The sequence below is a fragment of the Entelurus aequoreus genome, linkage group LG01 (assembly GCF_033978785.1).
Source record: "Entelurus aequoreus isolate RoL-2023_Sb linkage group LG01, RoL_Eaeq_v1.1, whole genome shotgun sequence".
Taxonomy (NCBI): domain Eukaryota; kingdom Metazoa; phylum Chordata; class Actinopteri; order Syngnathiformes; family Syngnathidae; genus Entelurus; species Entelurus aequoreus.
In genome coordinates, this window is record NC_084731.1 from 7,233,941 (window position 1) to 7,294,888 (window position 60,948).

General features: G+C 35.7%; 1 protein-coding gene across 2 annotated transcripts; it reads left to right on the plus strand.

Annotated features, from left to right (window-relative positions):
• Positions 1–20,603: 20,603 nt before the first annotated feature.
• LOC133654239 (NGFI-A-binding protein 1-like) lies at positions 20,604–60,704 on the plus strand. 2 transcript variants are annotated; one of them, XM_062054475.1, is made up of 8 exons: positions 20,604–20,729; positions 43,337–44,136; positions 44,213–44,346; positions 44,415–44,460; positions 46,729–46,848; positions 50,811–50,979; positions 54,514–54,654; positions 59,191–60,704. In XM_062054475.1, the coding sequence occupies exons 2-8, from the start codon at positions 43,339–43,341 to the stop codon at positions 59,265–59,267; spliced, it is 1,485 nt and encodes a 494-aa protein (XP_061910459.1). In that variant the 5' UTR covers positions 20,604–20,729; positions 43,337–43,338; the 3' UTR covers positions 59,268–60,704. The 2 variants fall into 2 exon arrangements, with proteins under 2 accessions (XP_061910459.1, XP_061910541.1); XM_062054557.1 differs by lacking the exon at positions 20,604–20,729 and adding an exon at positions 31,362–31,479.
• The last annotated feature ends 244 nt before the right edge of the window (positions 60,705–60,948 follow it).

Here is a 60,948-nt window from a genome sequence, read left to right on the forward strand (position 1 = left end):
CACTACCCTCATTTTGATAGATGTCACCAGCAGGGGGTGCAAATGAGACATTCTCTATTCGATGCAATGTTATTGGGACCATGATTTATGTCATCTCTTGTTCACACCTCCTCATATGGAAGCTACTTTTCCTTGTTGATGTCTCAAGAAGGGTACAAATACAAGAACACACACACACACACACTCTTGTATTTGTTACCTTCTTGAGACCTCCGAATAATGCCTACCTCTTTAGGACCAGCCTTTCTAGATATATAAAGATGTGTATTTACAACATTAATAATATATACATACTATGCAAATATAAAAACGCTTGTTGTGAAAAATGAGTTGGAATTTCACAAGAAAAACTTAACATTTTGGCAGTATTGTAATAAAAGTCGTCATTTTCAACGCAAGTCAAAATTTTACAAGAAAAACTGAACATGCGTGCAATATTGTGATAAAAGTTGGAATTTTACTCAATAACAGTCGCAATTTTACAAGAAAACTTACAATTTTGGCAATTTTATGAAAAGAGTTGTAATTTTACTCGACAAAAGTCACAATTTTATAAGAAAACTTTAACATTTCGGCAATATTATAATAATAATCAGAATTTTACTTGGCAAAATGATGACAAGAGTCATCATTTTACTCAAAAAAATGCCACTATTTTACACAGAACAACCAAAAAAATTGGCAATATTGTGATAAAAGTCAGAATTTTATATGACAAATGTCACCATTTTGCATCAAAAAGTATTAATTTTGCATCAAAAAGTGATTTTACGAGAAAATATTGCAATATTACAGAAACAGAAAGAATAAGAGAAATAGCTTCCTATTTTATAAGAAAAAAGTCGACACATACTTCTTTTAGTTATTTTTTTGTTTGTTTGTAATTGGTTTTTAATCTTCATTATTTACTTCATCTTATTACAGTATGTCTCTATATACATTTTTATTTTTATTTTTTTTAATTAATTTTGGCCAAAAGGGGGCGCAATTCAATTTCTTACACACACTTATTTCATATGTCGACCAGAGGGGGAGCCCTTTTAAAACTGACACACGGTCAATTTGAAAAAATCCCTCCTTTTGGCACTACCCTCATATTGATAGATGTCACCAGCAGGGGGTGCAAATGAGACATTCTCTATTCGATGCAATGTTATTGGGACCATGATTTATGTCATCTCTTGTTCACACCTCCTCATATGGAAGCTACTTTTCCTTGTTGATGTCTCAAGAAGGGTATAAATACAAGAACACACACACAAAGAAATGTGCTTAATGAAAAAGTTGCTACTTTAAGCGCGGCGGCGATGCAAACTTGAGAGCCACGTCGGCTGCAAATGAGGAGAGACATGAATTCGGCGCCTCCGAAAGAGGAAGTTTGATGAAAAGAGATGTGGGTTGTCGGCGTGGGCGCTCTGACAGGGCGAAGGGCTGACAGGCCCGGGCGTGGGTGTGTCATTGAAATGTGTTTCTCCTCCGGGGGGGGGAGGAGGAAGAAAAGGGAGCGGCGAGCAGCCTCACAAAGGAGAAAGTGAGGTATGACGAGGCTCGCTGCCAAATGAGACACATGCACTATCAGCAGGTGGGAGGGCGGCCGCCAACGAGACATAAATAAATTAAAAAGTGTCGCCTACGCCTCAGTGATGATTGACAGCATGTCAGCGGTGTGAAAACCTTGGAAGCCGCTTCCTTTCACGCTCTAAATTCAACTTCCCTCCGCTCCGAGCGCTCGGGTGAAATGTTAGCGTCAGAACCAAATTGGCGGGTGAAGTCCGTGAGACAGTTGATTGTCGGGGGAGATGCGCCATACTGTAAAGTACCAGGATGTAAGGAAAGACTTGAGGGACTCCGCCCACCTTCTGGCGTGGGAGGACATCTTGTATGCTGCTGGTGCTTTACTTTATTTGCACTTTATTCTCTCTTAACTTGTCTGTGTGTCGTGTGTGTTTCTGCATGTGTGTGTGTGTGTGTGTGTGTGTGTGTGTGTGTGTGTGTGTGTGTGTGTGTGTGTGTGTGTGTGTGTGTGTGTGTGTGTGTGTGTGTGTGTGTGTGTGTGTGTGTGTGTGTGTGTGTGTGTGTGTGTGTGTGTGTGTGTGTGTGTGTGTGTGTGTGTGCGCATAGGTGCCCGTCTACATTTCTGCCAGTGGGTGTATTAGTGTTGTCCCGATACTAGGGGTGTAACGGTACACAAAAATGTCGGTTCGGTACATACCTTCGGTTTTTTTCTTTTTTCTTTTTTTTTCCTTTTTTTTATTTTATTTTTTGTTTGTTTTTTTTGTTTTTTTTGTTTGCTCCATGCTTTTTTTTTTAACCTGTAAAGCACTTTGGTTCAATCTAAAAAGTTGTTGAAAATGTGCTAAATAAATAAAGTTGACTTGACTTGACTTGACTAGAAGTCACGGTTCGGTTCATTTCCGGTACAGTAAGAAAACAACTAAATATCAATTCTTTGGTTATTTATTTACCAAATTTGTAGGGATGTCCGATAATGGCTTTTTGCCGATATCCGATATGCCGATATTGTCCAACACTTTAATTACCGATACCGATATCAACCGATACCGATATCAACCGATATATACAGTCGTGGAATTAACACATTATTATGCCTAATTTGGACAACCAGGTATGGTGAAGATAAGGTACTTTTAAAAAAAAAAATTACTCAAATAAAATAAGATAAATAAATTAAAAACATTTTCTTGAATAAAAAAGAAAGTACAACAATATACAAACAGTTACATAGAAACTAGTAATGAATGAAAATGAGTAAAATTAACTGTTAAAGGTTAGTACTATTAGTGGAGCAGCAGCACGCACAATCATGTGTGCTTACGGACTGTATTCCTTGCAGACTGTATTGATATATATTGATATATAATGTAGGAACCACAATATTAATAACAGAAAGAAACAACCCTTTTGTGTGAATGAGTGTAAAAAAATTTTTTAAAAACCAAAAAAAAACCCGATACCGATAATAAAAAAAACGGTACCGATAATTTCCGATATTACATTTTAACGCATTTATCGGCCGATAATATCGGCAGGCCGATATTATCACACATCTCTAATTTTCTTGAATAAAAAAGAAAGTAAAACAATATACAAACAGTTACATAGAAACTAGTAATTAATGAAAATTTGTAAAATTAACTGTTAAAGGTTAGTACTATTAGTGGACCAGCAGCACGCACAATCATGTGTGCTTACGGACTGTATCCCTTGCAGACTGTATTGATATATATTGATATATAATGTAGGAACCAGAATATTTAAATAGAAGGAAATGGGGGTAGGGAGGTTTTTTGGGTTGGTGCACTAATTGTAAGTGTATCTTGTGTTTTTTATGTTGATTTAATAATAAATTTAAAAAAACAACAACAACAACAACGATACAGATAACAAAAAACCGATACCAATAATTTCCGATATTACATTTTAACGCATTTTATTGGACATCCCTGGTTAGTACTATTAGTGGAGCAGCAGCACGCACAATCATGTGTGCTTACGGACTGTATCCCTTGCAGACTGTATTGATATATATTGATATATAATGTAGGAACCAGAATATTGATAACAGAAGGAAATGGGGGGAGGGAGGTTTTTTGGGTTGGTGCACTAATTGTAAGTGTATCTTGTGTTTTTTATGTTGATTTAATAATAAATAAATAAAAAAAACAACGATACAGATAACAAAAAACCGATACCAATAATTTCCGATATTACATTTTAACGCATTTTATTGGACATCCCTGGTTAGTACTATTAGTGGAGCAGCAGCACGCACAATCATGTGTGCTTACGGACTGTATCCCTTGCAGACTGTATTGATATATATTGATATATAATGTAGGAACCAGAATATTAATAACAGAAAGAAACAACCCTTTTGTGTGAATGAGTGTAAATGGGGGAGGGAGGTTTTTTGGGTTGGTGCACTAATTGTAAGTGTATCTTGTGTTTTTTATGTGGATTTAATAAATAAATAAAAAATTTAAAAAACGATACTGATAATAAAAAAACCGATACCGATAATTTCCGATATTACATTTTAACGACATTTCTACAAATTTGTAAATAATGTCTTTATCCTTTTAACATTTGGAACACTATAATAATTCTGCCCACGTTAATCAACATTAAACTGCCTCAAGTTGTTGCTCAGATTAAATAAAATGACAAAACTTTTCATCTACATATAAAAAGTGCAACATTAAACAGTTTCAAGTCATCATGCTTAATTTATTACAGCATTTGGGAAGCCTGGAGTTGATTTGTATTATGTAAATGTTATATTTGTATCAACATGTGATAGCAGGGACCTGCCATTCCAAACTAGGCTGCTGCATTACTAATGATTAATGTAACTATAGCTGGAAAAATGGTACAATAGCAATAGGAGAGACTATTCATCCCTGAACACCATGGAGTTCATGTAGGCTTAATGATGCACTTACATTATTATATCAACTATCAGAGAGAGAAACTCTTCATTTAACATGATGTCCTTTTTTGCTGCTTCAACACAGCTCAATCAACACAGAAAAAGGTGAAGTGAAATAACAGACAGACAGGGCTCTGTTGTCCGTAACACACACACACACACCGCAAAATGAGCTAACGTTACGCTAAAAGTGAATTAGCCTTCACCTCAAGCCAGGACTGCGAGCGAGCTGAGCTGCAGTTTATATTTCTAGAAGGTCAACGGGCTCATAGTGATGTTACTAGTAGTTGACTGGGAGGTGTTTATTATCATTTGGGGAGAGTACGCTGCCTGATGCTTACCTGCTAAACGCTAAGCACTGACTACATGCGCTCTGAATACGCACTGCTGATTGGCTGTTACCGCTCTGTTTGTAACCAATCAGATGGTTGTGTGGGTGGGACAATGCTGGGTGCTGTGTAGAACAGGGGTCACCAACGCGGTGCCCGCGGGCACCAGGTAGCCCGTAAGGACCAGATGAGTAGCCCGCTGGCCTGTTCTAAAAATAGCTCAAATAGCAGCACTTACCAGTGAGCTGCCTCTATTTTTGAAATGTTATTTATTTACTAGCAAGCTGGTCTCGCTTTGCCCGACATTTTTAATTCTAAGAGAGACAAAACTCAAATAGAATTTGAAAATCCAAGAAAATATTTCAAAGACTTGGTCTTCACTTGTTTAAATAAATGCATTTATTTTTTTACTTTGCTTCTTATAACTTTCAGAAAGACAATTTTAGAGAAAAAATACAACCTTAAAAATGATTTTAGGATTTTTAAACACATATACCTATTTACCTTTTAAATTCCTTCCTCTTCTTTCCTGACAATGTAAATCAATGTTCAAGTACATTTATTTTTTTTTATTGTAAAGAATAATAAATACATTTTAATTTAATTCTTCATTTTAGCTTCTGTTTTTTCGACGAAGAATATTTGTGAAATATTTCTTCAAACTTACTATGATTAAAATTCAAAAAAATTATTCTGGCAAATCTAGAAAATCTGAAGAATCAAATTGAAATCTTATTTCAAAGTCTTTTTAATTTATTTTAAAAATTTTGTTCTGGAAAATCTAGAAGAAATAATGATTTGTCTTTGTTAGAAATATAGCTTGGTGCAATTTGTTATATATTCTAACAAAGTGCAGATTGGATTTTAACCTATTTAAAACATGTCATCAAAATTCTAAAATTAATCTTAATCAGGAAAAATTACTAATAATGTTCCATAAATTATTTTTTTTTATTTTTTCAAAAAGATTCGAATTTACTAGTTTTTCTCTTCTTTTTTTCGGTTGAATTTTGAATTTTAAAGAGTCGAAATTGAAGATAAACTATGTTTCAAAATTCAATTGTCATTTTTTTCCTGTTTTCTCCTCTTTTAAACCGTTCAATTAAGTGTAAATATCATTAATTATTAATAATAACATAGAGTTAAAGGTAAATTGGGCAAATTGGCTATTTCTGGCAATTTATTTAAGTGTGTATCAAACTGGTAGCCCTTCGCATTAATCAGTACCCAAGAAGTAGCTCTTGCTTTCAAAAAGGTTGGTGACCCCTGGTGTAGAGTATTGACAGACAGAGGCAGAAGGAAGCGGAGCAGCTTGTTAAGACTTTAGCTTAGCTTAATATGTTCGTGTGGAAACTCGTTCGGTACACCTCCGAACCGAACCGAACCCCCCGTACCGAAACGGTTCAATACAAATACACGTACGGTTACACCCCTACCCGATACCAATATGTTGGTACCGGTACCAAAAATATTTTGGTACTTTTCTAAATAATGGGGAACACAAAAAATTTAATTATTGGCTTTATTTTAACAAAAATCTTAGTGTACATGAAACATATGTTTATTATTGCAATTTAGTCCTTTAAATAAAATAGTGAACATACTAGACAACTTGTCTTTTAGTAGTAAGTAAACAAACATAGTCTGCTGACATATGCAGTAACATATTGTGTCATTTATACACCTATTATTTTGTACACATTATTAAGGACAAGTGGTAGAGAATTAATTATTATCGTCAGGGGATTTTACAATCCCCTGACGAGCAGGGAAACCTGTGAAACAGGCTTGTAGGGATGAAATAGCCTCTGTGTTTTTTCTGACCTAACGTATATTCCGCTCTACCCCGGTATTGAGCACTGTATAACGGATACAACACAAAAACCTCGACTTTATAATATATTTATATATTTTCGCACTTGATTTTTTCCATTTATAATCTATAATTAATTGACTGTTGATTTGCTTGTATGTTTGTAAACCATCCATCCATCCATTTTCTACCGCTTGTCCCTTTTGGGGTCATGAAAATCAATAAAAGCTGTCAAAAACATAAAACAACATGTCAACTGTGTATAAATGTGTGTGTTTACACGCCTCTTCAATTCAAAGAGATGTCAAATGAAGAAGTGCAGTGCATGTTTAGCTCCAGCTGTGGCCAGCTCAAAGTTGATAATAATCATAATAATAATAATAGATTTTATTTTAAAAAAGCACTTTACATTGAGCAAACAACCTCAAAGTGCTACAGTGTATTAAAAAAAATTATAATAATAAAAACATAATAAAAAATAAATAAAAATAAAAACTAGAACAGCCAAATAGCTAGAACTAGTATGCATATATCTATAAAAAAAGGTTTTATAAAAAGAAGGGCTTTTAAGCCTTTTTGAAAAGCATCCACAGTCTGTGGTGCCCTCAGGTGGTCAGGGAGAGCGTTCCACAGACTGGGAGCGGCGGAGCAGAAAGCCCGGTCTCCCATAGTTCGTAGCTTTGTCCTCGGAGGTTGGAGGAGGTTAGCCTGTCCGGAGCGGAGGTGTCGTGTGGAGGATTTGGGGGTGAGTAGTTCTTTGAGGTAGAGGGGGGGGCATTTCCATGGAGGCACTGGTGGGTTAGGAGGGAGACTTGGAATTCAATCCTGAGTGGAACAGGAAGCCAGTGAAGGGATTTTGTGAAGTTGCACACAAACATGGCGCCCTGTTGTCACCACGGTGATTGCCTTAAGATCGATCCTTGAGGAGATGGTCTGAAATTCTCTCTTTAGCTGTGGTGTGCGTGGGATCCATCTAGTAGTACGATGTCAGGAACAGCGGGAGGCAGGGTGCAGGTAAAAAGGTGCTTAATGCTTCAACCAAAAATAAACACAAGGTGAGTGCCCATAAGAAAATGCATTGAAGCTATCGGGAAGGCTATGCAGAACGGAACTAAAACTGAACTGGCTGCAAAGTGTTATGTTTATAGAGGGGTGATGACGGCAAAGACACCAGGGGGCCGTATAGTTCTATGTATTTATTATATATATTATATATTATTTATATTAATACATATAAACTAAACAATACTAACCAAATAAGCTATAGAATGGTATGTGTTTCAAAACCCAAGAGTGTGTGTGTGTGTGTGTGTGTGTGTGTGTGTGTGTGTGTGTGTGTGTGTGTGTGTGTGTGTGTGTGTGTGTGTGTGTGTGTGTGTGTGTGTGTGTGTGTGTGTGTGTTTGAGGCTATGTGTAAGGTTAACTGAGGTGTGTGTTACCAAGTGTTGTCGAGAGCGAATGAACAAGGCAGTCTGTGGGGCAGGCAGATGATCCAGGGGCAGGAGAGAAGAGACAAGGTCCGTGTCCAGGCGAGGGTCGAGGATCGAGGAAGGCAGTCCAAAACCACAGGGGAAACAACGGGTAAGACTAGTGAAGGAAGGTACACAAAGGCATACTTGCCAACCTTGAGACCTTCGAATTCGGGAGATTGGGGGTGGGGGGGTTGAGGTGGGCGGGGTTGGGGGGGTTGGTGGTAGCGGGGGTGTATATTGTAGCCCGGAAGAGTTAGAGATGCAAGGGGTTCTGGGTATTTGTTCTGTTGTGTTTATGTTGTGTTACGGTGCGGATGTTCTCCCGAAATGTGTTTGTCATTCTTGTTTGGTGTGGGTTCACAGTGTGGCGCATATTTGCAACAGTGTTCAAGTTGTTCATACGGCCACCGTCAGTGTGACCTGTATGGCTGTTGATCAAGTATGTCATGAATCTTGCAGTCACTTTCGTGTGTATGCATACAACATGTGACTGGGCCGGCACGCTGTTTGTATGGTGAAAGAGCGGAGGCGTCGACAGGTTGTAGAGGACGCTAAAGGCAGTGCCATCACGGCACACCCTTAATATTGTTGTCCGGGTGAAAATCGGGAGAAATTAGGGAGAATGGTTGCCCCGGGAGATTTTCGGGAGGGGCACTAAAATTCGGGAGTTTCCCGGAAAAATCGGGAGGGTTGGCAAGTATGCACAAAGGGTAAACTAAGTTATAAACTGGTCCTTTATTCAGTTCCTTCTCATCAGGTCCAGGTGCGCAGATTGCTGATCACCTCCGGCTGCGACGGTGTGAGGGGAGCGGTCTGCGCGACAAGCGGGGGGGCGTGTCTTGCGAAGCTCACAGCGGAGCTTCTAGGACTCTAGTCCATAGTGGATCTAACATAATATTTTGAGAGTCCAGTCCGTAGTGGATCTAGCATAATATTGTGAAAGTCCAGTCCATAGTGGATCTAACATAATATTGAGAGTCCAGTCCATAGTGGATCTATCATAATAGTGTGAGAGTCCAGTCCATAGTGGATCTAACGTAACAGTGTGAGAGTCCAGTTCATAGTGGATCTAACATAATAGTGAGAGTCCAGTCCATAGTGGATCTAACATAATAGTGAGAGTCCAGTCCATAGTGGATCTAACATAATATTGAGAGTCCAGTCCATAGTGGATCTAACATAATATTGTGAGAGTCCAGTCCATAGTGGATCTAACATAATAGTGAGAGTCCAGTCCATAGTGGATCTAACATAATAGTGTGAGAGTCCAGTCCATAGTGGATCTAACATAATAGTGAGAGTCCAGTCCATAGTGGATCTAACATAATAGTGAGAGTCCAGTCCATAGTGGATCTAACATAATAGTGTGAGAGTCCAGTCCATAGTGGATCTAACATAATAGTGAGAGTCCAGTCCATAGTGGATCTAACATAATATTGTGAGAGTCCAGTCCATAGTGGATCTAACATAATAGTGAGAGTCCAGTCCATAGTGGATCTAAAGTAATAGTGTGAGAGTCCAGTCCATAGTGGATCTAACGTAATAGTGTGAGAGTCCAGTCCATAGTGGATCTAACATAATAGTGAGAGTCCAGTCCATAGTGGATCTAACATAATAGTGAGAGTCCAGTCCATAGTGGATCTAACATAATATTGAGAGTCCAGTCCATAGTGGATCTAACATAATATTGTGAGAGTCCAGTCCATAGTGGATCTAACATAATAGTGAGAATCCAGTCCATAGTGGATCTAACATAATATTGAGAGTCCAGCCCATAGTGGATCTAACATAATATTGTGAGAGTCCAGTCCATAGTAGATCTAACATAATAGTGAGAGTCCAGTCCATAGTGGATCTAACATAATAGTGTGAGAGTCCAGTCCATAGTGGATCTAACATAATAGTGAGAGTCCAGTCCATAGTGGATCTAACATAATATTGTGAGAGTCCAGTCCATAGTGGATCTAACATAATAGTGAGAGTCCAGTCCATAGTGGATCTAAAGTAATAGTGTGAGAGTCCAGTCCATAGTGGATCTAACGTAATAGTGTGAGAGTCCAGTCCATAGTGGATCTAACATAATAGTGAGAGTCCAGTCCATAGTGGATCTAACATAATAGTGAGAGTCCAGTCCATAGTGGATCTAACATAATAGTGTGAGAGTCCAGTCCATAGTGGATCTAACATAATAGTGAGAGTCCAGTCCATAGTGGATCTAACATAATAGTGAGAGTCCAGTCCATAGTGGATCTAACATAATAGTGTGAGAGTCCAGTCCATAGTGGATCTAACATAATAGTGAGAGTCCAGTCCATAGTGGATCTAACATAATATTGTGAGAGTCCAGTCCATAGTGGATCTAACATAATATTGTGAGAGTCCAGTCCATAGTGGATCTAACATAATAGTGAGAGTCCAGTCCATAGTGGATCTAACGTAATAGTGTGAGAGTCCAGTCCATAGTGGATCTAACATAATAGTGAGAGTCCAGTCCATAGTGGATCTAACATAATAGTGTGAGAGTCCAGTCCATAGTGGATTTAGCATAATAGTGAGAGTCCAGTCCATAGTGGATCTAGCATAATATTGTGAGAGTCCAGTCCATAGTGGATCTAACATAATATTGTGAGAGTCCAGTCCATAGTGGATCTAACATAATATTGAGAGTCCAGTCCATAGTGGATCTAACATAATAGTGAGAGTCCAGTCCATAGTGGATCAAACATAATAGTGAGAGTCCAGTCCATAGTGGATCTAACATAATAGTGAGAGTCCAGTCCATTGTGGATCCAACATAATAGTGAGAGTCCAGTCCATAGTGGATCTAGCATAATATTGTGAGAGTCCAGTCCATAGTGGATCAAACATAATAGTGAGAGTCCAGTCCATAGTGGATATAACATAATAGTGAGAGTCCAGTCCATAGTGGATCCAACATAATAGTGAGAGTCCAGTCCATAGTGGATCAAACATAATAGTGAGAGTCCAGTCCATAGTGGATATAACATAATAGTGAGAGTCCAGTCCATAGTGGATCCAACATAATAGTGAGAGTCCAGTCCATAGTGGATCTAGCATAATATTGTGAGAGTCCAGTCCATAGTGGATCTAACATAATAGTGAGAGTCCAGTCCATAGTGGATCCAACATAATAGTGAGAGTCCAGTCCATAGTGGATCTAACATAATAGTGAGAGTCCAGTCCATAGTGGATCTAACATAATAGTGTGAGAGTCCAGTCCATAGTGGATTTAACATAATAGTGAGAGTCCAGTCCATAGTGGATCTAGCATAATATTGTGAGAGTCCAGTCCATAGTGGATCTAACATAATAGTGGGAGAGTCCAGTCCATAGTGGATCTAACATAATAGTGAGAGTCCAGTCCATAGTGGATCTAACATAATAGTGAGAGTCCAGTCCATAGTGGATCTAACATAATAGTGTGAGAGTCCAGTCCATAGTGGATCTAACATAATAGTGAGAGTCCAGTCCATAGTGGATCTAACATAATAGTGTGAGAGTCCAGTCCATAGTGGATCTAACATAATAGTGAGAGTCCAGTCCATAGTGGATCTAACATAATAGTGTGAGAGTCCAGTCCATAGTGGATCTAACATAATAGTGAGAGTCCAGTCCATAGTGATCTAACATAATAGTGTGAGAGTCCAGTCCATAGTGGATCTAACATAATAGTGAGAGTCCAGTCCATAGTGGATCTAACATAATAGTGTGAGAGTCCAGTCCATAGTGGATCTAACATAATAGTGAGAGTCCAGTCCATAGTGGATCTAACGTAATAGTGTGAGAGTCCAGTCCATAGTGGATCTAACATAATAGTGAGAGTCCAGTCCATAGTGGATCTAACATAATAGTGAGAGTCCAGTCCATAGTGGATCTAACATAATAGTGAGAGTCCAGTCCATAGTGGATCAAACATAATAGTGAGAATCCAGTCCATAGTGGATCTAACATAATAGTGAGAGTCCAGTCCATTGTGGATCTAACATAATAGTGAGAGTCCAGTCCATAGTGGATCTAGCATAATATTGTGAGAGTCCAGTCCATAGTGGATATAACATAATAGTGAGAGTCCAGTCCATAGTGGATCCAACATAATAGTGAGAGTCCAGTCCATAGTGGATCTAACATAATAGTGAGAGTCCAGTCCATAGTGGATCTAGCATAATATTGTGAGAGTCCAGTCCATAGTGGATCTAACATAATAGTGAGAGTCCAGTCCATAGTGGATCCAACATAATAGTGAGAGTCCAGTCCATAGTGGATCTAACATAATAGTGAGAGTCCAGTCCATAGTGGATCTAACATAATAGTGTGAGAGTCCAGTCCATAGTGGATTTAACATAATAGTGAGAGTCCAGTCCATAGTGGATCTAGCATAATATTGTGAGAGTCCAGTCCATAGTGGATCTAACATAATAGTGGGAGTCCAGTCCATAGTGGATCTAACATAATAGTGTGAGAGTCCAGTCCATAGTGGATCTAACATAATAGTGAGAGTCCAGTCCATAGTGGATCTAACATAATAGTGAGAGTCCAGTCCATAGTGGATCTAACATAATAGTGAGAGTCCAGTCCATAGTGGATCTAACGTAATAGTGTGAGAGTCCAGTCCATAGTGGATCTAACATAATAGTGAGAGTCCAGTCCATAGTGGATCTAACATAATAGTGAGAGTCCAGTCCATAGTGGATCTAACATAATAGTGAGAGTCCAGTCCATAGTGGATCTAACATAATAGTGAGAGTCCAGTCCATAGTGGATCTATCATAATAGTGAGAGTCCAGTCCATAGTGGATCTAACATAATAGTAAGAGTCCAGTCCATAGTGGATCTAACGTAATAGTGTGAGAGTCCAGTCCATAGTGGATCTAACATAATAGTGAGAGTCCAGTCCATAGTGGATCTAACATAATAGTGAGAGTCCAGTCCATAGTGGATCTAACATAATATTGTGAGAGTCCAGTCCATAGTGGATCTAACATAATATTGAGAGTCCAGTCCATAGTGGATCTGACATAATAGTGTGAGAGTCCAGTCCATAGTGGATTTAACATAATAGTGAGAGTCCAGTCCATAGTGGATCTAGCATAATATTGTGAGAGTCCAGTCCATAGTGGATCTAACATAATATTGTGAGAGTCCAGTCCATAGTGGATCTAACATAATATTGAGAGTCCAGTCCATAGTGGATCTAACATAATATTGAGAGTCCAGTCCATAGTGGATCTAACATAATAGTGAGAGTCCAGTCCATAGTGGATCAAACATAATAGTGAGAGTCCAGTCCATAGTGGATCTAACATAATAGTGAGAGTCCAGTCCATTGTGGATCTAACATAATAGTGAGAGTCCAGTCCATAGTGGATCTAGCATAATATTGTGAGAGTCCAGTCCATAGTGGATCTAACATAATAGTGAGAGTCCAGTCCATAGTGGATCCAACATAATAGTGAGAGTCCAGTCCATAGTGGATCTAACATAATAGTGAGAGTCCAGTCCATAGTGGATCTAACATAATAGTGTGAGAGTCCAGTCCATAGTGGATTTAGCATAATAGTGAGAGTCCAGTCCATAGTGGATCTAGCATAATATTGTGAGAGTCCAGTCCATAGTGGATCTAACATAATATTGTGAGAGTCCAGTCCATAGTGGATCTAACATAATATTGAGAGTCCAGTCCATAGTGGATCTAACATAATAGTGAGAGTCCAGTCCATAGTGGATCAAACATAATAGTGAGAGTCCAGTACATAGTGGATCTAACATAATAGTGAGAGTCCAGTCCATTGTGGATCTAACATAATAGTGAGAGTCCAGTCCATAGTGGATCTAACATAATAGTGTGAGAGTCCAGTCCATAGTGGATCTAACATAATAGTGAGAGTCCAGTCCATAGTGGATCTAACATAATAGTGTGAGAGTCCAGTCCATAGTGGATCTAACATAATAGTGAGAGTCCAGTCCATAGTGGATCTAACATAATAGTGTGAGAGTCCAGTCCATAGTGGATCTAACATAATAGTGAGAGTCCAGTCCATAGTGATCTAACATAATAGTGTGAGAGTCCAGTCCATAGTGGATCTAACATAATAGTGAGAGTCCAGTCCATAGTGGATCTAACATAATATTGTGAGAGTCCAGTCCATAGTGGATCTAACATAATAGTGAGAGTCCAGTCCATAGTGGATCTAACGTAATAGTGTGAGAGTCCAGTCCATAGTGGATCTAACATAATAGTGAGAGTCCAGTCCATAGTGGATCTAACATAATAGTGAGAGTCCAGTCCATAGTGGATCTAACATAATAGTGAGAGTCCAGTCCATAGTGGATCAAACATAATAGTGAGAATCCAGTCCATAGTGGATCTAACATAATAGTGAGAGTCCAGTCCATTGTGGATCTAACATAATAGTGAGAGTCCAGTCCATAGTGGATCTAGCATAATATTGTGAGAGTCCAGTCCATAGTGGATATAACATAATAGTGAGAGTCCAGTCCATAGTGGATCCAACATAATAGTGAGAGTCCAGTCCATAGTGGATCTAACATAATAGTGAGAGTCCAGTCCATAGTGGATCTAGCATAATATTGTGAGAGTCCAGTCCATAGTGGATCTAACATAATAGTGAGAGTCCAGTCCATAGTGGATCCAACATAATAGTGAGAGTCCAGTCCATAGTGGATCTAACATAATAGTGAGAGTCCAGTCCATAGTGGATCTAACATAATAGTGTGAGAGTCCAGTCCATAGTGGATTTAACATAATAGTGAGAGTCCAGTCCATAGTGGATCTAGCATAATATTGTGAGAGTCCAGTCCATAGTGGATCTAACATAATAGTGGGAGTCCAGTCCATAGTGGATCTAACATAATAGTGTGAGAGTCCAGTCCATAGTGGATCTAACATAATAGTGAGAGTCCAGTCCATAGTGGATCTAACATAATAGTGAGAGTCCAGTCCATAGTGGATCTAACATAATAGTGAGAGTCCAGTCCATAGTGGATCTAACGTAATAGTGTGAGAGTCCAGTCCATAGTGGATCTAACATAATAGTGAGAGTCCAGTCCATAGTGGATCTAACATAATAGTGAGAGTCCAGTCCATAGTGGATCTAACATAATAGTGAGAGTCCAGTCCATAGTGGATCTAACATAATAGTGAGAGTCCAGTCCATAGTGGATCTATCATAATAGTGAGAGTCCAGTCCATAGTGGATCTAACATAATAGTAAGAGTCCAGTCCATAGTGGATCTAACGTAATAGTGTGAGAGTCCAGTCCATAGTGGATCTAACATAATAGTGAGAGTCCAGTCCATAGTGGATCTAACATAATAGTGAGAGTCCAGTCTATAGTGGATCTAACATAATATTGTGAGAGTCCAGTCCATAGTGGATCTAACATAATATTGAGAGTCCAGTCCATAGTGGATCTGACATAATAGTGTGAGAGTCCAGTCCATAGTGGATTTAACATAATAGTGAGAGTCCAGTCCATAGTGGATCTAGCATAATATTGTGAGAGTCCAGTCCATAGTGGATCTAACATAATATTGTGAGAGTCCAGTCCATAGTGGATCTAACATAATATTGAGAGTCCAGTCCATAGTGGATCTAACATAATATTGAGAGTCCAGTCCATAGTGGATCTAACATAATAGTGAGAGTCCAGTCCATAGTGGATCAAACATAATAGTGAGAGTCCAGTCCATAGTGGATCTAACATAATAGTGAGAGTCCAGTCCATTGTGGATCTAACATAATAGTGAGAGTCCAGTCCATAGTGGATCTAGCATAATATTGTGAGAGTCCAGTCCATAGTGGATCTAACATAATAGTGAGAGTCCAGTCCATAGTGGATCCAACATAATAGTGAGAGTCCAGTCCATAGTGGATCTAACATAATAGTGAGAGTCCAGTCCATAGTGGATCTAACATAATAGTGTGAGAGTCCAGTCCATAGTGGATTTAGCATAATAGTGAGAGTCCAGTCCATAGTGGATCTAGCATAATATTGTGAGAGTCCAGTCCATAGTGGATCTAACATAATATTGTGAGAGTCCAGTCCATAGTGGATCTAACATAATATTGAGAGTCCAGTCCATAGTGGATCTAACATAATAGTGAGAGTCCAGTCCATAGTGGATCAAACATAATAGTGAGAGTCCAGTCCATAGTGGATCTAACATAATAGTGAGAGTCCAGTCCATTGTGGATCTAACATAATAGTGAGAGTCCAGTCCATAGTGGATCTAGCATAATATTGTGAGAGTCCAGTCCATAGTGGATATAACATAATAGTGAGAGTCCAGTCCATAGTGGATCCAACATAATAGTGAGAGTCCAGTCCATAGTGGATCTAACATAATAGTGAGAGTCCAGTCCATAGTGGATCTAGCATAATATTGTGAGAGTCCAGTCCATAGTGGATCTAACATAATAGTGAGAGTCCAGTCCATAGTGGATCCAACATAATAGTGAGAGTCCAGTCCATAGTGGATCTAACATAATAGTGAGAGTCCAGTCCATAGTGGATCTAACATAATAGTGTGAGAGTCCAGTCCATAGTGGATTTAACATAATAGTGAGAGTCCAGTCCATAGTGGATCTAGCATAATATTGTGAGAGTCCAGTCCATAGTGGATCTAACATAATAGTGGGAGAGTCCAGTCCATAGTGGATCTAACATAATAGTGAGAGTCCAGTCCATAGTGGATCTAACATAATAGTGAGAGTCCAGTCCATAGTGGATCTAACATAATAGTGTGAGAGTCCAGTCCATAGTGGATCTAACATAATAGTGAGAGTCCAGTCCATAGTGGATCTAACATAATAGTGTGAGAGTCCAGTCCATAGTGGATCTAACATAATAGTGAGAGTCCAGTCCATAGTGGATCTAACATAATAGTGTGAGAGTCCAGTCCATAGTGGATCTAACATAATAGTGAGAGTCCAGTCCATAGTGGGGCCAGCAGGAGACCATCCTGAGCGGAGACAGGTCAGCAGCACAGAGATGTCCCCAACCGATGCACAGGTGAGCGGTCCACCCCGGGTCCCGACTCTGGACAGCCAGCTCCCGGCGACCCCCGGCCATAGGTCCGTGGCACAGTTAGCAGCACATTTCTAGCTCCCACTTATTACGTCTTTGTTTTTGTCGTAAAATGTGCCTATAAAAATGTAGCCGTGGGCCGCGAGCGACACCGTCCGTGCCCCGGACCGCACTTTGGACACCACGACTAAAACATGCGCAGAGACTTCCTATTCTTCAAAATAAAAGCACGAATTTAAAGCTTTTGTTTTGACACGCATGTCTGTACTTCCTGTGTGGATTTTCCATCCCCAGCTGCTGACAGTACCGGCGTCCACTGCAGTGGACATTTTTTGGGGGGATATCAGAGTGTTTCCTTTAAAAGGACTCGCTCGTATTACACATGACAGCATGCGTGGTGTTTGTGGAGTGGCGCAGACGTACACGAGTGGGTTGGGGGTGGGGCTTAAAAATGCTGTGTTTGTGTCTCCTGGGCGTGTTGCATTAATTCCCCTCAAATAGTCACGTAATAAGTCATAAACGTGCAGAAATCGACATCAGGATCACACTATCCGACCTTTCACTCGCAGTTCAGGACTCAAAATTTTGATTTGTGGATTTTTTTTTGGAAGGTATTTTCAAGTTATAAATCATATTAACTATCGATCATGATGAATTAACTGACGTCATCTATTCGTTGCTGGTATTTTCAGCATAAAAGAGTCACGGATCGTCAATAATCAACTTTTTTTTTTTTCCAAGCACAATGTCAGCATGCAAAAGTGTTGCGCGTCCGTGGGCGTGTAACCTGCTCGTGTTTGGTATTCCGTGCAAGAAAGCCTCCCACGCCCCGCGTGTCCGCCCACGCACGGATTTGCGTCACACGGGGAGCAGCGTGGGCGCGAGGCGGAGAGAGACGCAGAGAGAGAGAGAGAGAGAGAGAGAGAGCGGAATATCCCACACTATTACGCGCCACGCCGTCAAGGGGCGGGCGTTCAGCGTGGCGACAGGAAGTGCTGAGAAAATAAAAGCCGTTTGAAAAAAAAAAAAAAAGTCCGGTGAAACAACAACTTAACTACTGTATTATTTACAAAAACACATTTGAGGCAAAATACCTAATAAGGTATAAAAATTGATTCTTTGCTTTTTTTGCACCAACATTTCCTATAAAACAAAATAGTTTTTCAATAAGAATTGATGCATATTCATTAAAGCCGTTCCAGATGCCAATAAATATTGACACAAAACACACTTTTTTTTTATAGAATAATTATTGTTACACATGCAAAAAAAAGATTTGAATATTTTTCCTGCATGTAGAACTAATGTATATTTATTCTCTAACATAAAACACATTTTATAGAAGAATTTTTGTTTCTCAACGAAACAATTAGAATGTTTTGTGCTCGTACAACTATAATTAATCCCTAAAAAAGGTGTCGATATTTTATGTGTCTTTATTATATTATATTATATATTATAATATTTATTATTATTGTTATAATATATTATATATATATATTCTCTCTCTCTCTCTCTCTCTCTCTCTCTCTCTCTCTCTCTCTCTCTATATATATATATATATATATATATATATATATATATATATATATATATATATATATATATATATATATATATATTATATTTATAATAGATTATTATTATTATTATTTATTATTATTATATATTATTTATTTTATTATATATATTATTTTATATTATAATATGTGTGTTTAATTTGTTATGGGAACATATTTTATTCAGTTTCTGTACAATTTGGCATAATTCTGACCTTTCAGAACAGAAAGCAGGGGTAGACCACTTTATTAATATTTAAGCTTTTTTTATTTAGTTTTATTTTTTTATTATTTTTATTATATTTTTAGAATGCGCCAAGGGCCAATAATCTGGGCAATACTTTGGACATTATTCCTTTTTAGCAGGGGTCTTCAACATGGGTCCGTGGCCCCTCGGCTGTCTGCAGAGGGACTTTTTTTTTTTGAAGTATCTATTTATATTCTGCAAAAACTGAAATCTAAGTAAGATGAAATATCTCAAATAAGGGTGATATTTGCTTATTTTCTGTCTGATAAGACAGAAAATAAGCAGATTTTATGTTAGAGTGTTTTACTTGTTTTAAGTGTTTTGCTCCTAAATGATCTCAGTAAGATATTACAGCTTGTTGCTGAGATTTGATGACCTATATTGAGTAAAACATGCTTGAAACTAGAATATCAACTGTTGCAAAGCTGTGTCATCAACACTCACAAGTATAAAACTACTTTTTTAAAGTAATAGTTTCTTATTTCAAGCATGAAAAAAAAAAATCATGATTTTGACACAGTTGTGTCTCATAATTAAAACAACTGTTTTCTTTTCAATGAAGCAATAGAAAACACGTACTCATATAGTAGTACAGTTGGCACAGTACAGTAAACTGACAGTTAATATTTAAACATTTAACATTTCTAACAATTTTGAACAGAAATAGTTCATGCACATTCAGATAAATTCCTCAAAATTACAATTAAAAATCTTTTGGCCGGGGGCCGGGCTGTATATATGCGCACTAATTGACTGAAAGAGCACGCACTTGGCGCGATGATGTCATGTTACCCATGGAAAAATGCATTTTTAGACAATATGATTTGCCTGAGCGGCTAGGAGACCCCGAGAGTAACAAACGCTTGCCTTGTTGCCTTTCCATTAAGAACAATACATTAGTTTTTAGTATAAGTTTGCTGGTTTCAAGAAATGTAATGCCGAGCGCATATCATTATGTCAAGATAATGGCACTAGCATTTACTTCATTTAAGAATATTTTTCAACACATTGAGCAAAAAGGTGTCATTTTTTTTTTTTCTACCAAGAAAAGTGCACTTGTTATTAGTGAGAATATACTTATTTTAAGCTATTTCATTGATGTTAGCTAATTTGACTTGTTTTGGAAAGTCTTGACAAGCCACATTTTCTTGTTCTATTGGCAGATAATTTTGCTTAGTTCAAATAAAATACCCCTCATTTTTGTATTTTTTTTTCCTCTTGTTTTTGAACACTGACTTTTTGCAGTGTATTCCCTCCTGCATTTGTCCACTATTGCACATGTTTTAAAATGCGCATCAACACCCGAAGACCCCAGATGTGTCATCTTTATTTTCCAGATATGAATGTGCGGCATTTTATTGATAAATCCCTCATACGTCATCTTTATTCAACGCGTGTTTACATTTGTGCTATTAATTGACTTTTTTTTTAACGGTCTTTATTAGTCACGGCTGCAACCTTTTATTTTGTTAAGCAGCCGGATGTGCTGGCGTGTGAGTGCCGTGCGACTGTGTGGTGAAAGTGTGCAGGGGAGTGGAGAAGGTCTGGGAGAGGACTCGCACACGCACACGGTTTACACGCGCGCGCGCGCATACAAACTATCCACGCTCGCAGGGAAAAGAGGAGCTTAAAAATCTTTTTTTTTTTTCTTCCAAAACAATTTTTGCGCCTTTGGCTTTTGTTGAAGAGGGTAACTTTCCAGAGGAGTCTCGCTGCGACAAAGAAAGGTGCTGAGGACTATTTAGAAAAAGAAAAGGAACCCTGACCTGACCCCCCCCAAACACACACCAGGTAGGCGCAACTTCATCATTGTATATTATTATTATTATTATTATTATTATTATTATTATTATGCATTGCATGCAAGCCCCTTTGGATTGTAGCCTATTGTAATAATCAGTAGTGATCACGTGGTATACACACATGCATTCAGGTCGCCATGGTGATGATGATGATGGTGATTGATTGATTGATTGATTGATTGATTGATTGATTGATTGATTGATTGATTGATGGTGGGGAATTTCTAGTGAATGCAGAGTGGGCCCGCATGTGCCTGTGTCCATCCAGCCATCCATTTTCTACCGCTTGTCCCATGATGGCTAATGTGAGGACCTCCGAGCTTGCAAAAAAACTTGCTCAACTTGCTTTATGACACACACACACACACACACACACACACACACACACACACACACACACACACACACACACACACACACACACACACACACACACACACACTTGTGTTCGTTATCTTCTTGAGACCTCCGAATAATGCCTACCTCTTTAGGACCAGCCTTTCTAGATATATAAAGGTGTGTATTTACAACATTAATAATATATACATACTATGCAAACATAAAAAACGCTTGTTGTGAAAAATGAGTTGGAATTTCACAAGAAAATCGTAGAATTTTGGCAGTATCGTAATAAAAGTTGTCATTTTACTCAAAGCAAGTCAAAGTTTTACCAGAAAAACTGAACATGTGTGCAATATAATGATAAAAGTTGGAATTGTACTCAATAACAGTCGCAGTTTTACAAGAAAAGCTTAAAATGTTGGCAATTTTATGGAAAGAGTCGTCATTTTACTCGACAAAAGTCACGATTTTATAAGAATACTTACATTTTTTGGCACCGTTGTAATAAGTCGGAATTTTTACTTGGCAAAATGACAAAAGTCTTAATTTTATTTAAAAAATGTCACTATTTTACAAGAAAAACCTAGAATTTTGGCGGTGTCGTAATAAAAGGCGTCATTTTACTCAAAGCAAGTCAAAATTTTGCAAGAAAAACTGAACATGTGTGCAATATTGTGATAAAAGTTGTAAGTTTACTCAATAACAGTCGCAGTTTTACAAGAAAAGCTTAACATTTTGGCAATTTGATGAAAAGGGTCGTCATTTTACTCGACAAAAGTCACAATTTTATAAGAGAACTTAAAAATGTTGGCAACGTTATAATAATAGTCAGAATTTTTACTTGGCAAAATGATGACAAAAGTCCTAATTTTACCCATAAAATGTCACTATTTTACAAGAAAAACCTATAATTTTGGCAGTGTCATGATAAAAGTTGTCCTTTTACTCAAAGCAAGTCAAAATTTTACAAGAAAAACTGAACATGTGTGCAATATTATGATAAAAGTTGGACGTTTACTCAATAACAGTCGCAGTTTTACAAGAAAAGCTTAACATTTTGGCAATTTGATGAAAAGAGTCGTCATTTTACTCGACAAAAGTCACAATTTTATAAGAGAACTTAAAAATGTTGGCAACGTTATAATAATAGTCGGAATTTTTACTTGGCAAAATGATGACAAAAGTCTTAATTTTACTCAACAAAATGTCACTATTTTACAAGAAAAACCTAGAATTTTGGCGCTATCATAATAAAAGTTGTCATTTTGCTCAAAGCAAGTCAAAATTTTGCAAGAAAAACTGAACGTGTGCAATATTATGATAAAAGTTGTACGTTTACTCAATAACAGTCGCAGTTTTACAAGAAAAGCTTAACATTTTGGCAATTTGATGAAAAGAGTCGTCATTTTACTCGACAAAAGTCACAATTTTATAAGAGAACTTAAAAATGTGGGCAACGTTATAATAATAGTCGGAATTTTTACTTGGCAAAATGATGACAAAAGTCCTCATTTTACCCATAAAATGTCACTATTTTACAAGAAAAACCTAGAATTTTGGCAGTGTCATGATAAAAGTTGTCCTTTTACTCAAAACAAGTCAAAATGTTGCAAGAAAAACTGAACATGTGTGCAATATTATGATAAAAGTTGTAAGTTTACTCAATAACAGTCGCAGTTTTACAAGAAAAGCTTAAAATGTTGGCAATTTTATGGAAAGAGTCGTCATTTTACTTGACAAAAGTCACAATTTTATAAGAATACTTACATTTTTTGGCACCGTTGTAATAAGTCGGAATTTTTACTTGGCAAAATGATGACAAAAGTCCTAATTTTACTAAAAAAATGTCACTATTTTACAAGAAAAACCTATAATTTTGGCGGAATCATAATAAAAGTCGTAATTTTACTCAAAGCAAGTCAAAATTTTGCAAGAAAAACTGAACATTTGTGCAATATTGTGATAAAAGTTGTAAGTTTACTCAATAACAGTCGCAGTTTTACAAGAAAAGCTTAACATTTTGGCAATTTGATGAAAAGAGTCATCATTTTACTCGACAAAAGTCACAATTTTATAAGAGAACTTAAAAATGTTGGCAACGTTATAATAATAGTCGGAATTTTTACTTGGCAAAATGATGACAAAAGTCTTAATTTTACTCAACAAAATGTCACTATTTTACAAGAAAAACCTAGAATTTTGGCGGTATCATAATAAAAGTTGTCATTTTGCTCAAAGCGAGTCAAAATTTTGCAAGAAAAACTGAACATGTGTGCAATATTGTTTGATAAAAGTTGGAATTTTACTCAATAACAGTTGCAGTTTTACAAGAAAAGCTTAAAATGTTGGCAATTTTATGGAAAGAGTCGTCATTTTACTCGACAAAAGTCACAATTTTATAAGAATACTTACATTTTTTGGCACCGTTGTAATAAGTCGGAATTTTTACTTGGCAAAATGATGACAAAAGTCTTAATTTTATTTTAAAAATGTCACTATTTTACAAGAAAAACCTAGAATTTTGGCAGTATCGTAATAAAAGTTGTCATTTTACTCAAAGCAAGTCAAAGTTTTACCAGAAAAACTGAACATGTGTGCAATATTATGATAAAAGTTGGAATTTTACTCAATAACAGTCGCAATTTTACAAGAAAAACTTCAAATTTTGGCAATTTTATGGAAAGAGTCGTCATTTTACTCGACAAAAGTCACGATTTTATAAGAATACTTACATTTTTTGGCACCGTTGTAATAAGTCTGAATTTTTACTTGGGAAAATGATGACAAAAGTCTTAATTTTATTTTAAAAATGTCACTATTTTACAAGAAAAACCTAGAATTTTGGCGGTGTCGTAATAAAAGGCGTCATTTTACTCAAAGCAAGTCAAAATTTTGCAAGAAAAACTGAACATGTGTGCAATATTATGATAAAAGTTGGAATTTTACTCAATAACAGTCGCAATTTTACAAGAAAAGCTTAACATTTGGGCAATTTTGTGGAAAGAGTCGTCATTTTACTCGACAAAAGTCACAATTTTATAAGAATACTTACATTTTTTGGCACCGTTGTAATAAGTCGGAATTTTTACTTGGCAAAATGATGACAAAAGTCCTAATTTTACTAAAAAACTGTCACTATTTTACAAGAAAAACCTATAATTTTGGCGATGTCATAATGAAAGTCGTAATTTTACTCAAAGCAAGTCAAAATTTTGCAAGAAAAACTGAACATGTGTGCAATATTATGATAAAAGTTGTAAGTTTACTCAACAACAGTCGCAGTTTTACAAGAAAAGCTTAACATTTTGGCAATTTGATGAAAAGAGTCGTCATTTTACTAGACAAAAGTCACAATTTTATAAGAAAACTTAAAAATGTTGGCAACGTTATAATAATAGTCGGAATTTTTACTTGGCAAAATGATGACAAAATCCTAACTTTACCCATAAAATGTCACTATTTTACAAGAAAAACCTAGAATTTTGGCAGTGTCATGATAAAAGTTGTCCTTTTACTCAAAACAAGTCAAAATGTTGCAAGAAAAACTGAACATGTGTGCAATATTATGATAAAAGTTGTAAGTTTACTCAATAACAGTCGCAGTTTTACAAGAAAAGCTTAAAATGTTGGCAATTTTATGGAAAGAGTCGTCATTTTACTCGACAAAAGTCACGATTTTATAAGAATACTTACATTTTTTGGCAACGTTGTAATAAGTCGGAATTTTTACTTGGCAAAATGATGACAAAAGTCCTAATTTTACTAAAAAAATGTCACTATTTTACAAGAAAAACCTATAATTTTGGCGATGTCATAATGAAAGTCGTCATTTTACTCAAAGCAAGTCAAAATGTTGCAAGAAAAACTGAACATGTGTGCAATATTATGATAAAAGTTGTAAGTTTACTCAATAACTGTCGCAGTTTTACAAGAAAAGGTTAACATTTTGGCAATTTGATGAAAAGAGTCGTCATTTTACTCGACAAAAGTCACAATTTTATAAGAGAACGTTAAAAATGTTGGCAACGTTATAATAATAGTCGGAATTTTTACTTGGCAAAATGATAACAAAAGTCTTAATTTTACTCAACAAAATGTCACTATTTTACAAGAAAAACCTAGAATTTTGGCGGTATCATAATAAAAGTTGTCATTTTGCTCAAAGCGAGTCAAAATTTTGCAAGAAAAACTGAACATGTGTGCAATATTATGATAAAAGTTGGAAGTTTACTCAATAACAGTCGCCGTTTTACAAGAAAAGCTTAACATTTTGGCAATTTGATGGAAAGAGTCGTCATTTTACTCGACAAAAGTCACGATTTTATAAGAATACTTACATTTTTTGGCACCGTTGTAATAAGTCGGAATTTTTACTTGGCAAAATGATGACAAAAGTCCTAATTTTACTAAAAAACTGTCACTATTTTACAAGAAAAACCTATAATTTTAGGGGTAGCATTATAAAAGTCATCATTTTACTCAAAGCAAGTCAACATTTTACAAGAAAAACTGAACATGTGTGCAATATTATGATAAAAGTTGTAAGTTTACTCAATAACAGTCGCAATTTTACAAGAAAAGCTTAACATTAAAAGAGTCGTCATTTTACTTGACAAAAGTCACAATTTTATAAGAGAACTTAAAACTTTTGGCAACTTTATAATAACAGTCAGAATTTTTACTTGGCAAAATGATGACAAAAGTCCTGATTTTACTCAAAAAAATGTCACTATTTTACAAGAACAACAAAAAAAATGACAATATTGTGATAAAAGTCAGAATTGTATATATACGACAAATGTCACAATTAAAAAGTAATAATTTTCCATTAAAAAAAAGTAATAATTTTACGGGAAAATTTTGCAATATTACAGAAACGGAAAGAATATGAGAAATTGTTCCCAATTTTATAAGAAAAAAAGTTGACACATTGCGAGAAAAAGACTGCTTTGGGGTTTATTTTTATTTTTTGTTTGTAATTGTTTTTTAATCTTCATTATTTACTTCAAGTTATGACAGTACGTGCCTATATACATAATTATTTTATTTTTTTAAATCAATTTTGGCCAAAAGGGGGCGCATTTCAATTCCTTACACACACTTGTTATTTCATATGTTGGCCAGAGGGGGAGCACTTTTAAAACCGACACAGTCAATTTGAAAAATCCCTCCTTTTTGGGACCACCCTCATTTTGACAGATGAGACATTTTCTATTAGATGCAATAGTTTTTACGTATTGGGACCGAGACTTCGGTCCTAACTTGTTCACACCTCCTCATATGGAAGGTACTTTTCCTTTCCTTTCTTGTGTTTGTTACCTTCTTGAGACCTCTGAATAATGCCTACCTCTTTAGGACCAGCCTTTCTAGATATATAAAGATGTGTATTTACAACATTAATAATATATACATACTATGCCAATATAAAAACGCTTGTTGTGAAAAATGAGTTGGAATTTCACAAGAAAAACTTAACATTTTGGCAGTATTGTAATAAAAGTCGTCATTTTACTCAACGCAAGTCAAAATTTTACAAAAAAAACTGAACGTGTGTGCAATATTGTGATAAAAGTTGGAATTTTACTCAATAACAGTCGCAATTTTACAAGAAAACTTAAAATTTTGGCAATTTTATGAAAAGAGTTGTAATTTTACAAAAAAACTTTAGCATTTTGGCAATATTATAATAATAATCAGAATTTTACATGGCAAAATGATGACAAAAGTCATAATTTTACTCAAAAAAATTGCCACTATTTTACACAGAACAACCAAAAAATTGGCAATATTGTGATAAAAGTCAGAATTTTATATGACAAATGTCACCATTTTGCATCAAAAAGTATTAATTTTGCATCAAAAAGTAATTTTACGAGGAAATATTGCAATATTACAGAAACAGAAAGAATAAGAGAAATAGTTTCCAATTTTATAAGAAAAGAGTCGACACATACTTCTTTTAGTTATTTTTTTGTTTGTTTGTAATTGGTTTTTAATCTTCATTATTTACTTCAAGTTATGACAGTACGTCACTATATACATATTTATTTTATTTTTTTAAACCAATTTTGGCCAAAAGGGGGCGCATTTCAATTCCTTACACACACTTGTTATTTCATATGTTGACCATAGGGGGAGCACTTTTAAAAGCGACACACAGTCAATTTGAAAAAATCCCTCCTTTTTGGGACCACCCTCATTTTGACAGATGAGATATTCTCTATTAGATGCAATAGTTTTTATGTATTGGGACCGAGACTTCGGTCCTAACTTGATCACACCTCCTCATATGGAAGCTGCTTTTCCTTGTGGGTGTCTCAATGAAGGGTATAAATACAAGCACACACACACACACAGGTACAAAGGGTGCATAATGCACAAGATATGCTGCAAATATTGGGCATAATTGACTTGGCAATGACTCAATCTGAGCTCCGAGCAGCCGCCCTGCTCCTCTATTCATTCAGACAGCTTTTGTCTGCTTCCCACCGGGGGCCTCTGCTCTGCTCCGGCCTATTCTGGGCGAGGCGAGCCCACCACCTACACATCCTGCAGGGGTGGACTGAGGCATGTGGTCCTCCCAACAAGCAGGCCTTCTGGTGATGGATCCTCTGTTAGGATGAAGGCTGCGGGAGCGAGGACCACGTTCGCGTTTCCACTCCTGATCAGTGCGAGGCTACACTGCAAAAAGTCAGTGTTCAGAAACAAGAAAAAATAATACAAAAATTAGGGGGTATTTTATTTGAACTAAGCAAAATTATCTGCCAATAGAACAAGAAAATGTGGCTTGTCAAGACTTTCCAAAACAAAACCGTTCAAAAGTTTGGGGTCACATTGAAATGTCCTTATTTTTGAAGGAAAAGCACTTTAAACTAGTCTTAACTTTAAAGAAATACACTCTATACATTGCTAATGTGGTAAATGACTATTCTAGCGGCAAATGTCTGCTTTTTGGTGCAATATCTACATAGGTGTATAGAGGCCCATTTCCAGCAACTATCACTCCAGTGTTCTAATGGTACAATGTGTTTGCTCATTGGCTCAGAAGGCTAATTGATGATTAGAAAACCCTCGTGCAATCACATCTGAAAACAGTTTAGCTCGTTACAGAAGCTACAAAACTGACCTCCCTTTGAGCAGATTGAGTTTCTGGAGCATCACATTTGTGGGGGTCAATTAAACGCTCAAAATGGCCAGAAAAAGAGAACTTTCATCTGAAACTCGACAGTCTATTCTTGTTCTTAGAAATGAAGGCTATTCCACAAAATTGTTTGGGTGACCCCAAACTTTTGAACGGTAGTGTAGCTAACCTCAATGAAGCCAAAAATAGCTTAAAATAAGTATATTCTCACTAATAACAAGTGCAGTTTTCTTGGTAGAAAAAAAAGAGACCTTTTTGCTCGATATGTTGAAAAATATTCTTAATTGAAGTAAATGCTAGTGCCATTATCTTGACATAATGATATGCGCTCTGCATTACATTTCTTGAAACCAGCAAACTTATACTAAAAACTAATTTATTGTTCTTAATGGAAAGGCAACAAGGCAAGCGCTTGTTACTCTCGGGGTCTCCTAGCCGCTCAGGCAAATCATATTGTCTAATAATGCATTTTTCCATGGATAACATGACATCATCGCGCCAAGTGCGTGCTCTTTCAGTCAATTAGTGCGCATATATACAGCCCGGCCCCCGGCCAAAACATTTTTTATTGTAATTTTGAGGAATTTATCTGAATGTGCATGAACTATTTCTGTTAGAAATGTTAAATATTTAAATATTAACTGTCCGTTTACTGTACTGTGCCAACTGTACTACTTTATGAGTACCTGTTTTCTATTGTTTCATTGAAAATAAAACAGCAAAGTCCATTTGGCTGTCATCTGTTTTAATTATGAGACACAATTGTGTCAAAGTCATGATTTTTTTTTTTTGTTCATGCTTGAAATAAGAAATGATTACTTTAAAAAATGTAGTTTTATACTTGTGAGTGTTGATGACACAGCTTTGCAACACTTGATATTCTAGTTTCAAGCATGTTTGACTCAACATGTGTGAATGTGTGTGTGAATGGGTGAATGTGGAAATAGTGTCAAAGCGCTTTGAGTACCTTGAAGGTAGAAAAGCGCTATACAAGTATAACCCATTTATCATTTATTTATCATTATATAAGTCATCAAATCTCAGCAACAAGCTGTAATATCTTACTGAGATCATTTAGGACCAAGACACTTAAAACAAGTAAAACACTCTAACATAAAATCTGCTTAGTGAGAAGAATTATCTTATCAGACAGAAAATAGGCAAATATCACCCTTATTTGAGATATTTCATCTTACTTAGATTTCACTTTTTGCAGTGTGTAAAGGTGGAGGAATGTTGCAGACACGTGATAGATAACCTCTTTGGTGTGCAAAATGTTGTTGCCAGATGGAAAAATAAAGAATCACAGGAAGTTGATGGTCTATATTTATTTAAAGAGCACATTAGCGTGTCAGTGACCAAAAAAACGCCAAGTTTCTACATGAGAAAAGTTGTAAATACAGGGAAACCCGTTTAAGTCGATTATTTTTTCCAGTCCTGTTCTGCTTATTACAATAAAGTGAAGTCCACGTCAACATGGCTGCTCTTCTTAACATCACATTTATACGGAAAAAACGGTGTGTTAATGTGGACGTGTGTTGTTAACTTCTTGTGTGTGTTTTTGCAAACACAGATTTGTAGTTCTGTCAAAATCATTGCTGTAAAATTATTAAATATTTTAATCCGATTAAAGTGGCTGTGGGTTAATTTCGATTAATCGCAATTAAATCTATAACACCCAAAACGAGATATGTCCGATAATGGCTTTCTTGCCGATATTTTGATATTGTCCAACTCTTAATTACCGATTCCGATATCAACCGATACCGATATATACAGTCGTGGAATTAACACATTATTATGCGTAATTTTGTTGTGATGCCCCGCTGGATGCATTAAACAATGTAACAAGGTTTTCCAAAATAAATCAATTCAAGTTATGGAAAAAAAAATGCCAACATGGCACTGCCATATTTATTATTGAAGTCACAAAGTGCATTTTTTTTTTTTTTAACATGCCTCAAAACAGCAGCTTGGAATTTGGGACATGCTCTCTCAGGGAGAGCATGAGGAGGTTGAGGTGGGCGGGGTTGGGGGAGGCGGGATAGCGGGAGGTGTATATTGTGGCGTCCCAGGATTCTGGGTATTTGTTCTGTTGTGTTTATGTTGTGTTACGGTGCGGATGTTCTCCCGAAATGTGTTTGTCATTCTTGTTTGGTGTGGGTTCACAGTGTGGCGCATATTTGTAACAGTGTTCAAGTTGTTTATACGGACACCCTCAGTGTGACCTGTATGGCTGTTGACCAAGTATGCCTTGCATTCACTCATGTGTGTGAAAAGCCGTAGATATTATGTGATCAGGTCATAAATCTTACTTTTTGAAACCGATACCGATAATTTCCGATATTACATTTTAAAGCACTTATTGGCCGATAATATCGGCAGTCCGATATTATCGGACATCTCTAGTCTCAAGCAGTGAAGTTGTCAGGTTGTGTAAATGGTAAATAAAAACAGAATACAATTATTTGCAAAAATCCTTTTCAACTTATATTCAATTGAATAGACTGCAAAGACAACATATTTCATGTTCACACTGAGAAACTTTTTTTTTTTTGCAAATAATCATGAACTTAGAATTCAATGGCAGCAACATATTGCAAAAAATGAATTTTTACCAGTGTGTTACATGGCCTTTCCTTTTAACAACACTCAGTAAAGGTTTGGGAACTGAGGAGACACATTTTTGAAGTGGAATTCTTTCCCATTCTTGCTTGATGTACAGCTTAAGTCAGGGGTGTCCAAACTTTTTCCACTGAGGGCCGCGCACTGAAAAATCAAAGCATGCGGGGGCCATTTTGATATTTTTTCATTTTCAAAACTAATACAATATACACTTCTTTTTTTTTTTTTTACCTTAGGGCGGGGGTCGGCAACCCGCGGCTCTAGAGCCGCATGCGGCTCTTTAGCGCCGCCCTAGTGGCTCTCTGGAGCTTTTTCAAAAATGTATGAAGAATGGAAAAAGATGAGGGGAAAAAAATCAATTTTTTTGTTTTAGTATGGTTTCTGTATGAGGACAAACATGACACAAACCTCCCTAATTGTTATAAATCACACTGTTTATATTAAACATGCTTCACTGATTCGAGTATTTGGCGAGCGCCGTTTTGTCCTACTTATTTTGGCGGTCCTTGAACTCACCGTATAGTTTGTTTGTATGTATAACTTTCTCCGACTTTCTAGGACGTGTTTTATGCCACTTTTTCTGTCTCATTTTGTCCACCACACTTTTAACGTTGTGCGTGAGTGCACAAAGGTGAGTTTTGTTGATGTTATTGACTTGTGTGGAGTGCTAATCAGACATATTTGGTCACTGCATGACTGCAAGCTAATCGATGCTAACATGCTATTTAGGCTAGCGATATGTACATATTGCATCATTATGCCTCATCTGTAGCTATATTTGAGCTCATTTAGTTTCCTTTAAGTCCTCTTAATTAAATGTATATCTCATGACACATGTAATATGGCTTTTAATTTTTTGCGGCTTCAGACAGATTTGTTTTTGTATTTTTGGTCCAATATGGCTCTTTCAACATTTTGGGTTGCCGACCCCTGCCTTAGGGGCTCCCGCAAGTTAGGTCCTAGGGACGCAGAAGGGTGTCAGTCTTAAAACGGGTTTAAAACAAGTTATATATATATTTTTTTTATTAAACGCTTGAATCTCTAATTCAACTTCAAGTGAAAATATATATACACACACAAACACACACACACATTTCATAAGCTTTTTGTCAAAACCCTATTTTTTGGGGCAAAAATACAAAATATAATATTTTTCCCAAAAATATTTTCAAAGTGGAATATTTGATGTGAAGTAATTGGATCCCTAACTAGGTCAATAATTAATAGCAACATTGATTTGAATTTATTATTATTATTTAATTTTTTTTAGCAAAGACATGTGTTTTTTAATGCCACTAAAATTCTTAAGGATCCAAAAGTGCCCCCACTCATGTTTACATTCAACACTTAAATCTCTCTATCAGCTTCAGATAACATATAGTGTAATTAGCTTAGTTTGCTTATAATAACAATTTATATAATAATCAACTTTTATTTTATTTTGATTTTTTTCATGTTTTGTATGTCCTTTTTGTCCTTAAATCGGTCAATAATTCATAGCAACATTGATTTTGATTCATTATTATTTTGTGAGAAATTGTAAAAACAAATTGTGTTATTGATGTCAACATTGCAAAGTTCTCCTCATTGCGTTTCACCTATTTGCTCTTTTATTCCACTTTTTAATGTTTTTAAAACATTTTTTTTAGTATTTTTAGAATGATGTGCTGCGGGCCGGGAAAACATTAGCTGCGGGCCGCAAATGGCCCCCCGGGCCACACTTTGGACACCCCTGGCTTAAGTTGTTCAACAGTCTCCTTTTTGCTTTTTTAGGCTTCATAATGCACCACACATTTTCAATGGGAGACAGGTCTGGACTACAGGCAGGCCAGTCTAGTACCCGCACTCTTTTACTACGAAGCCACGCTGTTGTAACACGTGGCTCGGCATTGTCTTGCTGAAATAAGCAGGGGCGTCCATGGTAACGTTGCTTGGATGGCAACATATGTTGCTCCAAAACCTGTATGTACCTTTCAGCATTAATGGTGCCTTCACAGATGTGTAAGTTACCCATGTCTTGGGCACTAATACACCCCCATACCATCACACATGCTGGCTTTTACACTTTATACCCAATCATGGCACCCACCTGTTCCCAATTAGCCTGTTCACATGTGGGATGTTCCAAACAAGTGTTTGACGAGCATTCCTCAACTTTCTCAGCTTGTGCCAGCTTTTTTGAAGCACGTTGCAGGCATCAAATTCCAAATGAGCTAATATTTGCTAAAAAAAAATAAAGTTTTCCAGTTGGAACGTTAAATATCTTGTCTTTGCAGTCTATTCAATTGAATATAAGTTGAAAAGGTTTCGCAAATCGTTGTATTCTGTTTTTATTTACCATTTACACAACGTGACAACTTCACTGCTTTTTGTGTTTTTAATCTATATAAATATGTTTTATTTTGCTTGTACAAAGAGAATCACCAAAGAAGGGAGATTGATGCATTTTGAGTGGAACCTAAATTAAGTATGTTGTCATCACTGGTTGAGATAGCAAGAAAAAGAAGGGAAAAATTCACTTTCCAAAAAAATGTTATTAAATGCATTTATTTGCTTTGATAAGATTAATAAAACAGTAAGAGTCTTTTAACCGTATACTTATATCCGACGCAGAAGTATTTGATTTATATATGATCCTTCATATTGGCAGCCACGTTCGTCCATTCATTCATTCATTCATTCATTCATTCATTCATTCAGCAGAGCATTAAGGCCTGGTTCACACCAACGCCGCCGCTTTAAAGCGGCGAGCAAAGCGCCGTCATTTTTGTCAATTTTTCCACGAATATCCCGATCTCCGAAGTAATGTTATGCTTTGATACGCTCTGATACGAATTCTTTCCCGCTTTGTTACCGTTCCTCACGATTTGATGCTGCTTTGATCCCGCTTTGATACGCTTTAAATCACGCTTTGATACGTTTTATTACGCTTTATTGAACTTTATTACGCTTTGATGCGATTATTATTTTGTGAATTTGATGAATAAATTGCGTGCGCACACATAATATAATAAAAAGAGAAATATGACAAAAAAAATAAGAAAAAAATGTGAAAAACTCAGTATACTAAGTTTTCCCCACATTTTTTAGATTTATCTATTCATTTGATTTCTCTTTTTGTTTTATTATATACAAGATAAAACACATAATGTAATAAAAAAGAGAAATATGACGAACAAATAAGTAAAAAAAATGTGAAAAACTCAGTATACTGTTTTCCACACATTTTTTTATATTCATTTATTTTTTCAATTTCTCTTTTTTCCCCCGTTATATTATGTTTTATACCTTCATTTCTTTTATTTCTTTGTCATCTTAATAAATATCTATCTTTCATTTCTTATGCTAGTTGACAATAATAAAAGGCATTTCTTTTAAACGTAACATATTCTCTTTATTATTAAGGAAGATGTTATCAACAAAACGTTTTTTTAAACGTTTTACTTAGGCCTGGTTCACACCAACGGCGCTTGCCGCGCTTTAAAGCGGCGAGCAAAGCGGCGAGCAAAGCGCCGTCATTTTTGTCAATTTTTCCACGAATATCCCGATCTCCGAAGTAATGTTATGCTTTGATACGCTCTGATACAAATTCTTTCCTGCTTTGTTACCGTTCCTCACGATTTGATGCCGCTTTTATCCCGCTTTGATACGCTTTAAATCACGCTTTGATACGTTTTATTACGCTTTATTGAACTTTATTACGCTTTGATGCGATTATTATTTTGTGAATTTGATGAATAAATTGCGTGCGCACACATAATATAATAAAAAAGACAAATATGACAAAAAAATAAGAAAAAAATATGAAAAACTCAGTATACTAAGTTTTCCCCACATTTTTTAGATTTATCTATTTATTTGATTTCTCTTTTTGTTTTATTATATACAAGATAAAACACATAATGTAATAAAAGAAAAATATGATAAACAAATAAGTTTAAAAAAAATGTGAAAAACTCAGTATACTGTTTTCCACACATTTTTTGTATTCATTTATTTTTTCAATTTCTCTTTTTTTTCCCGTTATATTATGTTTTATATCTTCATTTCTTTTATTTCTTTGTCATCTTAATAAATATCTATCTTTCATTTCTTATGCTAGTTGACAATAATAAAAGGCATTTCTTTTAAACGTAACATATTCTCTTTATTATTAAGGAAGATGTTATCAACAAAACGTTTTTTTAAACGTTTTACTTAGGCCTGGTTCACACCAACGGCGCTTGCCGCGCTTTAAAGCGGCGAGCAAAGCGGCGAGCAAAGCGCCGTCATTTTTGTCAATTTTTCCACGAATATCCCGATCTCCGAAGTAATGTTATGCTTTGATACGCTCTGATACAAATTCTTTCCTGCTTTGTTACCGTTCCTCACGATTTGATGCCGCTTTTATCCCGCTTTGATACGCTTTAAATCACGCTTTGATACGTTTTATTACGCTTTATTGAACTTTATTACGCTTTGATGCGATTATTATTTTGTGAATTTGATGAATAAATTGCGTGCGCACACATAATATAATAAAAAAGACAAATATGACAAAAAAATAAGAAAAAAATATGAAAAACTCAGTATACTAAGTTTTCCCCACATTTTTTAGATTTATCTATTTATTTGATTTCTCTTTTTGTTTTATTATATACAAGATAAAACACATAATGTAATAAAAGAAAAATATGATAAACAAATAAGTTTAAAAAAAATGTGAAAAACTCAGTATACTGTTTTCCACACATTTTTTGTATTCATTTATTTTTTCAATTTCTCTTTTTTTTCCCGTTATATTATGTTTTATATCTTCATTTCTTTTATTTCTTTGTCATCTTAATAAATATCTATCTTTCATTTCTTATGCTAGTTGACAATAATAAAAGGCATTTCTTTTAAACGTAACATATTCTCTTTATTATTAAGGAAGATGTTATCAACAAAACGTTTTTTTAAACGTTTTACTTAGGCCTGGTTCACACCAACGGCGCTTGCCGCGCTTTAAAGCGGCGAGCAAAGCGCCGTCATTTTTGTCAATTTTTCCACGAATATCCCGATCTCCGAAGTAATGTTATGCTTTGATACGCTCTGATACGAATTCTTTCCCGCTTTGTTACCGTTCCTCACGATTTGATGCCGCTTTGATCCCGCTTTGATACGCTTTAAGTCACGCTTTGATACGTTTTATTGCGCTTTATTGAACTATATTACGCTTTGATGCGATTATTATTTTGTGAATTTGATGAATAAATTGCGTGCGCACACATAATATAATAAAAAAGAGAAATATGACAAAAAATAAGAAAAAAATGTGAAAAACTCAGTATACTAAGTTTCCCCCACATTTTTTAGATTTATCTATTTATTTGATTTCTCTTTTTGTTTCATTATATACAAGATAAAACACATAATGTAATAAAAAAGAAAAATATGATAAACAAATCAGTTAAAAAAAAATGTGAAAAACTCAGTATACTGTTTTCCACACATTTTTTATATTCATTTATTTTTTCAATTTCTCTTTTTTTTTCTCGTTATATTATGTTTTATATCTTAATTTCTTTTATTTCTTTGTCATCTTAATAAATATCTATCTTTCATTTCTTATGCTAGTTGACAATAATAAAAGGCATTTCTTTTAAACGTAACATATTCTCTTTATTATTAAGGAAGATGTTATCAACAAAACGTTTTTTTAAACGTTTTACTTATGCCTGGTTCACACCAACGGCGCTTGCCGCGCTTTAAAGCGGCGAGCAAAGCGCCGTCATTTTTGTCAATTTTTCCACGAATATCCCGATCTCTGAAGTAATGTTATGCTTTGATACGCTCTGATACAAATTCTTTCCTGCTTTGTTACCAATCCTCACGATTTGATGCCGCTTTGATCCAGCTTTGATTCGCTTTAAATCACGCTTTGATACGTTTTATTACGCTTTATTGAACTTTATTACGCTTTGATGCGATTATTATTTTGTGAATTTGATGAATATATTGCGTGCGCACACATAATATAATAAAAAAGAGAAATATGACAAAAAAATAAGAAAAAAATGTGAAAAACTCAGTATAATAAGTTTTCCCCACATTTTTTAGATTTATCTATTCATGTGATTTCTCTTTTTGTTTTATTATATACAAGATAAAACACATAATGTAATAAAAAAAGAGAAATATGACAAAAAAATAAGAAAAAAATGTGAAAAACTCAGTATAATAAGTTTTCCCCTCATTTTTTAGATTTATCTATTTATTTGATTTCTCTTTTTGTTTTATTATATACAAGATAAAACACATAATGTAATAAAAAAGAAAAATATGATAAACAAATCAGTTAAAAAAAAATGTGAAAAACTCAGTATACTGTTTTCCACACATTTTTTATATTCATTTATTTTTTCAATTTCTCTTTTTTTTTCTCGTTATATTATGTTTTATATCTTCATTTCTTTTATTTCTTTGTCATCTTAATAAATATCTATCTTTCATTTCTTATGCTAGTTGACAATAATAAAAGGCATTTCTTTTAAACGTAACATATTCTCTTTATTATTAAGGAAGATGTTATCAACAAAACGTTTTTTTAAACGTTTTACTTAGGCCTGGTTCACACCAACGGCGCTTGCCGCGCTTTAAAGCGGCAAGCAAACCGCCGTCATTTTTGTCAATTTTTCCACGAATATCCCGATCTCCGAAGTAATGTTATGCTTTGATGCGCTCTGATACGAATTCTTTCCCGCTTTTTTTTACCGTTCCTCACGATTTGATGCCGCTTTGATCCCGCTTTGATATGCTTTAAATCACGCTTTGATACGTTTTATTGCGCTTTATTGAACTATATTACGCTTTGATGCGATTATTATTTTGTGAATTTGATGAATAAATTACGTGCGCACACATAATATAATAAAAAAGAGAAATATGACAAAAAAATAAGAAAAAAATGTGAAAAACTCAGTATACTAAGTTTTCCCCCACATTTTTTAGATTTATCTATTCATTTGATTTTTCTTTTTGTTTCATTATATACAAGATAAAACACATAATGTAATAAAAAAGACAAATATGATAAACAAATAAGTAGGGATGTCCGATAATGGCTTTTTGCCGATATCTGATATGCCGATATTGTCCAACTCTTTAATTACAGATACCGATATCAACCGATACCGATATCAACCGATATATACAGTCGTGGAATTAACACATTATTATGCCTAATTTGGACAACCAGGTATGGTGAAGATAAGGTCCTTTTTAAAAAAAAAAAAGAATCAAATAAAATAAGATAAATAAATTAAAAACATTTTCTTGAATAAAAAAGAAAGTAAAACAATATAAAAACAGTTACATAGAAACTAGTAATTAATGAAAATTTGTAAAATTAACTGTTAAAGGTTAGTATTATTAGTGGACCAGCAGCACGCACAATCATGTGTGCTTACGGACTGTATCCCTTGCAGACTGTATTGATATATATTGATATATAATGTAGGAACCAGAATATTAATAACAGAAAGAAATGGGGGGAGGGAGGTTTTTTGGGTTGGTGCACTAATTGTAAGTGTATCTTGTGTTTTTTATGTGGATTTAATAAAAAAACAAAAAAAAAAACGATACCGATAATTTCCGATATTACATTTTAACGCATTTATCGGCCGATAATATCGGCAGACCGATATTATTGGACATCTCTAACAAAAACCCAAATGTTGTCCCTCTCTCTGATAAAATATGGTAGCAACAAGCTCCCACTTCTTACAGTGTGGTGAGTCCGAGTGCTGCAAAAGCCTTTGGACCAAATAACCTTTTGTCTATTTATAGTCGGGTTATCAATAAACAATGATGTCACAGTCACATCAAAAACATTGAACATGTTCTACAATGTAAATAGTAGAAATTCAGAGTGTAAAATGTTGCAAGAACAAGAAGTGACACGTAGGCCAGAAGCCTCATGAGCAGATTTACTCAAGTAAATGTTAAAAAAAATCATTTTAATCACACGGAAAATACATTTATAACACAGTATACATGTTTTTATCCTGACAGCATGTCCCTAATGTGCGTGTGCGTGTGTGTGTGTGTGTGTGTGTGTGTGTGTGTATTTGAGATGTCCGATAATGGCTTTTTTGCCGATATTCCGATATTGTCCAACTCTTAATTACCGATACCGATATATACAGTGGTGGAATTAACACATTATTATGTCTAATGCTGGATGCATTAAACCAGGGGTGTCCAAACTTTTTCCACTGAGGGCCGCACACAGAAAAAGGTAAGCATGCAGGGGCCATTTTGATATTTTTCATTTTCAAACCTTAGCAAAATATATGGATTTTTATTTTTTTTTTAACCTATAGGGCTGCCGGGGACCATAAAGGGTCTCAGTCATTAAAATGTAAAAAAAATAACTCAAATTATTATTATTTTTTGTTTAACACTTACAGTAAATCTCTATATCAATTTCAGGTGGATATAAAGTAAAAAAATAAAATAAAATAAAAGGTTTTATGCCTTTTCTGTCAAAGACAACTTTGTTTTTTATAGTAAAACTGAAATATGCAGTATTTAGTAATTAAAGCCCTGAAAGATCAATAATGCAGGACACCATTGATTTTAATTATTTAATATTTTTGAGTAATCACAGTGAAATGTTAAATAAAATCCTACTAAATATATTTGGGATCCAAAAGGTCCCCCACTCATAAAGTGATACATTTTTATTAGTTTTTTTTAACTTTTCACACTTAAATTACGAGATCAACCTCAGATGTATCTGTTGATTTTACGTTTCAACTATTATTTTGTTTGTATTATGCTCTTTTGTCAAATAAAACTTTGATGTTTTTTTATGGCAACCACACAATATATGCAATATTTTGATGATATGTTTTAAGTAATAATTCATTATAACATAGATTTTTAGTCTTTTTTTTTTTTTTTTAGCAATGACAAAAAAAAGAAAAATAAACAAAGACAAAAGAAAAAAAAGCAGCCTGCATGGCAGCTTTGTGTCAACATTGCAACTTTTTCTTGTTAGATTTCACCTCATTCCACTTTTTTTTAAATGTTTTTTTAAATTTTTGCAATATTATCAATTTTGCAATTTTTGCAGAATGTGTGGGGGGCCGGTAAACAATTAGCTGCGGGCCGCAAATGGCCCCCGGGCCGCACTTTGGACACCCCTGCATTAAACAATGTTACAAGGTTTTCCAAAATAAATCAACTCAAGTTATGGCAAAAAAATGCCAACATGGCACTGCCATATTTATTATTAAAGTCACAAAGTGCATTCTTTTTTTTAACATGCCTCAAAACAACAGCTTGGAATTTGGGACATGCTCTCCCTGAGAGAGCATGAGGAGGTTGAGGTGGGCGGGGTTAGGGAGTAGCGAGGGGTGTATATTGTAGCGTCCCGGAAGAGTTGGTGCTGCAAGGGGTTCTGGGTATTTGTTCTGTTGTGTTTATGTTGTGTTACGGTGCGGATGTTCTCCCGAAATGTGTTTGTCATTCTTGTTTGGTGTGGGTTCACAGTGTGGCGCATATTTGTAACAGTGTTAAAGTTGTTTATACGTTCACCCCCAGTGTGACCTGTATGGCTGTTGACCAAGTATGCCTTGCATTCACTCGTGTGTGTGAAAAGCCGTAGATATTATGTGACTGGGCCGGCACGCAAAGGCTGTGCCTTCAAGGTTTATTGGCGCTCTGTACTTCTCCCTACGTCCGTGTACACGGCGGCGTTTTAAAAAGTCATACATTTGACTTTTTGAAACCGATACCGATAATTTCCGATATTACATTTTAAAGCATTTATCGGACATCTCTAGTATATATATATATATATATATATATATTAGGGCTGCAACTAACGATTCATTTGATAATCGATTAATCTGTCGATTGTTACTTCGATTAATCGATTAATAATCGGATAAAAACGAAAAAAAGCTCTGCGCATAGCATAGATCCAGCGAATCGATGACTAAATTAATCGGCAACTATTTTAATAATCGATTTTAATCGATTAGTTGTTGCAGCCCTAATATATATATATATATATTAGGGCTGCAACTAACGATTAATTTGATAATCGATTAATCTGTCGATTATTACTTCGATTAATCGATTAATAATCGGATAAAAGAGACAAACCACATTTCTATCCTATCCAGTATTTTATTTAAAAGAAACAGCATACTGGCACCATACTTATTTTGATTATTGTTTCTCAGCTGTTTGTAAATGTTGCAGTTTATAAATAAAGGTTTATTAAAAAAAAAAAATACATTTTTATTAAAAAAAAATAAAAAATTAAAATACTGTGCGCATGCGCATAGCATAGATCCAACGAATCGATGACTAAATTAATCGGCAACTATTTTAATAATCGATTTTAATCGATTTAATCGATTAGTTGTTGCAGCCCTAATATATATATATATATATATATATATATATATATATATATATATATATATATATATATATATATATATATATATATATATATATATATATATATATATATATATATATATATATATATATATATGTATTAGTGATGTAACGATACCAATATTTTGGTACCGGTACTAAAAAATGTTTGGTACTTTTCTAAATAAAGGGGACCACAAAAAAATGGCATTATTGGCTTTATTTTAACACAAAAATCTTAGGGTACATTAAACATATGTTTATTATTGCAGTTAAGTCCTTAAATAAAATAGTGAACATACTAGACAACTTGTCTTTTAGTAGTACGTAAACAAACAAAGACTCCTAATTTATTTATACATGTGCAGTAACATATTGTGTCATTTATCGACCTATTATTTAGTCAACATTATTAAGGACAAGTGGTAGAAAAGGGATTATTAATCTACTTGTTCATTTACTGTTAATATCTGCTTACTTTCTTTTTTAACATGTTCTATCTACACTTCTGTAAAAATGTAATAATCACTTATTCTTTTGTTGTTTGATACTTTGCATTAGTTTTGGATGATACCACAAGTTTGGGTATCTGGGATCTGAGCCGAGGACGTGGCCCTTTGAGACACTGGTGATTTAGGGCTTTATAAGTAAACTTTGATTGATTGATTGAATAATAACGTGATCATTTTGACAGCCCTATCCAAAGTCATTAAAAACAAAGAAAGACGGGCAACAGGAAAGGAACTCCCACTAACTTTTTTTCAGTTCAAATTTTTGGTCATGTCCTCAAACACTCTGAGGTGTGTCAACTTAAACGGGTTCCCTTTAGAATATTCCCTGGGGGGCCCAAAACAATCAGGGTACTTTGAGCTCCTATGGTTTAGACCAGGGGTCACCAACGCGGTGCCCGCGGGCACCAGGTAGCCCGTAAGGACCAGATGAGTCGCCCGCTGGCCTGTTCTAAAAATAGCTCAAATAGCAGCACTTACCAGTGAACTGCCTCTATTTTTTAAATTGTATTTATTTACTAGCAAGCTGATCTCGCTTTGCCTGACATTTTTAATTCTAAGAGAGACAAAACTCAAATAGAATTTGAAAATCCAAGAAAATATTTTAAAGACTTGGTCTTCACTTGTTTAAATAAATTCATTAATTTTTTTACTTTGCTTCTTATAACTTTCAGAAAGACAATTTTAGAGAAAAAATACAACCTTAAAGATGATTTTAGGATTTTTAAACACATATACCTTTTTACCTTTTAAATTCCTTCCTCTTCTTTCCTGACAATTTAAATCAATGTTCAGGTAAATGTATTTTTTTATTGTAAAGAATAATAAATACATTTCAATTTAATCCTTAATTTTAGCTTCTGTTTTTTCGACGAAGAATATTTGTGAAATATTTCTTCAAACTTATGATTAAAATTCAAAAAAAATATTCTGGCAAATCTAGAAAATCTGTAGAATCAAATTTGAATCTTATTTCAAAGTCTTTTGAATTTCTTTTAAAATTTTTGTTCTGGAAAATCTAGAAGAAATAATGATTTGTCTTTGTTAGAAATATAGCTTGGTCCAATTTGTTATATATTCTAACGAAGTGTAGATTGGATTTTAACCTATTTAAAACATGTCATCAAAATTGTAAAATTAATCTTAATCAGGAAAAATTGCTAATGATGTTCCATAAATTATTTTTTAAATTTTTTCAAAAAGATTAGAATTAGCTAGTTTTTCTCTTCTTTTTTTTCCGGTAGAATTTTGAATTTTAAAGAGTCGAAATTGAAGATAAACTATGTTTCAAAATTTAATTGTCATTTGTTTCGTGTTTTCTCCTCTTTTAAACCGTTCAATTAAGTGTAAATATCATTAATTATTAATAATAACTTAGAGTTAAAGGTAAATTGAGCAAATTGGCTATTTCTGGCAATTTATTTAAGTGTGTATCAAACTGGTAGCCCTTCGCATTAATCAGTACCCAAGAAGTAGCTCTTGGTTTCAAAAAGGTTGGTGACCCCTGGTTTAGACAGAAGTGACAACAGGTTGTGTTCATTGAGCGTTCTCTTCCCCCAGGTATGGCCGCGGTCTTGCCGAGGACGCTGGGTGAGCTCCAGCTCTACCGGATCCTGCAGCGAGCCAACCTTCTCTACTACTATGAAGCCTTCATCCAGCAGGGCGGTGACGATGTGCAGCAGCTGTGCGAGGCCGGTGAGGAGGAGTTCCTGGAGATCATGGCACTGGTCGGTATGGCCAGTAAGCCATTGCACGTACGCCGCTTGCAGAAAGCGCTACGCGACTGGGTCACCAACCCGGCCATCTTCAACCAGCCCCTGACCTCACTGCCGGTCTGCAGCATCCCTGTCTACAAGCTGCCCGAAGGCTCCCCGACATTACTGAGTCCCCAGGACCGGGCCAATACATCCAGCACCAAGATGACCAAAGCGGTCGCGACCTGCTCCGACGCAGGAAAGCTGGACGTGACCCGGGACAAAGTGTCCGTAGGGTCTCCCCTCCAGGGAAATAGCGAAGCTCGGTTCTGGTCGGGACACAGCAACGATAGCGAGCACAGCCTTTCCCCTTCTGACCTGGGCTCGCCGTCCTCACCCAGAGAAGTGATGGAGGCTCTGGATGCGGCTGCCGTGCAGTCGGTCCTAGAGTGCGTGGACAGGATGGCACCAGGACTTGCCAAGGCGGACATCGCTGATGTCAAAGAGCAGCTCAAGAGCAACAAGAAACTGGCAAAGATGGTCGGACACATCTTTGACCTGAGCGACGAGGATCCGCGGAGGGAGGAGGAGATTCGCAAATACAGCGCCATCTACGGACGCTTCGATTCAAAGAGGAGGGACGGCAAACACCTGACACTCCACGAGGTGCCGCCTCGTTCCTTCAGGTGTAGAAACATTCCAACCGATCAATTTCGGCGCTCACGTTTACCTTCTTGTGCAGCTGACGGTGAACGAGGCAGCAGCCCAGCTCTGCATGAGGGACACTGCCCTGCTGACCCGCCGCGATGAGCTCTTCGGACTCGCCCGGCAGATCTCTAGAGAGGTCACCTATAAGTACACCTACCGCACCAGCAAGTAAGACGCATCGTTATGTTCTGCCATCACAACCACGCCTTCTGAACAACTTTGCTGTTTGTCCTCAGGTCTCGCTGTGGAGATGAGCCCTCTCCTAAAAGAATTAAAACTGAGGTCAGTTTCTTTGGGTCTTCTGATTTTACAAACCCCAAAACCAGTGAAGTTGTGTAACATCCCACAGGTGAACAGGCTAATTGGGAACAGGTGGGTGCCATGATTGGGTATAAAAGCAGCTTCCATGAAATGCTCAGTCATTGACAAACAAGGATGGGGCGAGGGTCACCACTTTGTCAACAAATGCCTGAGAAAATTGTTTAAGCTATTGCAAAGAATTTAGGGATTTCACCATCTACGGTCCGTAATATCATCAAAAGGTTCAGAGAATCTGGAGAAATCACTGCACGTAAGCCATGATATTGCAGACCTTGGATCCCTCAGGTGGTACTGCTTTAAAAAGTGACATCAGTGTGTAAAGGATATCGCCACATGGGCTCAGGAACACTTCAGAAAACCACTGTCAGTAACTACAGTTGGTCGCTACATCTGTAAGTGCAAGTGGCAAAAAAGACTGAGAAAGTTGAGGAATGCTCATCAAACACTTATTTGGAACATCCCACAGGTGAACAGGCTAATTGGGAACAGGTGGGTGCCATGATTGGGTATAAAAGCAGCTTCCTTGAAATGCTCAGTCATTCACAAACAAGGACGGGGCGAGGGTCACCACTTTGTCAACACATGCGTGGGCAAATTGTTGAACAGTTTAAGAACAACATTTATCAACCAGCTATTGCAAGGAATTTAGGGATTTCACCATCTACGGTCCGTAATATCATCAAAAGGTTCAGAGAATCTGGAGAAATCACTGCACGTAAGCCATGATATTGCAGACCTTGGATCCCTCAGGTGGTACTGCTTTAAAAAGTGACATCAGTGTGTAAAGGATATTGCCACATGGGCTCAGGAACACTTCAGAAAACCTACAGTTTGTTGCTACATCTGTAAGTGCAAGTGGCAAAAAAGACTGAGAAAGTTGAGGAATGCTCATCAAACACTTATTTGGAACATCCCACAGGTGAACAGGCTAATTGGGAACAGGTGGGTGCCATGATTGGGTATAAAAGTAGATTCCATGAAATGCTCAGTCATTCACAAACAAAGACGGGGCGAGGGTCACCACTTTGTCAACAAATACGTGCGCACATTGTCGAACAGTTTAAGGGTAACTTACGCATCTGTGAAGGCACCATTAATGCTGGTTCTGGAGCAACGTATGTTGCCATCCAAGCAACGTTATCACGGACGCCCCTGCTTATTTCAGCAAGACAATGCCAAGTGTGGAGGATGCATATATGTTTAAGAGTTCTTTTTTTTTACATAGCCATCTTTAGAGTAGCTAGTACTTTTCCTTTGTATATTCTACCAGTATCTTTTTGTCTTCAGATTGTCTGTTTAGTGTCTTAAACCATCAGGAATGTGAAACCAAACCCCCACATCTTCCTTATCAGTGTTGCGAGGGAGAGAGAGAGGGGGCTTTCTTTATGTGCAAGAAGTTGGCTTTTCCGTTTGAATGTCAGATCAACTAGAGTAGCCGATATGAATGTATTGGTTAAGTTGACCTCCTAAAGCTTTAGTAAAACTTGAAAATATTCCATTTCTGTCTTGATGGTCCTTCTTCCTCAGCATATATGTCATCGAAAGAACTTGGGATTGACCAGTAACTTAATTTTCCTGGGAGGAAGAGCTGGTCGACGCAACAATTGCCACGTGGTACAACAGCATGGCTTCATAGTAACAGAGTGCGGGTACTAGACTGGCCTACCTGTAGTCCAGACCTGTCTCCCATTGAAAATGTGTGGCGCATTATGAAGGCGAAAATACCACAACGGAGACTTTTGAACAACTTAAGCTGTACATCAAGCTAGAATTGGAAAGAATTCCACTTCAAAAATGTGTCTCCTCAGTTCCCAAATGTTTACAGAGAGTTGTTTAAAGGAAAGGCCATGTAACACAGTGGTAAAAAAAACTTCTTTGCAATGTGTTGCTGCCATTAAATTCTAAGTTAATGATTATTTGCAGGAAAAAATGAAGTTTCTCAGTGTGAACATGAAATATCTTGTCTTTGCAGTCTATTCAATTGAATATAAGTTGACAAGGATTTGCAAAATTCTGTTTTTATTTACCATTTACACAACGTGACAACCTCACTGGTTCTGGGTTTTGTACTATGAAAAAAGGATACTAGCAATCTTGACTAGGAGAATAACAAATATGTCTGTGTTCGATACACCTGGATGAGAAGTTCTTTAAGCTACTCCGGACAATGGATGGAAACACACCAACCCAAAAGAAGTGCCACTCAATGTCGCTCGTTTGCATCTTTAGGAGAACTTCTTTGACATCCAGGAGGCGCTGCAGGCCATTCACATGAGGCAGGAGATGCTGCGGGAGCAGCTGGCCTGCGCTAAGTCCAAAGGAGACGAAAGCATCGGACGGAATCTGCAGGTACGCTCATCTGGCCGTCACACATACCGTATTTTTCGGAGTATAAGTCGCACCGGCCGAAAATGCATGATAAAGAAGGAAAAAAGCTATATAAGTCGCACTGGAGTATAAGTCGCATTTTTGTGGGAAATGTATTTGATAAAAGCCAACACCAAGAATAGACATTTGAAAGGCAACTTAAAATAAATAAAGAATAGTGAACAACAGGCTGAATAAGTGTACGTTATATGAGGCATAAATAACCAACTGAGAACGTGCCTGGTATGTTAACGTAACATATTATGGTAAGAGTCATTCAAATAACTATAACATATAGAACATGCTATACGTTTACCAAACAATCTGTCACTCCTAATCAGGCCCGGCCCTAACCAATCTGGCGCCCTAGGCAAGATTTTAGGTGGCGCCCCCCCACATCGGCAGTGAAGTGTATATACTCACAAGAAACCGCGAATAGCTTTGTCTTTGACCTTTTTTTTTACTTAAAGAAAGCAAATTAACAATCAGAATAGTTAACAAGATAAAAAAAAATATGAATAAATAAATGAATACAAAAAATAAATAAATGAATATATGAAATACAATATTTTTTACGTACATAAACACAAAACAAAACGTGTCAACAAGTTGCATAAAATAAATTAAAAATACAATATAAATAAGGCACTGCACAAAACAAGATATCAAACCAGTATGACTTTAACATCTATATTACAAAAAAAGGGGATCCTACATAGTTCTCTATTTGTGCTTTTTAATATTGCATTAACTAGAATGACTTACAAATGACTGTACACCAGGGAGTACTGTAATTACCTAACGTTACATTATTATTTTCCATAACAATTTAGCCCCCTCCACAATATTAACCCGACGTTAAAACAGAACTAGCTATTTATTGATTAGCAATTGCCGAATCATGTAACATTAGCTTAATGCTAAAAAGCCAGGTTACTATCACATTCTGTAACAGACAAATAATTTCATGTAGGCTAACGTTACCTACCTGCTACCTCTGTCTTTTTCTCGTTTCTCCTCCTCTTCTTTTCTATTTTTTCTTCCCTGGGCACCTGACAGTTTTGGCCGTTTTGACATCTTGTGTTGATTTTTTGATGTGGTGACGTCCAAAAAGAGTCATGATACGGGAAGGGAGGGGGCGCACCGTGCGGGGGGACGTAATGTTGTAACAAATAATATTTCTATTAAATAGGCTTTACTTTGCATTTTAATTAACGTGGGATTATTTTTCGTATTTAAAAATAATAGTACCAACTTTTTTTTAACTTTTTTTTTTTTCTCCAACATTTGTGGCACTGGCGTGGCGCCCCCTGATGGACGGCGCCTTTAGCATTTGCCTATACGGCCTATGCCACGGGCCGGCCCTGCTCCTATTCGCTAAATCCCATGAAATCTTATACATCTAGTCCGGGGGTCGGCAACCCGCGGCTTTAGAGCCGCATGCGGCTCTTTAGCGCCGCCCTAGTGGCTCTCTGGAGATTTTTCAAAAATGTATGAAGAATGGAGAAAGATGAGGGGAAAAAAAATCTATTTTTTTTGTTTTAGTATGGTTTCTGTAGGAGGACAAACATTACGCAAACCTCCCTAATTGTTATAAATCACACTGTTTATATTAAACATGCTTCACTGATTCGAGTATTTAGCGAGCGCCGTTTTGTCCTACTTATTTTGGCGGTCCTTGAACTCACCGTATAGTTTGTTTGCATGTATAACTTTCTCTGACTTTCTAGGACGTGTTTTATGCCACTTTTTCTGTCTCATTTTGTCCACCACACTTTTAACGTTGTTCATGAGTGTACAAAGGTGAGTTTTGTTGATGTTATTGACTTGTGTGGAGTGCTAATCAGACATATTTGGTCACTGCATGACTGCAAGCTAATCGATGCTAACATGCTATTTAGGCTAGCGATATGTACATATTGCATCATTATGCTTCATTTGTAGCTATATTTGAGCTCATTTAGTTTCCTTTAAGTCATCTTAATTCAATGTATATCTCATGACACACTATCTGTATGTAATATGGCTTTTAATTTTTTGCGGCTCCAGACAGATTTGTTTTTGTATTTTTGGTCCAATATGGCTCTTTCAACATTTTGGGTTGCCGACCCCTGGACTAGTCTCTTACGTGAATGAACTAAATAATATTATTTGATATTTTACGCTAAAGTGTTAATCATTTCACACATAAGTCGCTCTTGAGTATAAGTCGCACCCCCGGCCAAACTATGAAAAAAAACTGCGACTTATAGTCCGAAAAATACGGTACATACAAACATACATACATTTTGAAACATTTTCAAAACAAAAAGTATTGTCTTTGGTTAATGACATAGTCCAACAAAAAAATCGTACACTAGATTTCAGGACAATCAATCAAAGAAGAGGATAAAGTAAGACTTTAGGGTGTTACACTTAAACACTTTTGTGGTCTTAATATATCAATCAAATTGTCGCTAAGATGGGTAGAAGTATCGCTGCTGTTACACTGCAAAAAGTCAGTGTTCAAAAACAAGAAAAAAAAAAAAATAAATTAGGGGTATTTTATTTGAACTAAGCAAAATTATCTGCCAATAGAACAAGAACATTTGGCTTGTCAAGACTTTCCAAAACAAGTAAAATTAGCTAACCTCAATGAACCTAAAAATACCTTAAAATAAGTATATTCTCACTAATAACAAGTGCACTTTTCTTGGTAGAAGAAAAAAAAGAGAACTTTTTGCTCAATATGTTGAAAAATATTCTTAAATGCTAGTGCCATTATCTTGACATAATGATATGCGCTCGGCATTACATTTCTTGAAACCAGCAAACTTATACTAAAAACTAATTTATTGTTCTTAATGGAAAGGCAACAAGGCAAGCGCTTGTTACTCTCGGGGTCTCCTAGCCGCTCAGGCAAATCATATGGTCTAAAAATGCATTTTTCCATGGATAACATGACATCATCACGCCAAGTTCGTGCTTTTTCAGTCAATTAGTGCGCATATATACAGCCCGGCCCCCGGACAACATTTTTTTAATTGTAATATAGAGGAATTTATCTGAATGTGCATGAACTATTTCTGTTCAAAATTGTTAGAAATGTTAAATGTTTAAATATTAACTGTCAGTTTACTGTACTGTGCCAACTGTACTACTATATGAGTACGTCTTTTCTATTGTTTCATTGAAAATAAAACAGCAAAGTCCATTTGGCTGTCATCTGTTTTAATTATGAGACACAATTGTGTCAAAGTCATGATTTTTTTTTTTTTCATGCTTGAATTAAGAAATGATTATTTTTAAAAATAAGTTTTATACTTGTGAGTGTTGATGACACAGCTTTGCAACAGTTGATATTCTAGTTTCAAGCATGTTTTACTCAATATAGGTCATCAAATCTCAGCAACAAGCTGTAATATCTTACTGAGATCATTTAGGACCAAAACCCTTAAAACAAGTAAAACACTCTAACACAAAATAGTGAGAAGAATTATCTTATCAGGCAGAAAATAAGCAAATATCACCCTTATTTGAGATATTTCATCTTACTTAGATTTCAGTTTTTGCAGTGCAGCCAGTTGGTAATGTCACGGCTGTCGTCACGGCAACACGGCACCGATGTTGGCTATTGATGAGCTTGTTCCCGTCATTGAGGCGTGGAAACACGCCTTTTTACGCGCGTGACTTCCTGTGTCAGCGTGTCGCGCGCACTCAGTCTGCGTTTGTGCGCCTGTCAGGCTGATGCGATTTCCCATAACGCTCTTCAGAGAAGGAAGAGATTACACGGCTGGCGTACAATGAGAGCCCTGCGGAGGACACGGCACGTTGATGCTCTAATTCACGACGACAGAAACGACGATCATTTCCAGACGTTTTCATTGACGGGGCCCCCTTTTTTTTTTTTTCCGTATCAGGGGACCGCGAGTCCAGAGTCACGTGACCTGTCTTTGTGTGTTCAGATGCAGCTGGAGCGTCTGCTGGCGAGGCAGATGGAGATCCTGCAGGATGCGGCGGTGCAGGAGCGGCTTCAGGCTCTGGACTGGAGGATCCCCCCCGCCGCCTTGAAGTACCTGACTGACGCCCAGAACACCAACGGGGCCGCGGTTGACGCCAGCAGAGAGACCCAGGGTACCGTGCTTTTCCTCTTTGGCTGGTTGCATGCATGGGCTAATGTGAGAATGAGTTTCTTCATTAATATTCACTCTGCAGGGCCTCTTCTCTTCTTCCTCCCTCACTCACAGTGACAGCTTCTTCTATTGCACTGCCTACAAATCCCACAATGCACCTGTAATCATTCCACTGTAACAGTTCTACTGGGTGCTCCCCAAAGTCATGCGTATACGACTTAATCATTTTTAAAAGGTACAATTTTAATCATCATAGGATTTGATTAAAATTGTCATTTTTAAAGTAAATAATTATATTAAAAGTCAACCATTAATTAAATAATAATTATTTGCAAAATAATAAGACACAACATGATATGTGGGTATATTTACAGTATATACAGTCGTGGTCAAAAGTTTATACACGCTTGTAAAGAACATAATGTCATGGAAAAACAATGCCACTGTTTTTAGCGGTAACATTCAAGCAACAGAGCTGCCAGTTTTTTTGTTTTTTACCATAAAATCTTGTTTTTGGTTGCCCTCAGAGGGTCGCTTATAACAATGAGTAATATATGAATATTTACATATATATATATATATATATATATATATATATATATATATATATATATATATATATATATATATATATATATATATATATATATATATATATATATATATATATATATATATATATATATATTGTTGCGTTTGACCAGCGTTCCTCCAATGGGGAATCCAAATTGCTAGTCTCTCCCAGATTCTTTTTATGGCAATAAGCTGACGTTTATATTCAATCACCAGGCAGTAGTTGGTATTTTGTGGTTTATTCTCCAAGCTTAGAGGACAAACGTGAGACCAACCCAGTACACAAGCGTTCCCTCGCCCAGTCTAGATCGGTCTACCAAAACCCCGGAACTCCTGTGTACTTCCCTCTGTCCCTTACCCCCCACCCTCCTTTGTTTAGACTACTTCTTGTGTTATCTCTACTCTCTGCATTCCACTGCTAGAAGACCGACACCTTACTTTGCAGACTAGCCATGGAAGGAAGAATACTAGCTATTTTGTAATACGATTATTGAGGGAAAGAAGTAACACTTAAATATGGATATGGTTCTGAACTGGTTCCAACAAAATATATATATATATATATATATATATATATATATATATATATATATATATATATATATATATATATATATATATATATATATATATATATATATATATATATATATATATATATATATATATATATATATATATATATATATATATATATATATACTAGAGATGTCCGATAATATCGGACTGCCGATATTATCGGCCGATAAATGCTGTATGTATGTATGTATAAAATACATTAACAATATTTTTTTTTTTACATAAGCTGCAAAAAAATGTTTAAATTTTACTTTACAAACTGGCAGCTCAGTCACCAGAATTTTACAGTTAAAGCAGTGTTGTTGTTTTTACAGCACATAAAAGAATTGAATAAATGGAAAAACAATACCACTGTTTTTAGCAGTAAAATTCAGGCAACAGAGCTGACAGTTTGTTTGTTTTTTACCGTAAAATCTTGTTTTTGGTTGCCCTCAATATATATATATATATATATATATATATATATATATATTCATATATACGTATATATACATATATATGAATGAATGAAATAAGTTTATTTTGGTCATATATATATATATATATATATATATATATATATATATATATATATATATATATATATATATATATATATATATATATATATATATATATATATATATATATAAAAATGAATGAATGAATGAAATAAGTTTATTTCGGTCATATATCTATTTTTTATTTTTATACTTTGTAGCACTTTGAGATTTTAACAAATGTAAAGTGCGTAACAAATGCAATTAATTATTATTAATTGCATTTGTTACGCACTTTACATTTGTATATATATACATATATATATACATATATATATATATATATATATATATATATATATACATATATATATATATATATATATATATATATATATATATATATATATATATATATATATATATATATATATATATATGTATGTATGTATGTATATAAAAAATATATTAACAATATATTCTTTTTACATAAGCTGCAAAAAAAATATTTGAATTTTACTTTAAAAACTGGCAGCTCAGTCACCAGAATTTTACAGTTAAAACAGTGTTGTTGTTTTTTTACAGCACATAAAAAAATGGAATAAATGGAAAAACAATACCACTGTTTTTAGCGGTAAAATTCAAGCAACAGAGCTGCCAGTTTGTTTGTTTTTTACCGTAAAATCTTGTTTTTGGTTGCCCTCAGAGGGCCGATTTAAATATATTATATATATATATATATATGTGTATATATATATATATATATATATATATATATATATATATATATATATATATATATATATATATATATATATATATATATATATATATATATATACATATATATGTATATATATATATATATATATATATATATACATATATATGTATATATATATATATATATATATATATATATATATATATATATATATATATATATATATATATATATATATATATATATATACATATATATGTATATATATATGAATGAATGAAATTAGTTTATTTTGGTCATATATATATAAATGAATGAATGAATGAAATAAGTTTATTTCGGTCATATATCTATTTTTTATTTTTATACTTTGTAGCACTTTGAGATTTTAACAAATGTAAAGTGCGTTACAAATGCAATTCATTATATATATATATATATATATATATATATATATATATATATATATATATATATATATATATATATATATATATATATATATATATATATATATATATATATATATATATAAAATATATTAACATTATATTAAATATATTAAATGGAAAAACAATACCACTGTTTTTAGTGGTAAAATTCAAGCAACAGAGCTGCCAATTTCTTTGTTTTTTACCGTAAAATCTTGTTTTCGGTTGCCCTCAGAGGGACGATTTTAACAGTGAGTAATATATGAATATATATATATATATATATATATATATATATATATATATATATATATATATATATATATATATATATATATATATATATATATATATATATATATATATATATATATATATAATAAAAAGCATTGGGTTTTTTTTACAGCATATACAAAAATGTATTAAATGGAAAAAACAATACCAATGTTTTAAGCGGTAAAATTCAAGCAACAGAGCTGACAGTTTGTTTGTTTTTTATCGTAAAATCTTGTTGTTTTAATGTTTTTTTTGTTTTTCAAGCGGTAGAAAATGGATGGATGGATATATATATATATATATATATATATATACATATATATATATATATATATATATATATATATATACAGTATACTGTATATATATGTGGGTATATTGTATATATATGGTATGTAGAGTGTCTGTGTGGAGCATCTGGTAAATTAAACTGCTGGAATGAACCTCGTGTCTTTTCTGCGTGTTTTCTTTAGATGAGCGACCCATGAACCTGCGAGTTGTCAGTCAAACCATGCAGGAAGGTGACCTCCCGCTGGGCAAACAGCTGGCCAACGAGCTGAAACGTCATCACAACCACAACAGCAGCACAGAAGAGACCAAAACAGCAGCGACAGGTTCGTGGTGCTTTGACGCAGATCACATGCTGTGCTCACTGTCCGTTTTGCATGAAGAAGTGCTATTCCTAGCCCCTTCCTGCTCTTTTACTGATAAGAGTAAAATGGCAAATTTCTCTCAGAATTACCACTTTCGCCCGTGGCATGCAGCATCAATGCTGGTTAGGGATGTGACGATCAACGGCATTATGATAACTACGGTAAAACTCCTGACGGTTGGTATTACCCTTTTAGATTAAAATAATCCAAAAACCGAGATCGATAAATACCCTTTGATAAACTCACAGACTGACTGGTGCCATCTAACGTGAAAACGAGAGACATTAACTTATTTCCCCATTAAGAAACAAACTAACCCAATCCAAACTTACTGTCTGAGCAACTATGGTATTCAATTGTGCACATTTGAACCTACAAACTGCTTTCTTAACACACAGTCTGATCTACAGTATACAGTACAAAACAATATTTATGGATTCAAGGAGCTGTATTTATCATACTTGTACTCATATTTAAAACAATACAAGCTCAGCCATTAAAAGAGATACAATACCAAGACCAAAAACATTATCAGTTCAGTATAAGAAACACAAAACATGCAAAATAGTGGGTTTTCTAACAGTGTGTCTATTTATTTTAGTTATTTTTAATTAAATAACTTAGAATAATTAAAGCTGCAAGCAGCGATGGACGGGACCGACTTTGAGGGCTCATAAAATCCAAACCGGAGCAGTAATTTAAACTCTTTTATCAACTTTTAATCAGAAGGGTTCAATCTCTCTCCTCTGCTAATTTGAAGCCGACACGACAAACGCGCTCAGAGGAGATAATGTTTGAAAAAAGGGGACAGTTTTTACACAACTTTTGTTTTGAAGGGGGAATTGCAAACTTCCTGTTGATTTTTGCTGGGGGTTGTCAGTGTATGAAATATAGGTCTAAGTGAGACCTACTTAGAGGTTTTTGTTTCATGTCTCTACGACATTCCTACTGGGAGTTACAGGCATTTTTGTCTGTGTTTTCTTCCTAGGGGGCGCTAGAGCACAATTTTGAGTTTTGGGGTTTGGTTTTTTGATTAGATCGCAATTTTTTTGCCAGTCCTGATGTGTGTGTCCAATTTGGTGAGTTTTGAAGCATGTTAAGGGGGTCAAATTACAGCTCAAAGAGGCGGCGGTATAATAATAAAACGCTAGAAATACAATAGGGTCCTCTGTCCCAAAGGGACTCGGTCCCTAATAATACCATTTATAAGTACTTTTTCAGCACACTCAACAATACCGCGATAATGATGATAACCGTGACAATTTTGATGGCAATAACCGCGATATGAAATGTACATGTGACAGTCTCAAGCCGTGGTGTGGGTTCCAAGGACCACCAAGCGCAGACATTCTGCGAGCAGGTGTAGACTTCTTTATTTTTCAGTAAGAAAAAGTCTCTTGCGGGTTGCTTTTTTAGCTCTGCCGCTTTCACTGCTCGCTCCTCGGTTCGCTTTTCAGCCTTCCGCGTCGTCTCGCTCTCTTCCGCGCTGCATGTGTTGCTGTTCGCTCTCCAACTCCTTCCGCCCCGTCGTTCTCGGCTGCCGCCCTTTTACACACTGAGAGGGGATTACTCAATTGTGCCCAGGTGCGCGATCCACGTGCCTGATCTTGTTTGTTGCGTCGAACCCGGTGCGCCCCGGCGAGCGAGCCTCCTCGCCGCCATCTTGGAGCGGGCTCCGGTGTGCCCTGCCTCGCTGTCGGACTGCCGGCCCCGCCTCTCCACAGTACATATCGTTACATGCCTTCTGCTGGTCTTGAATTGCAGTAGTGGTGGGTTTGATCCCTGGTCGAACACATTTTTGTTAAATTTGTTATTGTGTTACAAAAAAAAAATGTCTTTGTCATAAACTTGTTTTAGTACAAAACATGCATCAGTTTAAATTAACGTTTCATTAAAAAGGATACAAACAATATATAGATAAACTCTAATTGTATAGTCATCGAAATAGGGATAAACAAAAATATGTAGAAAATATACATAATATTTCTGAAGGATTTTAATTATTGTATTTCAAGGTAAAATCTATTTTTAAAGAGCAGGCAAATACTATGTTTCCCGTGTTCAGTAAAGATGAAATGAATAATTTACAATGTATTTATCAAATATGTAATATTATCAATGTGCAGGACACTTTACTTAATAAATGTTGTTATTGTACAGATAATCATTTATACTAACTAGTGCTGTCAATTTGTTTTAAATCACATTTTTGAATTTGGACTAATCATGATTAGTCACAGGTTCTTAAAAAGAATTCCACCTGAAAAGTTTCAAAAATGTGTCTCCTCAGTTCCCAAACGAGTGTTGTTAAAAGGAAAGTGGTAAAAACTTTTTTATGTGTTGCTGCCATTAAATTCCAAGTTAATGATTATTTGCAGAAAAAAATGAAGTTTCTCAGTGTGAACATGAAATATCTTGTCTTTGCAGTCTATTCAATTGAATATAAGTTGAAAGGGTTTTGCAAATCATTGTATTCTGTTTTTATTTACGAATTACACAACGTGACAACTTCACTGGTTTTGGGTTTTGTAATTAATTTCAATCAACCATAAACTAAAACTTGCTTATCAGGTAACATCTACGTTTAAGGTAAAGGAGCGTGTATGTTAAAAATAAATATTGTGATGTGTCTTGTGATTTTATCACACTTGGTATTTTTGACAGCCCTAATGTATACATTTTATTTGCTCTGGACAGACGGTTCAGATTATACACTGCAAAAAGTCAGTGTTCAAAAACAAGGGGAAAAAAAACAAAAATGAGGGGTATTTTACTTGAACTAAGCAAAATTATCTGCCAATAGAACAAGAAAATTTGGCTGGTCAAGACTTTCCAAAACAAGTCAAATTAGCTAACCTCAATGAACCCAAAAATACCTTAAAATAAGTATATTCTCACTAATAACAAGTGCACTTTTCTTGGTAGAAAAAACAAATATGAGACCTTTTTTCTCAATATGTTGAAAAATATTCTTAAATGAAGTAAATGCTAGTGCCATTATCTTGACATAATGATATGCGCTCGGCATTACATTTCTGGAAACCAGCAAACTTACACTAAAAACTAGTTTATTGTTCTTAATGGAAAGGCAACAAGGCAACGCTCAGGCAAATCATATTGTCTAAAAATGCATTTTCCCATCGATAGCATGACATCATCGCGTCAAGTGCGTGCTCTTTCAGCCAATTAGTGAGCCAGGAATATATGTATGTATATACACTACCGTTCAAAAGTTTGGGGTCACATTGAAAAGTCCCCATTTTTGAAGGAAAAGCACTGTACTTTTCAATGAAGATAACTTTAAACTAGTCTTAACTTTAAAGAAATACACTCTATACATTGCTAATGTGGTAAATGACTATTCTAGCTGCAAATGTTTGGTTTTTGGTGCAATATCTACATAGGTGTATAGAGGCCCATTTCCAGCAACTATCACTCCAGTGTTCTAATGGTACAATGTGTTTGCTCATTGGCTCAGAAGGCTAATGGATGATTAGAAAACCCTTGTGCAATCATGTTAACACATCTGAAAACAGTTTAGCTCGTTACAGAAGCTACAAAACTGACCTTCCTTTGAGCAGATTGAGTTTCTGGAGCATCACATTTGTGGGGTCAATTAAACGCTCAAAATGGCCAGAAAAAGAGAACTTTCATCTGAAACTCGACAGTCTATTCTTGTTCTTAGAAATGAAGGCTATTCCACAAAATTGTTTGGGTGACCCCAAACTTTTGAACGGTAGTGTGTATATATATATATATATATATATATATATATATATATATATATATATATATATATATATATATATATATATATATATATATATATATATATATTTTTTTTTTTTTTTTTTTTTTTTTTTTACAGCCGGACCCCCCAATTTTTTTTTTATTGTAATTTTGAAGAATTCATCTGAATGTGCATGAACTATTTCTGTTCAAAATTGTTTGAAATGTCACATGTGAAATGTTTCAATATTAACTGTCAGTTTACTGTACTGTGCCAACTGTACTACTATATGAGTACGTGTTTTCTATTGTTTCATTGAAAATAAAACAGCAAAGTCCATTTGGCTGTCATCCGTTTTAATTACGAGACACAATTGTGTCAAAGTCATGATTTTTTTATTTCATGCTTGAAGTAAGAAATGATGACTTCAAAAAAGTAGTTTTCTACTTGTGAGTGTTGATGACACAGCTTTGCAACACTTGATATTCTAGTTTCAAGCATGTTTTACTCAATATAGCTCATCAAATCTCAGCAACAAGCTGTAATATCTTACTGAGATCATTTAGGACCAAAACACTTAAAACAAGTAAAACACTCTAACATAAAATCTGCTTAGTGAGAAGAATTATCTTATCAGACAGAAAATAAGCAAATATCAGCCTTATTTGAGATATTTAAACCTACTTAGATATCAGTTTTTGCCGTGTGATCAAGGTTTAAGTCCTTCAAATCCTGGCAACCAACGTCTAAATCTTTTGTGTTTCCAGAAAACGGGACTTCCCAGCGGGCGTCCAGCAGCACAGACAAAAAGACCATCAAGTCGGAACCGGAAGACTCCACATAGTGCCTCCCGCTTGCTCCGCCCTCACGTCTCATCGTAGTATGCAGTATTCAGCGTCACTAGGAACTAAGCGAGCACAGTCACAGTAGAGCCTTAACAACCAACGTTGCCTCATGAAGAGTATTTATTTTTCCTGGGTTCGTGTCAGTGCCGACGCATCGAAGCGATGCTCGGCGGGTCTCCACTCGAAGCACGTTTGGACACACTTACCTCTCTGAACATTTTCTTATTTTTTTGCTCTGCCGATCTGTCCTTCTAAATCCAACATCAGTGTCTCCGTTTGTGCTGGAAACAAAAACAGTCCCAGTTAGACTGAGAGCGAGCATTAGGTTCCTTATTTTAGGGTCTGGATGACTCCACCGCTTTAGTCTGGTGTATATTTATGTGAGGTCTTTTTTTTTTGTAGTACTATTACACACCCGAACCTTGTGGGGGGGTTTCCGGTAACTGCTGGTGATCCAGAAGGACACACCTGCAAGCAGAATATCCCCCGACTGAAGATGTGACGCTTCACCAGAAATCCCTTTCAGGCAGCGTGTGTGTGTGTGTGTGTGTGTGTGTGTGTGTGTGTGTGTGTGTGTGTGTGTGTGTGTGTGTGTGTGTGTGTGTGTGTGTGTGTGTGTGTGTGTGTGTGTGTGTGTGTGTGTGTGTGTGTGTGTGTGTGTGTGTGTTCTTCTATTTCTACCCTTCTTGAGTTAAGGACCGAAATCATGGTCCCAATACGGAAAAAACATTGCATCTGCTAGAGAGCCAAATACTAGAGTCCGTGAACATTGCTCCAAAGTCAGGATTTTTTTTGTTTGTTGTTGATTTAATGTGCACACAAAAGTAAACATTGACAGGTGCAAAGGCAGGAATATATCAATCAATCAATCAATGTTTATTTATATAGCCCTAATATCACAAGTGTCTCAAAGGGCTGCACAAGCCACGACGACATGTGGGTGCCCCCCAGCCCCCGGAGTGGGTCTGACATAATATTGTGAAAGTCCAGTCCACAGTGGAGCTAGCATAATAGTGAGAGTCCAGTCCATAGTGGATCTAACATAATAGTGAGAGTCCAGTCCATAGTGGATCTAACATAATAGTGTGAGAGTCCAGTCCATAGTGGATCTAACATAATAGTGAGAGTCCAGTCCATAGTGGGACCATCCCAAGCGGAGACGTTTGAGCAGCGCAGAGATGTCCCCAAGCGATGCACAGGCGAGTGGTCCACCACGGGTCCCGACTCTGGTCAGCCGACTCTGGTCAGCCGACTCTGTGCCCCGCCCCCCCCCCCCTCCACAAGGGAGAGGGGGGCAGAGGAGATAAGAAAAGAAACGGCAGATCAACTGGTCTAAAAAGGGGGTCTATTTAAAGCAGGGGTCCCCAAACTTTTTGACTCGGGGGCCGCATTGGGTTAAAACACTTTGGCTGGGGGCCGGGCTGTGTATATATATATATATATATATATATATATATATATATATATATATATATAGTCTTGACCAAGACACAAGATGGAGGACACACAAACATATGTATATATATATATATATATATATATATATATATATATATATATATATATATATATATATATATATATATATATATATATATATATATATATATATATATATATATATATATATATATATATATATATATATATATATATGTTTGTGTGTCCTCCATCTTGTGT

What these genes read in the sequence shown, in the direction of transcription:
- LOC133654239 (XM_062054475.1), top strand. Translation starts at nt 43,339, where the DNA reads ATGGCCGCGGTCTTGCCGAGGACGCTGGGTGAGCTCCAGCTCTACCGG. An exon ending in TACACCTACCGCACCAGCAA is followed by an intron (nt 44,347 to 44,414) that starts GTAAGACGCATC and finishes GTTTGTCCTCAG; the next exon opens with GTCTCGCTGTGGAGATGAGC. An exon ending in CTAAAAGAATTAAAACTGAG is followed by an intron (nt 44,461 to 46,728) that starts GTCAGTTTCTTT and finishes TTGCATCTTTAG; the next exon opens with GAGAACTTCTTTGACATCCA.